The sequence below is a fragment of the Chenopodium album genome, chromosome 27 (assembly GCF_948465745.1).
Source record: "Chenopodium album chromosome 27, dcCheAlbu1.1, whole genome shotgun sequence".
Taxonomy (NCBI): domain Eukaryota; kingdom Viridiplantae; phylum Streptophyta; class Magnoliopsida; order Caryophyllales; family Amaranthaceae; genus Chenopodium; species Chenopodium album.
The window spans coordinates 12,052,452-12,124,540 of NC_137860.1; the positions used below are offsets into that span (position 1 = coordinate 12,052,452).

Below are 72,089 nucleotides of genomic sequence, written 5' to 3' on the forward strand. Positions count from 1 at the left end.
AACTGGTTTGGCTATTTTCAAACAAATAGAGTTATTTTCAAAAACAGAGAGAAGAGAATTTTAATAAAACTAAACCGTAACACTTGACATTCAACCAGTTTTACCTCATTCGATAATGGTTCGACGTGAAAGGCATTCATCACTGGGTTTGGTTTTGAGGAGACACAAATGGGTGTCTACAGAAGCCCCCACTTTGACTGAGTTTGAAGAAACTTATGTTTCGAAAAACGAAAGCGAAAGTAGTGATAGGGACGGAGAATGATTCAAAACGTTCTGCGATTCCAAATCATTCTTATAACGCCGATACCTGCAAACTAATCATTAGTTAAAACAGATAAAAGAGTTAAGAAACATGTATCTTGCGCCGTCGAGCACACGTCTCTGAACGTAATCATTTTGCTGTTGCTTCTTTTGTTATTCGTGACAACCTCCACTGTATTTCGTGAACGTCATCATTGAAAATGACCGTACGTCGTCGTCTTCAATACTCTTGACAATCCTCCATAGTATTTCGGGAACATCGTCGAAAATAACTGTATGTCGTTATTCTCAGGGTTGTGGCAATATGTCGCCACGGCAGTGCATCGCCGCTATAGACAATCTTCTCTTTACTTTGAGGGACCGTCGAAGATAACCTTACTTTGCCATCTTCAAAATTTTGTGGCATTACCTCGCCACGGCCGTACTTCGCCACTAGACAACTCCTCTCTATCTTGGGATATCGTCAAAGAATCATTCTACTTATTGACTCTTAATATATTACTGTTATTATTTGTTTATGCCAATACTTCGGTGCTTTTGTCTTTATAAACCATTATTTCGGTGCCTCTATTGAACCATTATTTCGGTGCCTTGCTATGAGCCAATACTTAGGCGCTTTAAGCTAAGTGAGGCGATCTTTTATCAAGTCGATCACTTAATGCATATGCAATCAAGCTGACTAAATCATGTCAATCTGCTTAAAGGGGCTAACTGGCGTACCAAGGAATCCTAACTGCCAAATAGGCCCACAAAGTCATAATGAGGGACCCAGCACTCTGTCCCCGCTCCAGCATCTGTCGCCGCGCGAAAAAGTCTGTCGCCTCGCGACAATTCTGTCGTTTAGCGACAGAATCGGGGTTTTAAAACCCGTCTTCTTCTTCTTTCTCATTTCGTTGCTCTGCTTCGCATTTTCGCAAAAAACTTCAAATTTTTCGTTCTTGCTCATTTCTCAGCCAATTCGCTCAAACTTGTTGCAAATCGAAGCTTTTCTCATCTATTTTCCCGATCTATGTAAGTTTTGCTCAAACTCTACTCGGTTTTTGATGAATTGCACGTTCTTGTTCACGAATTTTCGAAAAATTCGAAACTTACTTTGCTTAATTTGCTTTGTTCGTTGAATTTTATGCCTTGAATTTGTTTAATTATGTTTGTATATTACCTTGGGAGTATTTTGAGACTTGTTTGACTCAATTTGGTGAAGAAACGAACGATTCACCATTGTTGGACCTCTTAAGGTCGTGAAGAACAATGTGGGTCGTTTTTTGCATTTTTACTGCTTTTGCTTGTACAATTTGTCACAATATTCATCATATGTTTGCAAGAAATTTTTTATTTGCTTGAAAAATGCTTTCACGCTTGATTGAATTTTTGCTCTGTTTTAGTACTACGTACTCTATTTTGCGAACATAGTATCATGCGGCCTAGGCGAACCTTAGATACTGTAGAGCCTTAAATTTGATTATTTTTATGTACTTTAGCATGGCTAGACGACGTGGTTCTGGTTCTCGGTCGAGGGACATGTGTCGAGAGGACGAGCCCACCAGTGAGGGTGAGGACGTGCCTTCTACCTCCAGGCTGGGTCTCATGCCAGATTGGGACGAGCGTACCCTGTTCCATGCGCCGGTTCATCATTTGTCAGAGCGAGTCCGACAAGGTCTTACGAGTGGGAGGACCCGTAGCCACGGCTCGGGTAACTCCACCATCATTTCTCTGTACGACAACTTCATCAGTCGTGATGAGGGTCTTCGTCGTCTTTGGGAGTCATGTGGGTTGACTCCTCTGCTGCAGGCCACCCGGGCCATGTTTTCATACGATGGGGGTAACTTCGTCGTTCGAGCTTTGGTGGAGTTCTTTTGGGACACCACCAACACCTTTCACTTTCCCTGGGGTGAGATGACAGTCACTCCAGCTGACTTCAGCCTCATCACGGGGCTAGAGTTCCAGTCTACTCCTCTTCCTTTTGACGCCGGTGTCACTGTCTATTCGCCGGAGGTTCAGGAGTTGTTGGGGCCAATCGTTGTTCGAGCCCAGGCTGAGGCTCAGTCGGGACAGCTGAGTTCCCGATGCATTCGTCGCTGCACACTGGCTGCAGCTTTTGAGGACGATGCCACCACCCGAGAGCAGCGGGTGCGCATCTTTGTGCTGATTATGCTATCAGGGACATTTTCCCCTGATCGAGGTAGTAGAGTACTTCTTTACTACCTGTCCGCTGTTTGCGATCTTCACTTGGTCGGGACATATGATTGGGCCAGCATGGCCTACGCAGACTTTCTACTGGGCTTGCGGCGTTCCTGTCGTCACAAGGCCTTGTCTGGAGAGGTAGCCCTTTCCAGCTTTTGGAGGGTCGTAGAGGTACATCTCTTTTCCTTTTTGAGTTTTTTCTCTAGATTTAGAAGGATAATCTTTACTGACTTTTGTCTTTTCGTATAGATTTGGTTCTACAAGTACTTCCCTTCTCTTGCGCCTGCGAGGCCTTCTCCTCGCGTGCTCCCTATTGCTGCCAGTTGGGGAGGCCGCCGAGGTCCGCAGGAGGTGCTACGCCTTCGAGAGATGATCCTCTCGGTGGGTTTCTATAACCTATACCTTTCTTTTATCACCTGTTAGTGTTAGTGCCTTATTTAGTGATTTTTGCAGGAGCCCAGCCCGGTCTATCGACCTTGGGCTACTTTTCCTGTTCCTGCGCTGGCGGCGCAGTACACAGCTAAGCGTCGTTACTTTCTGGGGACATACGACGCAGTGGTCTACCTAGGGGAGAGGGTAGCCATCCAGCATTCCTCAGACACTTTTGTTGTTCCTGCTCCTCCACCCCGGCATATGTTTCATGATGCCCTGCAGCGGGATCGTGCCAGTGGACCTCCTCGGGGTACTCCTTGGAGGTCCTACGTTTTCCTCGAGCAGAGCTACGAGGAGGATCTGCTACCGTTGCTCGCGCCGGCTCCTGTCCTTTCAGAGGAGGCAGCGGTATGCTTTTATTCTTTTGATTTATCTTTCTTTAGGTAGCCCCCAAGTATTTTTCTAACCTTTTATTCTTAACATGCTGGCCCTAGGGAGTTCATTCCTCCGAGGATGTCCATACGTTACCAGCGCATGTATGGGCTGATCGAGGAGCTTATTCCGCCAGCTCCAGAGGGGGAGCAGTTTGTGGAGCGGTCTATTCCTCGTCACCAGACTCGAGTAAGTGACTTTTCATATATCATCTTTATATTTGCTTCGTAATTGTTACTGACTTGTTTACTTTGGCAGTTTTCTCGCGAGGTGGTGACGGCTATGGCTAGGTGCATAGACACCTTTCGCAGCCAGCTTGTGAGGTTGCGGAACTGTGCTACCTGTCGCAGCAACGATGCTGAGGAGGTATTACTTTTTGCATTTAGCATCTTTGACTTGTTTTTTTATTTGCACTGGCTAACTTTGATTTTACTTTTGCAGGGGCAGCCTATTCCTTCTCCACGCACTCGGTCGAGACCCGAGCGTAGGAGAGAGACTACTGGGATGGTCGTTCTGAGGCCGCCGCTGTAGAGGACTCGACATCATCGCCTGAGGATGCTTCGACTGGGCCGACCATTCGAGGTGGGATGGGTGGTGGGACGTACGAGTTTGGCTCGTCGTCGCAGCAGCCTTTGCAGCCCCAGCCTCTTTCTGTCGGGTACCAGAGTGAGGTTAGGTGGCCTGGCCCTGAGTTGCAGTTTGCGCCGCCTGGTGGCTCAGGGGACGGTGATGGGCATATTCCACGGAGTAGGACTTTCTTCGACACATTTGGTGTCCCTCATGACTTGCGACCTCCGGTACCGTAGTTGTACCTGTATTTTATTTATTTTAACTTTTGTAGGACTTTGTCTATTTTACATGACTTATGTATTAGACACTCTGTATATATATGCACTTATTATTTATTAACATTTTATCTCTTGTTTTTGTTTATTAATTTTATTGTGCATGTGAGTGTGTGAGAAAGTGTAATTTTTGCGCAAAATTTCCGTCATTTTTAATATTAGTGAAGGGTACCGACTCTCTCCCCCAAAAAAAGAAATGAAAAAATGAAGCAAAAAAGTATAATTACCAAATATAAGCCTAAAATTAATTATGCTTAATAAAATATAATAATAATAACAATAATAATAATAATAATAATGGTAAGAAAGGTGTATGGATAGGAAAGGAGAAAATAATAATAAGTCAAGTTAAAGTCGAATTCAAGCAAGTAAAAACACTGTTTCCAACGCGTAATAGGTGTCGCTGCTAAGAAGAATACTGGCGCCACGTAATTAAACCTATCGCCACGCGACAGGGTCTGTCGCCACGCGACAGCCTTTGTCGCTTGGCGACAGAGTTACTTTTCCTATTTCCTACGGGAATTGAATTCTGCCGTGAAAAAAGCTTATAAATAGCCCCCGAATCCTTCGTTTTCTACATAATTTAACCAGGTTATTAATTAATTAATTAACTAGTAATCATGCCTTTAGCTAAAAGAACTTTTTGTGGATACATGAATGAGTGGTGTCGTCTTTTAACTTCTAAAGAGAAGAAAGCATTAGATACTTTCCGTATGGGGGGTATGTTTGGAATAAAGGGGGTTAGTCTTGACATGGACTTTATTTACTCTGCCATAGACTATTGGGACATTAATACTCACTGTTTTAGATTTTTCCATGATGAAATATGCCCTTTACCGGAAGAATTTGGAGCCATTATAGGCTATTATTCCACAGATCTTGCGGTAATGCCTAGAGTAAGTGAATATTATTATAAAGATTTCGAATGCTTCTTTGATCTAAGGGGTATGGCCTTAAAAAATATAGTGCATGGCAATGTAGTTGATTTGACAGAATTTGCACATTATTTTTATGACAATCCTAATCCTGAATTTCGTGTCCATAAGAGAAGAGCTTTCCTCTTTTGTATGTTTAGCCAATTCCTTTTAGTTAGTGGTAAAGATGATGAAGGCCAAGCAATAATTATAACTGTTATAGAACAAGTTGAATCCGGAAGAAATCCAATGCCGTTAATTGTTGGAGAGACTATGCTGTGGTTGGATGCATTGAGAAAGAATCGAAGAGCACCTTTACGAGGTTCTCCAATTTTATTACAGGTATAAAATAATACTATTCTTAATTACAAAGAGCTATTTTTATACTGTAATACTAATCAAATGTATATTTTACAGATATGGCTCAGGGAGAGGTTAAAATTTATTAATCCTCCTGACGATATACACACTTACATTCCAAATTGCATAGTCCGGCGAAAGAAACGATTTTTGAAGATAGGTCGCCGTGAATGGAGTAAGGTGTTTGCTGCCGGTGATTTTACCATAAACTGGGTCATCCCTTGGTGGAGGATTGAGGCGATGGTTGGTTGTAATAGCCAAGCATACGGTCGTCTCTCGAGCTTATCAATATTGACCTTCTATTTTCCTTGTAGAGTTAGGAGAGAATATGGTCTCGCACAAACCATCCCTACAGAAGATCTCCGCCGTCCTTATGAATTTCCTGTGTCACACGAGATTGAGCGCTTTGACAAATATTGGAGTGGTAGGCCTTTATGGGAGGTGATTACCCACAAGGATCCACCTTGTTTGTCAAACAAAGTGAAACAATGGCTTGATGGAAAATCTCAGAAATCCCAAGTCAAGATTTAGAAGACCGATGTGAAGAGTCGTCTAGGTGACAAAAAGGTCCCTGCTAAGGAACGCCTAGGAGAAAGGAGCGAGTTCAAAACTCCTATTATGCCAAAGAAGAAAAGCTCTAAGAAAGATAAAGGAAACAGGAAGGTTGACTCTACGGAAAAGAAAGTTTGGGTAGAGGAGACACATGGGGTTTTAGCGGAAGGGGAAACTATCTATACTAAAATAGAGTGTAGATCTTCTAATGGATGTCTCCTAGCAAAGGTTATGGATCAAGAGGAAGAGAATGAGGATAAAAATTGGAAGAGAATCAAGAAAGAGAAAAAAGATTAGAGCATTACTTTTCCTTTGATTTATTAGACAATATTAATTTGTTTTATTTAATTTTTCAGCTTTTATTTCATCAATAATGTAATTTCTTTATTAATTAACAAAATTTCAGCTTTTATTTCAATTAACTTTTCAATTAAAGCAATGAAAACAATTACAATGTTTAATTTTCGTAGAATTAATTCGAGTACGGGAGTCGAATAAATTTCCAGAATATACAAAATTTGCCCAGACACTCGCAGAAACTTGGCGCTGGTATCCAAGCTATTGTCCCTGTCAAATTGGCTCTGTCGCCTTGCGACAAAACTGTCGTGTGGCGACAGAGGCTATCTTCTGGCGCCAGTCTTGAAATTTTGCAGACATGTATTTTTTTTCTCTGAGATACAGAAAGTTGGAAAATTAAAGTGGCCGCACCCTGTCTGGGTTGCCTACGTATCCTTTGTTTAAGGAATCAGGACAAACGTAGCTCTCCTGAGTGTTTTACTCAAGTACTTATGGGTAGTATTTCTTAAGTTGGTCAAGATTTGTCATGTTTGAAAATTCGTTACCATCCATGTCAGTTAACTTAGCCGCGCCTCCTGACATGATTGTTTTGACAATATATGGTCCGGACCAATTAGGCCTAAATTTTCCTCTTGGGTCCAAAACATTTTTCCTTAATGCTTTCAATACCAAGTCCCCAACCTTGATATTTCTAGTCTTGACCTTCTTATTGAAATGTCTAGCCATGCGGGTTTGATAGCATTGGGTGTGATGTAGAGCTTCTAGTCGTTTTTCATCGAGTAGAATTAACTCTTCATACCGTGCTCTAGTCCATTCGACTTCATCAAGTTTACTCTCTAACGCAATGCGTAGAGAAGGTATTTCTAACTCTACAGGTTGTACGGCATCCATTCCATATACTAGGTTGAATGGCGTATTCCTTGTTGATGTTCGGATTGACGTGCGATAACCCCACAGTGCGAAGTGAAGTTTGTCAGGCCAATCCTTATAATTTTCAGTCATTTTTTCAATGATTGTCTTTAGATTTTTATTAGCGGCCTCAATTGCTCCATTTGCTTGAGGTCTATAAGGAGAAGAATGATGATGTTGAATACCATACTTTTGTAACAATTTTTCACATTCGGCTTGAAAGTGAGTTCCATTGTCACTTATCATTTCATGTGGGACTCCATATCGACAAATAATGTTTCTTTCGATAAAGAGTGCTACATGTTTGGCAGTGAGTTTAGCATATGATTGTGCTTCTACCCACTTTGTGAAGTAATCTATTGCGACTAAGATGTATTCATGACCTTCTGTTCCGGGAGGTGTGATCTTTCCAATTATGTCTATTCCCCATGTAGAGAAAGGCCATGGTGAAGTGTAGGTGTAGAGGAGAGATGGTGGGATATGTTGCAAATTTGCATAAATTTGGCATTTGGGACATCTCTTTTCGTATTGATGACAATCCTTATTCATGGTAGTCCAATAATACCCTTCTCGCATTATCTTTTGGACTAGAATTTTGCCATTAACATGTGTTCCACATATTCCTTCGTGGACTACTCTCATAGCTCTTTGGGCATCCTTTTTGCCTACACATAATAAAGCTCGACCTTTAGGTACCCTTTTGTGTAGTTCATTTCCTATGAGTACAAACTAGGAAGCTAAAAGTCTTAGTGCTCTTTTCGCTCTTTTGTCAGCATGAGGAGGATATTCTCCTTTGGTGACATAATTTAGTATATCTATGAACCATGGTTCTTCTTCTTGAATCACTTCATCGTCTTCTATAGCTTGAATGTATGCCGTTTTATTCCTTTTTTCTATGGTTAAAGGCATTTGCTCAATTTCCTTAGGAATTCTAACCATTGAGGCTAGTCTTGCCAAGACATCAGCAAATTGGTTTTCTTCTCTAGGTAGATAAGTGTATTCTATCTTTTCCAGCTGATCGGTGAGAGTTTCCAAATATGTTTGGTAGGGAGCTAAGCTTTCACTCCTAACCTTCCATCTCTTTGAGATTTGATTAATGATTAATGAAGAATCTCCAAATATCCAGAGTCTCTTTACTCCAAAGGCTAAAGCAGTTTCGAGGCCTACCACGCATGCTTCATATTCGGCAGCGTTGTTGGTGACGTTAATATCTAACTTAATGGATATAGGAACATGCTCTTCTTTAGGTGATACTAGTAAGACTCCTACACCGCATCCCTTTTGGTTTGAGGCTCCATCAAAATATAAAGTCCATGTATCATCCTCTGTCATCATTAAACTTTCATCTGGGAATTCATTATCTTCCAAGGGTGTCGAATCTTCTATTGGGAAATCTGCTAGAAAATCCGAGACCACTGACCCTTTGATTGCCTTTTTAGGCATAAACCTTATATCGAATTGGGCCAAATTCACTATCCATCTTGAGATACGCCTGTTAAGTGTAGATCTCTCGAATAGGTATTTAAAAGGATCCATTCGTGAGACTACGTAAACGGTATGTACAAGCATGCAATGTCTTAACTTAGTTGTGGCCCACACCAATGCGAGGCACAACTTTTCCAATGGTGTATAGCGTGTCTCATACTCGAGCATTTTCTTACTTAGGTAGTAAATAGCACTTTCTTTACTTTCTACTTCTTGTGCAAGCATGGCTCCCATTGTTTCCTTGGTGACGGTTAAGTATAACCTTAGGGGTATTCCAGGGAGTGCTGGAGCTAATACGGGAGGATTCGAGAAATAGGCTTTGATCTTTTCAAAGGCTTTTTGGAACTCATCGTCCCATATAATTGGTACATTCTTCTTAAGCTTCTTGAATATAGGTTCACATATTGTGGTTAACTTGGATATAAACCTACTTATGTATTGCAACCGGCCAATGAATCCTCGAATTTGCTTTTCGGTTTTGGGTGGTGGCATGGACATGATTGCTTTGATTTTGGTGGGGTCTATCTCTATTCCTCTAGAGCTTATGACGTATCCCAAGAGTTTTCCTTAGGTAACTCTGAAAGCACATTTGGAGGGGTTTAACCTCATGTTATATTTCCTTAGCCTCTCAAAGAACTTTTTAAGGCTATTGGGTGTCCTAGGCGGTCTTTTGACTTTACGATCATGTCATCCACATAGACCTCCACTTCTTTATGCATCATATCATGGAGTAGGGCAGTTGCTGCTCGTTGGTAAGTGGCACCCGCGTTTTTTAACCCGAATGGCATTACCGTGTAGCAATAAGTACCCCAAGGTGTTATGAATGTTGTCTTTTCCATCTCTTCTTCAGCCATGAGGATTTGATTGTATCCTGCGTACCCATCCATAAACGAGAGAAGTGCATGATTTTCTGTGTTATCTACCAAAATATTGATGTGTGGTAAAGGGAAGTCGTCCTTTGGACTTGCCTTATTTAGATCTCTATAGTCGACACACATTCGAACTCTACCATCTTTTTTCGGAAACGGGACAACATTGGCGACCCATTCGGGGTATTTGGATACCCTGATAAAACCTGCAGTTATTTGTTTTTGTACTTCTTCTTTTATCTTAAGAGCCACGTCGGGTTTCATTCGACGTAACTTTTGTTTTACAGGTTTCATTCCTGGAATTAATGGTATTGTGTGTTGAGCTATCTCTCTATTAATGCCTGGCATATCTTCGTATGACCAAGTAAATACATCGATAAATTCTTTAAGTAGATTAATTAAATTGGTTCTTTCTTCTTTATTTAGTGTTAGTCCGATTTTAACTTCTCTTTTAATGGTTGGATCTTTTGAGATATCAACCGTTTCTGTATCCTCAATTATTGGTGTGTTATTTTCAAGCGTTTCCATTGCTTTAATTATTTCTTTATCATTTTCATCATTAGTTAAGCAATGCTCATCATCTTTAGATAAAGAAAAACAAGAAGAATACGGGGAAGAAGACATATTATTAAATTCAGAAAACATTACATCAAATAAAGAAATGTCCGTTGGGACTTGATTGCTAACTATCCTAGGAGTAGAAATAGAAGGCGAGGGTGCTACAACTAAAGGTTTGGAAGACTCGATAGAGGAAGACTCTAACTCAGATTCTGACTCAGACGATTCTTCGAACATTGGCCCTTGTCCTGTAGTTACTGAAATCTTCCTTCCATTTGTAGTGGTTATCTTCACCGTTTTGCGCCATCCACACTCTTGATCTTCTATTGGAGTGATAAATTCCGAGGGATCAAAACTTTCACTTTGGAGGACCGTTTGAATGAGCGAAGAATCATCTTCCGCGTATCTTGGCTCATTCTTTTCTCTTCCAAAGAGAAGTCCCATGACATTAAAGTCAAAGCAAGGAGGTACTTTCTCCTTATAAATTGGAGCTGGGATCTCGTCTAGGAAGTAACAATCCAAAAAGATCTCGAACCCGGGTTGTCTTATGCCATTTACAACGAAAGGTTCCGGAAATTCATGACAAGAATAATCCTCTCCTTCTCTTATAAATTGTCCATTTAAGGTGAGAGGATATTGATCCATGGGTATTTCCCTCTTTTGTGCACGAGCATTCTTCCGCGCTCTTGATTTTTCCTGGGCCCGCTTAAGGTCTTCGTGAGTTGGTTCAAAACCAAGTCCGAAAGTATCCAATTTAGGGAGGCCAGGTAATCCCATATGTTTGGCTATTCCTTTCTTCTTTCCTAGAGTCATTCTAGGAAAGTGTCCTTGTTTTCTTAGAATAGCATTAGTTGTCATGTTTGAGTGGAGGTCGTAATGAAGAGGGGTCCTTTCATCTTCCTCTATTAAGGAGACCTCTTCGCTAAAGCCCCACAAATCCTCATCATGTTCATCATGCTCCACATTAATTAGTGGATTTTCCACTGTTTTGATTCTCATGGATGAAGCATCGATGTTAATTGGAATTCCTCCAACTATGGCTTTTACTTGTTGATGAAGAGATGAAGGGGCGGCCTTTAGATCATGAAGCCAAGGGCGTCCCAATAGCAAGTTAAAAGATGCCTTGATATCCACTACTTGGAATGTGGTGGCATGTTCAATCGCACCCGCCGTTATGTTCATGGTGATTGTTCCTAACGCTTGACAGCGTGAGTTGTCATAAGCTCTTATCCCTTGAGTTGATGGGGATAAATCCTCATCTCTTATTCCTAACATTCTTGCGGTCCTAAGTGGGCAAACGTTAATCGTTGAACCATTATCCACAAGAGTCATAGGAACATTCATCCTTTTACATATCACTGTGAGATTTAGAGCTTTATTGTGTTTGTCACCTTCCGGTGGTAAATCCTTATTCGAAAAGGTGACCAAGTTGATTGGACTTGGAAGATCACTCGTGAGGAAGTTAGCAAGTCCCTCAGGAGTAGTGTCCGAATCTATGCCTACCTTAGCCAAGGCATCCATGACTGCAACTCTATGCTCTCGGGATGTGGCTAAGAGCTTCCATACGTTCATTTCAACCTTGGTCTTTTTTACTTGTTTGACAACATCGTTGTCTTCTATGATAGGCACAGGAATTTGCTGGATAGTAGGTATAGGTTGTGTCGAAATGGGAGGTTGTATTCTCCCGGACCTGGTGAGGACATCTATGGGCGAATCTTCCTCGTCCCAAATGTCACTTACTGGGTATATTGTTGATAGAGGAGTCTCTTCAATGTCTTTAAGGTAAACATCCTCATCATCACTATCCTACACTCCATTTATTGTAGCATCTTGTGGAAGTTGAACCAGCTTCTTTTCATCAATCAGACGTTGAACCAAGTCTTTGAACTTGAAGCAGTGCTCTATTGTATGTCCCCCTGATTGATGGTATGAACAATAGTATTTGTCCATCCTTTTTAGTGACTCAAATGGTCTCGGTTCGAGAGGTTGAATTTTACCATTCTCGGAGAGCATTTTGAACATATTAGCGTACGACGTCCCAATTGGAGTATAACCTTTATTATTTTTCCTGGGAGTGTCAATCACTTGGAGAGAAAAAGGTTTCTTTTTTTTGGGTGGAGGTCTACTCTTGAGTAACTCGTTTTTCTCTCTTATGGCCTCATAAGTTTGGGATAACAACTTATACATGTCTGACTATATTGATGTCAACGCCAAAACCTCTTGCTTAGTTGCAGGTTCTTCGCCATGAGATTCGAGAGCATCTTCGAAGATTTCTTCTTCAATGGTCTCGATAGGCTCTATGAGGCTAGATGGATCCACTTGATTTTCTTCGTCAGAAATAGCCAAGGAATCCGATAGTGGTGCGGTGTTGATGCTTGGCTTCTTGCTTGCAGGGGGCAATGGGAGCTTGTTACTGTCGATCAAGTCTTGAATGGCTTCCTTTAGCCTCCAACAATTTTTCGTAGGATGGCCCCTACCTTGGTGATATATACAATGTGCATTTGGGTTCAAGCTAGCCGTTCTCCTTTCGACAGGTGGGTCCCCAAATGGTCCAATGGGAGTTATAAGACCTTTTGCATGTAAACGGTCAAATGCGGTGTCATAACTCATACCAATAGGAGTATAGTTCTTCCTAAATGGTTTCTTTTGTCCCTGATTGTTATTCATTGCCAGAATTTCATTTAGATTAAAGGTGCTAACATTGTTTGAGTGGGTGGATTTGGATGAAGAAGGATTGTCGTTTCTTCTTATTTTTCCAGCCACTATTTGAGTTATTATTAGCAGCTTTTTGTTTAGCGAGGTCATCTTCAATATTAATACCAATATCATAGACGGCCTTAAAGGTATTTAGATTGCTTTGGTACCTAAGGTGTTTAGAATATTTTTCTTGGAGGTTCTTAATGAACATCCTGACAGATTCTTTCTCACTAGGTACTTCAACCATTTTTGCAGTAGTTTCCCTCCATTTATTAAAGAAGGAAGTGAAACCTTCATTTTCGTTTTGCTTTAGCATTTCTAGTTCTCTATGATCAACTTCAATTTGTATATTGCATTTATACCTTTCAATGAAAGCATTTACAATAGACTCCCAACTAGAGGTCTTTTCTTATTCAAGTGAAAAGTACCACTGTTGACATACAACTTCTAAAGATAATAAAAATACAGAGTGAAATGCTTTCCTATCTATCCCCTTAATAATGTTCATTATAGTTTCAAAAGCTCTTAAATGAAAATAAGGGTTATCCATAGCCTTAAATTTAGGGATGTCATTGGGATTGAACTTCTCTGGGAGAATGTCCTTATCCACCGAGACCCCTTGTGAGCTAATCTCTTGGAATCTAAAGTCGTTGGACAGCTTGCCCAAGCTTTCCTGGATTAGGTTTATTTGTTTCTGTCTTGCAGGATCACTTATTTGCAGCAATAAGTTTTGTAACATCTCAGCCAAGTTGGCTACCTGTCCCTTGACCTCATTAAGTTCTTCTTGACTAGCCATTGCCTTCTTAGCTTTCCTTTTCCTACCGATTGGTTTGTCAAAAAGTAAGACTTGAACAAAAGTGTTGTCCTCGATTAAACGCCCTTCCTTTCTTGTCCACGCGCTGTAAGTTAAACCATATTTGTTTTAATATTCGACTCTAATTGACTTGACTTTATGGTTTAAAAATTAAAAAAGAATAGGCAAAAATGGGGTATATATATTTTAAGGGGAAAATTTAATGAATTTTTAAAATTGGAGGATTAATATCCGACTTACCCCCCTAAAAAAATGACGGAAAACACGCATTCAAGACTCTCTAGACAAGGTCATAATGTGACAAACATGTTATGTGTGTGCTTTATGTGTGTGTGAGTGACATGCTTTGACTCTTAGTGTATGACCATTGGACTTTATGTGCCTAAACTCAATTAAAGACTTAAAAGTGGTTTGAACCATTAATAAATTGATGAATTGATTAGTAGACTGTTAATTAGACTCGTCGTGATGACTCGAGCAAGAAAACTGGACTGTCGCTAAAATAACAGAATTGTCGCCACTGTTTAAAGCCTGTCGCCAAACGACAAAATTGTTGCCAGGCGACAGACACTAAACTACAGCGCCATAGTCCAAATTTCTGTGCCATTGCTGGAACATCAATCTGGACTGTTTCCAGTAATTTTACTCTAAGTGGACATGTTTAAAGTCGTACTAAGTTGAATTGATTAATTAATTAGCCTTTAATTAATTCAAAATTAATTAATTAGACAAAGTCCTTTTAGTCATTAGTCAATTTATTTAGTCTTTAACACAAGTCAAACAAACGGCTAACACATATATAATATGTACAAGCAAGGATGCACAAGTAGTTCACATAGTCATAATATGATGAGTTTGCAACCTAACCATGGCTCTAGTTCTCTAAAGTTCAAGGATATGGGTTAAGTCAAAAGGGTCCATGGTTATGAATCCATATGCATTGCACACAAGCCTACCGTGAGGGTTGGAGCGAATGGACAGGATTCCGCGAGTTCGTGATGAAATCGAACTCGACTCCATGGTTTGGTGTATTCACAAACATTGCACGTACCCAAATTTGAACTTTGCACATGATAGTGGGATATTCCATTGGGCAGGTGAAGCAAGAACCTCCAGAGGGTTATACCCATATGTAGAACACATATGGGTTCAGAAAAGTGAGAAAAGGACTCAATCAATAAGTAAAATCAAGCCAACAATGCTATAAATGGTCAAAGCAAGAAGGCAGACCCCTGGCTCGGTATTGGAAGAACTTGGCGCCAGACTACAGGGACTGTCGCCGCAAAAAAGCCTCTGTCGCCAAGCGACAGAACTGTCTCCATGCGACAGAAACTTTTTGCGGGCGACAAGCCCTGTTTTAGACGCTAGTTCCTACATGCCTTGGCAAGTTTCTGTGTTCTTCGAATTTTCCAGATTTCGCATCATCTTTTCGATTCTAGTCATGAAAGATATTTCTCAAATTTCCTACGTGTAAAATTCCTAGGGATTGACTCATGGGGCTCTCCCATGAGAACCTTTTGATGCATATGACAATAATGTTAATCAAATCACGCATATGAAATACTTAGAATTTTTCGAGTCTCATCCGCTCATTCTAAATAATTGCCAAAATAAATTTAAGGAATATAAATAGAAATCCTCCCCAGTGGAGTCGCCAAAAATTGTAGGAAATATTTCAAGCACTATGACCCCAAACTTGAACCCCACTGTGATCATACACTAAAGTACGGTGGCATTCCAAAGGGAAGGAAAAGAGGGCAAAAGAGTCGCCAACAAGTTTTAGGAACTTGTAAACCCAAAAGACAATCCAAAAGGACCATCAACTACTCCATAAGGTCTTGAACCAAACAGGGTCCGGGGATGAGGGTACGAATCCAATCTACAAAAGAAAGGACCCGCCCTATAAAATAGGCCTCTACTTTGTTCCGCTCGTATTCATGCGCTCTTTTCGAATAACATACAAACATTATATTGACCCTAACCTGTTTATCTATGTTGGTTGAATATTAATGCACAAATAATTCTATTATTGGCGATCACTTGAATTAAAATCACATTAGCCTAAACCAAATTAATAATTATCTTATTAAGCGTGATTTCAAGTACAAATTCCCTTTAACAATCATAAAAGGTGTGATCAAGCAATAACAATATAAAATATAATCAAGCAACATAATAATAATCAAAAAATAATAATAACGATGATAATAACATGATAAGGCATAATAAAGCTTAATAATAATAGCAAGATCCTAGGCATGATACTAACAAGATTAATAACAATTCCTAGCATGTCACTAAACAATAAAGATCGAAGCTTTAAACCTAACATGGTACTAACATGATAACATGACATTAGAAAAGAGCAAAGGCGCCCTAAACATGATACTAGAAAGCATAAAATAACATCCTAACATGATACTAGGAATATTAACCATCCTAACATGATACTAGGAATCGTAAAACAATAATAAGCATGCTTTCTACATTGTTAATAAAATAGGGAGTAAGCTAATCTACTTACTTTGAAGCCTCGTACCTCTTTCTAATCACAAAATACACAAGTTAGTAAACTTCAATGAAAATAATAAAGAATAATTAAAGAATAATTAAAGAATTAAACTAAAATCAAATTAAATAAAGTTTTGACTAGTTTTGGACTAAACCCTCAGAAATTATCAAACCTTGCACGTCTAGGGCGAAGGCAACTTCGAACTTGGCTAAGTGACTCAAGATCTTGTGAATGCGGAATATTGTGTTTAAAAAGCTAGTTTAGAAAGAGAGGGAGAAAGAATAAGCTATATTGCTTAGAGGGAGAATAGAGAGAATTAAGGATGAGAGTTGATGATCTGAAAAACAGAGATTCGGACCCTATTTATAATGAAAATAGTCCGGAAAACTATAGAATTTGATAAGGAATAAAACTACACGCTGTCGCCAGGAATCGACTCTGTCGCGAGGCGACAGGCGCAACAGACTTGTCGTTTGGCGACAACCTGTATTAGCGCGTTTTCTTCACGCGGAATCCGATCTTTAATCAACTTGATCTACGGAATCCGTACAGAAGATAAAATACGTATTTTTAAGATAATAAAATAATGTTTTACTCTAAATAAAAGTCTATTTTAAAATAAATAATTATTAAATCTAATAATATTAGAATTAAACAGAACCTTCTAGAAACCTCTAGAAAATTATAATTAATCCTAATAATTTTAGGAATAATAATTAACATTGGGCCCTCCTCTAGATCATTGGGCCGTATATAAATAATTAACCGGGCCTAGTTTAATATTTTGGCCATAACTTCCTCAATATTCATCGGAATCGGGCTTATAATATATCGTTGGAAAGGTATTTTCAAGCCCCATCCAACTACACTATTATTGGACCTTAATTATGGACCAAACTAAACTGGTTTGGCTATTTTCAAACAAATAGAGTTATTTTCAAAAACAAAGAGAAGAGAATTTTAATAAAACTAAACCGCAACACTTGACTTTCAACCACTTTCACCTCATTTGATAATGGTTCGACGTGAAAGGCATTCATCACTGGGTTTGGTTTTGGGGAGACACAAATGGGTATCTACACCGTGTGAGCGTCATGTGTTCTAGCCTTCATCATTGTTGTGAGCGGCATTTATGATCCTTAACTATGCATATCTTAATCTTTGTGTTGGCGTCTAGCTCCCAAGATCGTGACCATATAACTCTAGAGGAGGAAGAGGGCATTGTCATCTCATTTTTCATTATCTTCTTTTTATTATGTTACAAATATGGTTTTCTATGTTGCATCATACTTATTAACCAATTTGATCCTAATGTTTCCCGCTCTTGTTTAAACAGCGTTACAAACCTAATGGCCTATGTTTACCAACCCTTTTAGCTAGTGAAGCATTGGCATCTGAGGTTTGAGTTTTTAGTGTGTTGATCATGAGCAAGAAAACTTTGTGAATTGGTTGAAGTAAGGTCTTGAAAGTTGAGCTTGAAGAGAATATGAAAAAAAAAATGTTTGAGAAGAAAGATGCAATTCAAGAAAATCAAATGACGTTTTATGAAAAATCCGTGCAAAGTTATAAAAGGCAAGGACACAAAAAAAAAGTTTGGGTTCGTTTTCTTCCCTAGTTTAAGCATTGAGGACAGTGCTTTGTTCAAGCTTGGGGAGGAGCGTTACTTCGTTTTTGTTTATATTGAGTGTTGGTGTTGAGTAAGCTTGGGGAGATGGCATATTGATATTTTTGTTTGATGTTTGGTGACTTCTTGAGATTGTTTTTGAGAGAGGGCCCTTCTTTTGCTTCACTTAGAAAATATCACCAAAATTTTCAAATTTTTGCCCCGCCTTGACCCTTAGCCGTACGTTACAACCCTAGTAAAGACCATTTGACTTTAGAGGTGTGAGGTCAATGACCGGTGAAGGGAGATAGATTTCAACCCTATGGAGAGAGTATGCATAGCAAAGATGTCGGGATGACCTTATGATTCCACATAAAAATTTCTTATTCAGGTTCCCTCGAAGAATCATGAGGAGCTAACTAAAGGATGATTTGAAGCTAGTGGAGAGAACGTGGACCATCTTGGATGGGGCTAGGGCGGAGAGTGAAATCATTAGTTCTCTATGCTTAGCTTAGATTTGTCTCTTTTAACCATTAGCATCTTATAACGTATTTTCCCTCATTAAATTGAGAAAGGTAAGCATTCTTTGGTGCATGTCTCTTCGTTTGAGCCTAAATGGAGCATTTTCTATCTAAAAGCTTGTTTGGTTTTCTTAAACCTTGTCATGTTATGTTGGTCGTGGTTGTGCTAGCTTTTTTGTGTTTATTTTTCTTTTTCTTTTTGTTTTGCCTTGGTTTTTATTAAGAGTTGTGGGTTAAACTCTTAGGACACCCTCACGAGAGCACACTCGTCCTCTAGGGCGATCTAGGGGTTTAAAGGGCTTGTCATTTTGTTGCTAAAATTGACCGTGATTCCTACAAAAGTGACTTAGTGTACATTCTTATCTCCTTTAGTGTCTTAGCTTTGCTTGAATAATTCACTCCCTTTCTCTCGTGTTTTGTGTTAATTTGCTCGAGGACAAGCAAAAGGTTAGCTTGGGGGAGTTTGATAAGTGACTTTTATGTCACTTTTAAGGTGTTTATTGAGTCGTTTACCGGCTTATTTTCCAATAATTTAGCCCATTTTGTCCTTTATTTCTATTATTTGCTTATTCTCGTCTTTTATCTTGAGAGTCAATGAGCTTAGAAGACCAATCTTCTCTTGTTCAGCCACCGTCTTCTCCAAGATCACTTTGAGCTCCCTATTATTGATCTTCGCTTGACCACTCGTTTGAGGGTGGTAACCGAGCCCTCGCTTATGAGACACTCCATATCTATCAAGAAGCCGAACGAAGATGTGGTGCTTGAAATGTGACCCCCCATCACTAATTATGGCTCTTGGAACACCAAATCTCGGGAAAATCACCTTCTTGAAAAGATTAACCACTACCTTAGAATCTTTCGTTGGAGAAGCTACGGCCTCCGCCTACTCAGAGACATAGTCAACGACAATCAAAATATACCCTGTTCTCATGTGAAGAAATGAAAGGGCCCATGAAATCTATAGCCCACACATCAAAAACTTCAAGCTCAAGGATGGGGTTTTGCGGCATTTTATCCCTCCTAGAAATATTCCCCATCCGTTGACATCTATCACAAGTCTTAACAAATATCTAAGCATCCTTAAATAGAGAAGGCCAAAAGAGCATAGATTGTAAGACCATTGAGGAGGTCTTTTGTGCACTCATATTCCCACAACAAGGAGAAGAGTGGCACATATGGAGAACACTTTGAAATTCGTCGTTGTGGACGCATCTCCTCAACAAACCATCGACCCCTCTCTTCAACAAAAATCGGATCATCCCAAATATATCTCTTGGCCTCATGCTTGAGTCTTGTTGTTGTGAAGTGAAATCCGGAGGTATGGCACTACAAGCCAAATAGTTCACAATATCCGTATACCATGGCTCCGACTTCACCTCAAGGACATATAGCACGTTATCCCTTATAAGAGCATCCATTATTAGCAAACCATCATCTTGAAACCTTGCACCGCCCAACCATGAATGGTGATCCGCCACCACATTCTCGGCTCCCTTCTCGTCTCTTATCTCATTGTCAAAATCTTGGAGAACTAAAACCCATCTTAACAACCTCGGTTTAGCTTCCTTCTTCCCTATCAAATATTTGTGAGCCGAGTGGTCGGCGCACATAATTGTCTTAGAACCAATGAGGTAGGTTCTAAACTTAATGAGTGAATAACCGCTAAGAACTCCTTCTCGGTGGTTGTATAGTTTCGTTGGGCATCATTGAGAGCTTTAGACAAATAGTGTATGACATGAAGTTTCCCATCCTTTCGTTGCTCAAGAACCAATCCAATAGCCTCGTCGGTTGCATCGCACATGAGCTCAAATGGAAGGGACCAATTCGGACCTTGGACAATAGGAGCGGTGTAAAGTGCTTCTTTCAACCTACAAAAAGACTCTTGACAAGCATCATAAAACATAAACTCTTATCTTGTTGAAATAGGGATGTGAGAGGCTTAGCAATCAATGAATTTTTTTTTATAAAACGCCGATAGAACCTGGCATGGTCGAGAAAGGATCTCAGTTCCCTCACGATGGTGGGGAGAGGAATTTCTCAATGAACTCTACCTTAGCTTTGCTCTATCCACCTCAATGCCGGCATGAGAAATTTTGTGCCCAAGAACAATCCCATTTTCCACCATAAAGTGGCACTTTTCCCAATTCAACACGAGGTTGGCCCTCTCACATCTTTCTAAGCAACGAGATTAATTGGATAAACAATCTTCATAGGTGGCTCCTCCAACGGAGAAGTCATCCATGAAGAATTCTATCTCATCCTCAATTATATCACTAAAAATGGACATCATGCAATGTTGGAATGTTGCGGGGGCATTACAAAGCCTGAAAGGCATCCTACGATACGCATAAGTACCGTAGGGGAATGTGAAAGTCGTTTTCTCTTGATCATCAAGGAAACAATCAAAGGAATGCTTTATAAGCCTTTCCATTAATTGATCAATGAACGGTAGTGGAAAATGATCTTTGCATGTACTTGAGTTAAGTTGGCAATAGTCAATACACATGCGCCAAACGGTAACAAGCCTAGTGGGGACTAGTTGATGATGATCATTTTTCACTATCGTCATGCCCCCTTTCTTTAGCACAACTTGTACGGCAGATACCCAGTTACTATGAGCAATTGGGTAGATAATTCCTACATCGAGAAGCTTAGACACTTCCTTCCGCACAACCTCTTGCATGGAAGGGTTAAGCTTCCTTTTCCTTTGCCTAATGGGTTTGACATTTCCCTCTAGATCAATTTTGTGCATGCATAAAGATGGACTTATACCTTTGATGTCATCAATGGTATAACCCAAACCTTTCTTATGTTTTCTCAAAACATTCATCAAGAGGGAGGTTTGCTCCTCCGTTAGGTTAGAATTGACAATCACGGGGACAGACTCATCGGAACCAAGAAATGCATACCTCAAGCCCAAAGGTAGAGGTTTCAAGACTACCTTTGGTGCTCCCTTACCATTGGGGCTCTCTTTTCTTTCTTCAACTTGAAAGAGATCATGAATGTAAGGAGCCTCTTCCTCCATGCTCGCATCCTTGCACTCCCTCTTGCTTTCCTCAAGAAAATCCTCATAGAATTGTATGTCTTCTATGTGGATACCTATCTTAGGTTCATTCAACAACACACTTTCAAGAGGATCATTAGTAGTATGCAAGTGGGAGCGAGAAAATTCATTAAGCACGGTATTAAAAACATCTAATCTAAAGCATTCACCACTTGAGGAGTGTTGTTGCATGACACTATTCAAATCAAATTCAATGGAATCATTGTCAATTTTCAAGGATATCGATCTTACCCTCCTTCACATCAATGATAGCATTAGAAGTAGGGAATGTCCTACCCGAAATTATAGGAATCATCTCATCCTCATCTATCTCTAGCACATAGAAATCCACGGGGAATGTAAACTTTCCTACCTTAAGGGGAATGTTCTCAACCTTGCCCATGGGGAACTTAATGGAACGGCCTGCTAATTGGAGAGTAATGTTGGTGGGGGAAAGGGTTCCTAGACTAAGCTTTTGGTAGACGGAATAGGGCATGAGACTCAGACTTGCTCCTAAATCACACAAGGCCTTATTTAACTCAATGGAATTAATAGAACAAGGGACGGAGAAACTACCCGGATCCTTCAATTTGGTAGGGAGTTTGTTGGAAAGAATTGCACTACAATTAGCGGTCAAACTCACCGTTTCACACTCCCTTCTCCCACTCAAAAGCTCTTTCAAGAACTTGGAATAATGGGGAATTTGCTTCATATAATCAACAAAAGGAAGTGCAACATGCAAATTCTTAATGAAATCCAAAAACTTCCCAAATTGGGCATCAAGCTTAGCTCTCACAAATCGTAGTGGAAAGGGTAGGTTTTCCTCTCTAGGTTGGCGATTTAGGGGCAAGGGGGTGGCTTCTTTCTCCTTTGGCACCTCAACATCTTTTTCTTTCTCAACACTCAGTGGCTCATTGGTTATCTCACCCTCATTCTCTAACTCCATCTCCTCTTAGGGTTCCGCCTCAACTAAGGGATCATTCCCTACTACCTTCCTATTCCTAGTTGTCATGGCGCACAAAGGTTTTGGGTTGACTGCTTGGCTTGGAATGTGAGAAGAAGAAGAAGAAGAAGAAGAAGAAGAAGGGGATGAATTAGATGCAAGTTGAGCAATTTGGGTCTCAACCATTTTCATGTGAGCATTCACTAGGCGAAAAAACTAGTTGGCCACCAGTTCAAAACCCCCCTATGCCACCGGTTTTGAACCGGTGGTCAGTTGGCGGGTGGCAAATCCAAGAATAAAAGGCCACCGGTTCAAAACCGGTGGCAAAAACAAGTATTGCCATCGGTTAACCGGTGGCTATAATCTGTCCCGCTTTTTTTTTGGGTATTAAAAAGTATTGCCACCGGTTAACCGGTGGCAATAATCCCCTAAAAAAACAAAAAAATATTTTTTTTTTGCTTTTTTTTTTCACTTAAAATGTACAGATACATATATACATACATAATATACATAAAACACATATATATTCATCAATGTACACTTTTTAAGAGTGAAAAAACTAAATTTATAACTGCAAATAAATTAATGATACAACAATTCCAATTTACAAAAACTAAATTTATCAAATTACACAAAACAAATATTTAAAACATCAGCTTAGTCTTCAAAGGATTAGTTCTCTGGAGCATTAATCTCTGTAAATACCATTAGATCAGAAAAACCTGATTCTCTGGATCATTACTAGCAGCATGTTCTGAAAATAAAAGATGTCATGAGTATGGGATTAGGCTAATTGGCCTAATTTCTAAAACTATTATTTTTTTTAAAAAAAAAAAAAACAAAAAAACCACCCTAACCCACGACCACCCACAACCCACCAGAACACACGACCGGCCACCAGCTCAAACCCTAATCCAACTGTAACACCCCGACCCCAAATAGATTAGGGAGGGGCCTATTGTCACGAAATGCGCATCGAGGGCCAACAACTGTCCTCACAGACCAACACAAGTCCTTCCGGCGCATTTTTTCCTCACTCATGCGCACCCCGAGAAAACTTCCCAGGAGGTCACCCATCCCAAGACTACTCCCAGTCAAGCACGCTTAACTATGGAGCATCTAAGCATCTGAGCTCCCTAAAAGGAAGATGCATCTTGTTGGTATGAGTAGTATATCAAACTCTTTTAAAGCAATCATGAGGGGTATTACATACACCCCCACTTGAAAACGGCAACGCCCCCGTTGCGCCTGGAAGCCTGAGGACTCCAGTATTACGCCTAACGACAACTGGGTAGCCAAAGTGTCACATCCAGTCTGGCTATGGCCATATGGCCCCAGAATTCTCCCCCGCTAGACGACTAACATAGGATTAATTATCCACGGTCAGCACGCGGTTGCAGGGTTGCTCTGATACCATTTGTAACACCCCGACCCCAAACAAATTAGGAAGGTGCCTATTGTCACGAAATGCGCATCGAGGGCCAACAACTGTCCCCACAAACCAACACGAGTCCTTCCGGCGCATTTTGTCCTCACTCATGCACACCCCGAGAAAACTTCCCAGGAGGTCACCCATCCCAAGACTACTCCCAGCCAAGCACGCTTAACTATGGAGTATTCTTAGCATATGAGCTCCCTAAAAGGAAGATGCATCTTGTTGATATGAGTAGTATATCAAACTCTTTTAAAGCAATCATGAGGGGTATTACACCAACCCTCACCCAAACCAAACCAAACCGCATCCAACCCACCAGGACCCATCACCGACACCCACCACGACCCCTGACCGAACCCACAGCCAAACCAAAACACAACCTGACGCCAAACCCACCAAAAATTCCCAGAAAATGCAAAACTCACATAAAAAAAATATCAAAAATGTGAAATCGATCAGTAATCAAACAACTGAATTAGACCTTCCATTGATTAAAGACAATACATTAAGACAGCAACGACAAAAGCAACAAAAACCCTACCCAAAATCAATTGGAAAAAAAAACCCAAAATCAATTCGAAAAAAAAACCCCAAAATTAATTCGAAAATAAATTAACCCCAAAATCAATTCGAAAAACCCCAAAATCAATTCGAAAAATAACCAAAATCAATTACCCCATAATCAATTCCAAAAACCACAAAATCAATTCGAAAAAACCCAAAAAAATTCGAAAATCAATTAACCCAGAAACTCTAACCTCGAATAATTAAACCCAATAACATGCACTAACCTCGGACTTGGTGGCGGCGCTAGTTAGTGGCGGTAACCTCGGACTTGGTGGCGGCGCTGGTTAGTGGCGGTGGCGGGCAGAAGACAGAAGAGAGAAGAGGGGTCGGAGAAGAAAGGGGAAAGAAGAAGAGTAGAGGGGAAAGAAGAGGAGAGAGAGTTCGGACAGAGGAGTATAGAGAATAGAGGAGAGAGGAGGAGGAGAGGAGGAGAGAGAGGAGAGAGGAGGAGGAGAGGAGAGAGGCGCCTAAGAGAGAAGCTGAGGGTAAATTATTTAGGGTTAGGGTATATAAAGGAGAGAGATAAGGAACAAAGTTAAAGACCGGTTTTTTTTATTTAAGAAGGCCACCGGTTTTGAACCGGTGGTGTTTAGGGGATTTTTACCCTAGCTACGTGGACCAATGAGGGGCTGCCACGTGTCAAGGGCTGGCAGGTCAACTCTGACCTATCCCCAGCTGACACGTGGCCTCCCCAAATACGTTCTCAGAATGGCGGCTTTCAGAGGCCCAATTCCCCAAATGCATTGATTGCGGCGCAACCCACCTGCCCTAGGTCAGATGACCTAGGGGAGGGCACTTTTCCCAAGGACCCTATAAATAGGGAGATATTCCCCCAAAATGGGGGACATTCAGAAATTCACCAAACATTTATTACACCCTACTTTCTCTCTCATCAAGATTGGTAATCTACTCTCGTTAATTATATAAAGGTACCGCTCTTGGACACATGCATCCCCCTATCCCCCGCCCATCGTCGCTCGTAGAGCCAATGCATCAATAAGAGGCCACATACGATCTCGCATATCTTCGGCACCCAAACAACCAGCGGTACAGGAATCGAAATGAATCGTCTAGCTACTTCCGTGACTGTTCTCAGAGCCCAGAGCCCCCTCACCTCTAGTCCACCACTAGACTTAGGAGAACACATAAGATCCCAAGCTATAGGAGAACTCTTTAGAGTAAGTGGCCTTACCTTGAACCGGGAAGAAAAGGGGGAAAAAGTTGCAACAGCACACAGGTAGGTCGCACCTACCCCAAGCCTGCAGGAGAGAACTCCTGAGCTTGGAATCCAAGCAGATCCCCACCTTAAATTCCGCACTTTTTTACTCTCCTTCAAGTTACTAACTTGAGTGTTGGAGGCGGAGCACCACCCAAACGGTGTCTTCGTCGATTTTGCAGGTACAGAAGCCCTCAGGACCAGTCTTCGAGTTGTAACTCTCCCAAGGGACAAAAACACCCAAAACATTTGGCGCCGTCTGTGGGGAGAGTACCTCAAGATGGTTCAAAATTTTGTACCAATTCTCAATTCTACCTCTCTACGTCCGGGTACTCAGACGGGTAACCCGGAAGACTTGCAACCGGTTATTCAGCCGGTAGGGTTTGAAATCCCCCAGCCTCAGCCTCAGCTAGAGGTATTCACTGAGGAGGAGGATGAAGAAGAAGACAATGATGTTGAGACCTACATATCTAGAGATGGTTTCTTTAAATCCATTCGTTCCAGAGACCAGTTGGAACGAAATTTTGATCAGGCGGGCCCTAGCAGCCGGCCCACTGGGAGGTCAGACGGGGAAACCCGGAAGACCAGAGGAGAAGCTCCAGTCACCCGGAATGAGCTCATGAAATTCATGAACTCCTTCAAGGGTGAAATAAAGGAAATGATCAACAACAAGGCAGGCTCTTCCAAGAGTCAGCCGGCTAAAAAGACTCCCAATGATGGGAAGAAGAAGAAGCCGGTCAAGGACAGGCAGCCAACTCCTCACCCAAAGGAGAAGGCAGCCGCAAAACTTGACTGGTCTAAGATTCTGATGCCCCGGCGACCCCAGCCGGAGGCCAAAAAGGCCTCTACCTTCGATGCTAGAGAAGTCATCAATCGAAGGAGGCAGCAGCAGTCTCAGTCAGCTTCTACCTCAAGCTTTCCAGACAGCTTCAAGGAAGCTTCTGCAAGGAACTCTATGTCCTTGCATGAGAGTCGGACAGGCGGCAAATCCGTCAACACCGAACCTCAGCTGATGATAAGGTCTATGCCATACGCACCCCAGGCGCAGTATGGGCAATATGGCCTCCAGTTCATGCAGCCACCCCCATTCGGAGGTCAGGCGGCATATACTAATGCCCAGCCACTGGACTGGCAGCTCCGGCTGATGAGGCTAGGCGAACAGCCGTCTGCCTTTGCAACCAATATAACCGAGGCGGCTCAGCCGGCCAAGGTTAAAAACATTTTGGTTGGTGCTTATGATGGGACCACCAACCCTGAAGATCACCTGATGGCATACACCAACCTAATGTGTTTACAAGGTTGGGATGATGCCACCTGGTGCCATTGCTTTCCGGCTACATTGAAGGGCATTGCCCAGCAATGGTTTGTTAACTTGCCAGCCGGATCTGTTGACTGCTTCACGAAGCTAGCCTTCTTGTTTGCCACCAACTTTTCAATGAACATCCCTGCTAAGTAAACAAGTTTAGACTTGAGCACCATTAAGCAGGGAGAGAGAGAAGGGCTACGCTCATATGTCAGGCGGTTCAACCTGGTCAGAATTCAGATCCAGGGGCTGTCAGACGAGGTAGCATTTACAGACTTTTTCAAGGGTTTGAGAGACGGGTCGACTTTTAAGTTCGACCTTGTCAGAAAAGGGGCATTTACGCTGCAGGCGGCCCTGAGGAAGGCGGAAAGCTATATATAAGCAACCGACCTCTGTACGCCTTGTAGCCAGTCAGACTCTAAGAAGTCTGACAAACAAAAAGAGAGCCGGTCTGCTCAGCCGGCAAAGAAAAAAGAAGAGAGCAAGAAAAGAAAAGAAGTCTGGGCGGTCAGTGATTCTGAGCAGCCGTCCCAGAAGAAGAAGAAAGAGTATTAACCGTACGTTCCCCGGTACGAGTTTAACAAGGATTGTAACTCCATCCTCATGGAGGTAAAGGACCGGCTGTCCATTGAGAAGCCGAATCCAATGAAGAGTTCCGTCCAATCCCGGAACAAGAACAAATATTTCTAATTCCAAGAGGAGGTTGGCCATGACACCAACGACTGCTTCAGTTTATAGCGGACGTTGGACCGTCTGGCTGACAAAGGACATCTGAAGTCCTATATTTCTAAGTCCCCAGCCGGGGCAAAGAAGAAGAACAAGGGTCAGTCCTCTAAGGCTGCCCCCCAGCCTGCTAGTAGTTCGGAAACCGACAGGGATCCGGTCTTCACCATAGCAGGCGGATTTTCATGTGGTGGCCCTACCATCCGGGGCACCAAAAGCCATCTTCGAAAGATGGATAAGGATGATGAGGAGCAGGCGTCTGCCAGCTCCACTTTTCCGGATGTCCTCATTACTGAGAAGGACAGGGGCAGCGTTCGCCGCCCGCATGACGACCCAGTTGTTATTAAATGCAAGGTCGCCAACCAGTTAGTTGGGCGCATCCTTATTGACATCGGCAGCTCGTCAGATATCATCAGCCTCCGGTGCTTGCAGAAGCTGAAATACAACTCCAGCAGCATGCATCCGGTCACCCACCCCTTGGTTGGTTTTGGGGGTGGGTTGGTCTATCCAGCCGGTAGAATTGACCTACCCATCCGGCTGGGTGAGAAGGGCCAGGGACGACATATGGTCGTCAGATTCTTGGTCGTTGAGGAGTTGACCGCCTACAACATCATTCTTGGGAGGCCAACCCTCAACGAAGCCTTAAGTATGAGAGGGATGACAATTCTGTTGGTTCTCTGAACGGGGATCAGAAGACGGCCAGGGAGTGTTACCTCTCAGCCGTCAAGGATACTGTGGCCGCAGACGGCCAAGGGAAGGAACCAATAGACCTTGACAACGTCAAGGATGCTCCTTCACCTCCACCAGCAGCCGGAAAAAAGAGAAAAGCTACAGAGCTGGTGGTGGTGAAGAAAGAAAAGAAATAGCAATCACTGACCGGTGAACGGTCAGAGGAGCTCCGTCCCCAATCGGCTGGTGAAAGTATTGATCTTGTTCTGGACGACAACCGTCCAGAGCGAACTGTTAAGGTTGGGACGGTTGCTAATGCTGTTCTGGGTGCAGACTTGCACCTCCTGCTGAAAGAATTCAAAGACGTGTTTGCCTTTGAAGTGGAAGTGATGCCAGGCATCAGCCCGGATCTCGCTGTCCACAAACTCGCCGTGGATCCAAAAATGAAGCCCATCCGGCAAAAGAAGAGAAACCACGGTGAGGAAAGAAGTCAGGCGGCAGCTGCCGAAGTAAAAAAGCTGTTGGATGCCAGGTTCATTCGGCCTTGTAATTTCCCCGACCGGGTGGCAAATGTTGTGCTTGTAAAGAAGCCGAATGGTACCTGGCGGATGTGTGTAGATTACACAGATCTCAACAAGGCATGCCCAAAGGATAGTTATCCACTTCCAAAAATTGACAGCTTGGTTGATTCAACAGCCGGTCATGCCTTGATGAGTTTTATGGATGCCTATTCCGGCTTCCATCAGATACCTCTGTGGAAAAAAGATCAAGAAAAGACGGCCTTCGTCACTGATCAGGGGTTATTCTTTTATAATGTGATGCCGTTTGGCTTGAAGAATGCGCCGGCTACGTTCCAACGGATGATTAATACAGTCTTCATTAATAAAATTGGGAGGATTGTAGAGGCGTATATTGATGACATGATAGTCAAATCCAAGCAGCAGGCGGATCATCTTGCTGATCTCCGAGAAACCTTCACCACACTCAGGCGGCACAAGGTTATGTTAAATCCTAAGAAATGCGTCTTTGGTGTTGAGTCTGGGAAGTTTCACGGATTCCTGATTGATCAAAGGGGGATAGAGGCTAACCTTGAGAAGATACAGGCGATAATTGACATGAAGTCACCCCGCACTGTCAAGGAGGTTCAGAGACTCACCGGTTTCCTGGCCGCCTTGGGGAGGTTCCTCAGCCGGTCAGGTGACAAATGCCTTTACTTCTTCCAAGCAATCAGGAAGAAGACTAGATTTGAATGGGGGGATGATGCTGAGGCGGCATTCCAAAAGTTGAAAGAACACTTGCACTCTTTGCCAAGGCTTGTTAGTCCTTTGCCAAGAGAGAAGTTGTACATGTACCTAGCCGTCTCAGACCATGCTCTCAGTGCCGTTCTCCTTGCTGAACGAGAAGGTACATAGCTCCCGGTATATTTCATTAGCCATGTGTTTAAAAATGCTGAACTTCGGTACCCCATGGTGGAAAAATTTGGTCTTGCTCTATCTATGGCCTTCAAAAAGTTGAAGCCATACTTTTTGGCACATCCGGTGGTAATCTACACCGACCAGCCCCTCAAGCGGCCAATGTCCACTCTGGAGTCATCCGGCAGAATGTTGAAATAGGCTATTGAAATGAAAAGTCTTGAAATCTCCTACGAACCAAGGAAAGCAGTGAAAGGTCAGGCGTTTGCCGACTTCATTGTTGAAATTACCCGTCCGGTTCTCCCGGATAATGTTGATCAGGTTCGGAAGGTGTATGTAGATGGGAGCTCTACAAAGAACGGCTGTGGTGCAGGCATAGTATGTGAATCTCCAGAAGGAGATAGATATGAGTATGCACTACGGTTCAAGTTTCAGGCCTCGAATAACGAGGCGGAGTATGAAGCCCTGCTAGCCGGAATCCGCATGTGTAAGGCAGCAGGGGCAACAAAGATTGACGCCCATTCTGATTCTCAGTTGGTTGTTAGCCAGTATGAGGGAACTTATGAAGCGCGCCCATCCGGCAATGATCAAATATCTTCAGGCTGTCAAAGATGAGGCTGGGACACTTGAGGAATTCAGATTGAATTAAGTGCCCCGGTCAGATAACCACCCGGCGGATGCACTGTCAAAATTGGCATCATCCGCCTGCCATGATACCCCTCGGTCAGCCTTTTGGGAAGTTCTTGAAAAAAGAAGTATTTATGAAGAGCCCATTGGAATTCTGGATCGAAGTTCTACTTGGATGGATGGCATCCGGGCGTATCTTACAGACGGCACGCTCCCTGATTCACCTCAGGAAGCAGCCGTCATGAAAAAGAGAGCAGAACTCTTCAAGGCTAGTTTTCTAAAGCCCTTGTTGAAATGTGTTACCCCAGAAAAGGGGAAGGAGGTACTCGAAGAGCTGCATGCGGGATTTTGCGCCTCCCACATAGGCGGCAAGTCCCTAGCCGTCAGAGCCAGGCGGCATTATTTTTGGCCTACCCTTGAGGCGGACGCCAAGGAATTTGTGAAGAAATGTGATAAATGCTAGAGGTTTGGCAAGCTAATACATCGCCCGGCTACTGATCTAACGGCAATCCACAACCCAATCCCGTTTGCTAAGTGGGGCATGGACATATTGGGTCCCTATACGCCTGCTCCAGGCGGAAAGCGCTATATTTTGGTGGCTGTGGATTACTTCACCAAATGGGTGGAGGCGGAGGCAGTTAAGAATATCAAGACAAAGGATGTCATCTCTTTCATATGGAAGAATATTATCACCCGGTTTGGGGTACCTATGTCTATGGTATATGACAATGGCCCTCAGTTTGAGACGCCTCAGCTCAAAACTTGGTTAGGAGATTAGGGCATCTCAAGTTACTTTGCCTCAGTCGGTCGTCCTCAAGCAAATGGTCAGGTTGAGGCATTCAACAAACTCATCTCAGACGGCATCAAAAAGAAAATTGAAAGAGCCGGTGGTCTATGGGCTGAAGAGTTAATTCATGTCTTATGGGCCATCCGGACAACTGCTAAGGGGTCAACCGGAGAAACCTCGTTTCTCATGGTATACGGGGCTGAAGCCGTTCTACCCATTGAACACTACGAGCCTACGCTCAGAGTTATGCTCTATGATGAAGAGGCAAATTGGTAGGCCAGGCGGCTGGCATTGGACTCCCTCCCGGAACGCAGGGGCAATGCTGCCCTGCGACATGAGATATACCGTCTGAGAATGACGCGAGCCTACAAAAAAAGAGTGCACAAACTTCCTTTGAAAGTGGATGATTTTGTGTTACGGAAAATGGAGGCAACCGGTAGGGCCAATGAGCTTGGAAAGCTAACTCCTAATTGGGAAGGCCCCTACCGGATCTATGAAGAAGTTAGGGATGGCACATACCGCCTGGAAACCCCAGACGGTAGACACCTGCCTAGAACTTGGAATGTTGATAACTTAAAAAAGTACTACTTCTGAGTATTGTAAATTTTTGTAACAAGAAGTATTAATGAGAAATGCTTTTGTTTCATTTATTGTCTTTTTATTTCCGTCTGGGTTTACCCATACTAACGTTGAAAAGTTCAGTAGCAAATTTAATATGTGAATAACTTGAGGCCAATGGCCAGATAAAAACTAAGTTTGATACTTAATATATGAAATCAAAAGTCCATAATGACAAGAGGCTAACAGCCGGATCCTTAAGCTAAGCACAAAACCGTTTAGTGGCTATCAGCCGGTCTACAGCTAGACCTGAGGCCAAGGGCCAGATGGTTGTCCATTTTCTCAAATTCGTCTATTCCAATATGGCTGTAGGCGTCCGGCGACACCCCTCCGGGTGCAATCGTCGCAGAGAACAGCCACCTTGCTTGTTCTATAAGTCCACGCAGGCGGCAACAATTGAGTGGCTAAGATAGTCAACTCATAGCTGTCTGCCCATAATTTTTCTTAAAGTAATTTCTTGTTAAGAATTCTCCGGCTGTCTACAAGTATCAGCCGGAGTATCATCGTAAGTCTTTTACTTAGAAAAATTTTCTTCAAGTTGCGTACTTTTGGGGCAAACCCCTTTTTCGCGTAATGGCTATAAAGCATACCCAGACGGTTTGATACCGACTGGGGCAGAGGTTGCAAGCCTGTTATTTGGCCGGCTGTGTACTTGGTTTGGGGCAATCACCATTGTGATTGATTGCCTTACAAACATCTCATACTCTTTTAAGTATGAGATGTTTCCAAGGCAATCAATCCTGATGGGAAGGAGAACGGTAGGTTGTTGGGCTACCACCCCACCCTATCAAACAAAATTTGTAACTTAACAAAACCCTATTTAGCGTAGTGGTAAGTCAAGGTCGAACCCAAGGGAATGGAGATCAAATGCACGATGCCTAATCAAGCTATTTCGAAGTCAAGAAGGGGTTTAAGGTAGAAACTAAGACTAAACTAGGTGATGCAAAAGCTTATATGAAATCAATCTAAAACACTAGGGCAATGGATCCACATGCAATCGTAATGGAAACGGTAATTTGGGAGGTCAAACCGACTAAGTCAAGTGATATGAAGGAAGATCATCATGTATCCAAAAGAGCATACTAAGATGGTTAACCTAGAGGTCTAACTAGCGTCAACTACGCTAAACACTACCTAGGGAACGTCACAAAGCACATCAATCGTGAAATTGCAAGTTTACTAATCAATGGTCCGTATCATAGCAAGCTTACAATGCAATCTAGTGTATTAATCAAAGATGGCCAAACCTCAATTAATCACACACATGCACATGAAATATCAACCAAATTTAATCATATCATCAACTCTATCAATTATCCCCAAATTACACTAATCCATTATTCATACATGCTTCACCATTTCCCTAGCTAGGAAACTACTCACTAGCCATAGGAATTAAGATCAAAACTACAACAATCATCAATTTCATCATCAACATAATTGAAATCAAAGATTAAACCAACAATCAATCAAAATCAATCAAAAGTCAATCAATAACCAAATCAATCATCAATAACATGGAAAATCTAAAGAAATCAACTAAAATCAAACTTGTATTGAAATCAAGAAGAAAATCCTTACAAAACTTTGATCTAACGATCAAATACAATGAGGAATCCTTGAGCAATCACCAAAAATCACGAGTTTCTCTCTCTAAAGTTCTTGAGTTTCTCTCTCTAAAATTCTCCCAAAACTAACTATCAAATTCAATCTAAAAACTAACTTCCTAAAAATAGGTAGAAATAACTATATATACAAAGAGGAGGTCGGTAATGACGCCCAAAAATAGACCCTCGTAAGTGCGGGCGCTCGGAGGAGAGAGAATGGCGCGCACGGGACACACCCAGACTGGTGCGCCCGCACGCACCTGGTGTGCGGCCGCACACGACCAATGTGCGGCCGCACACTCCCTTGGTGCGCCCGCACCTGGCTGGGTCTTTCCCCCTTCTTCTCTTCGTCCTAGCTCAAGTGGTGCACACATCCAGGATGATGATGATGGAGGACAAAGTAGGCAGGAACTTTCTTGAATTTCTTGAAGAGTATAAGCCATGAGGGAGGCATAAACAAAGCCTTGAAGCTTGCCCCTTGGATCCACCTTTGACTTGGAGCTTCTTGCACCTTCTTTAGGCATAAAAACAATGAAAACTCGTAGAGAGGAAGCTCGGGAATTCTTGGACAATCAATTACCACCTACAAACAAATGATAAAAAGCAAGTAAAAGAGAAAAATAACAAGTAAACTAGAAAAAAGCATGAAATAGAGAAACTAACTACAAAAAGCATAAAATGAAGAAAACAAGAATAAAACTAAGGAAAACTAAAGAAAAGAGAGATAAAATGAAATAGAAATCATCCAAAAAGGAACCAAATGAGTGCCAAAAATGTCACTCATCAAATTCCCCCAAGCTAAACTTTTGCTCGTCCTCGAGCAAAACAAAGCAAGAAAGAGAGAGGATGAAAATTTTATTGAAAACGAAAAAGAAAGGCTCAAGATAAGAATATACACTAAAACTCATTGTCGTAGGAATCACGGTTGTTTTTAGCTACAACAAGCCCTTTAAACCCCAAAGTCGCCTATGAGGACGAGTGAGGTCTCGTAAAGGTATCCTAAGAGTTTGACCCATAACTCTCCACCAAACATCAATGAGGCAAACCATAAAATTAAAAGAAAGAAAATGAAATAAATAAAAAAAAACAAACCTTTGCGAAATGAATCAACATTAAGACTATAATGCAAGTGAATGACAATCTTTCTCAAGTAGTTAAGGTATGCACGTTTCAAGATATCCAAGGTTGATTGAAACATAGGGTATGCTAGGCATAGGAACTAGTTATCACAATTCACTTTCATCCCAAACAATCTTACCGCGTTCTTCCCACTAGTCTCAAATCTCCCCTTAGTGAGTGTCCCAATGATTCCTCGAAGGAACCGGAAAAGAATTATTTTAAGGCTACTCGACAATCTTGACTATGCATCCCCTTTCCTTAGGCAATGACCCATGATGCCCTCCCCCGAATAGTGACTCAACTATCTAGGTCGAAAGGTCTTTCCCCAAGGTTGTAACGTAAGGCATAAAGGGTGAAGGTAGGCTAAAATTTAAAAATTTGGTGATTTTCCTAAAAAGTGAAGCAAAAGGGTGATCAATCCTTAACACCACAATCAAGAAATTACCAAACAAAAACAACACCCCCAAGCTTACTTGAAGCTATACTATATACAAAAAGCGTACACGCTTCTCCCCCAAGCTAAAATGGAGCATTGTCCTCAATGCTTAGGAGGGGAAAAGAATACATCAAAATATTTTTGAATTGTTCACTTTTTCATTTTTCTTTGTTTTTGTGTTTTTATATTGTAATTGCAAAGTCCTTGCCTTTTGCTAAATTCGGACGGCTTTTCCTAAATGCAAATTATTAGTCCATGCCTTTTGAGAAGTAGGACGACTCTTCCAAATATATTTGCCATTATTCACAAAGAGGATGAAATCACAAACTTGCTTTCATAAAAACCAAAATTCCAACTTAACCACCACAAACTTCATCTCAAATGATCATATTGCTTCACAAAAAACAAGAAAAGTAGAAAATGAAACAAAAGGTCAAATAACTAAAGATGTGGCTTGAAAAGAAGGGATAAGGCTCAAATGGTTGCAAGAAGGCAAATGTAAACCCAAAAATAAAGAAAATAACAAAATATAGCAAAAATGAAAAATACCACCCCGAAAAATGTGCCTTTGTCCTTCGTAGATAGTTCGGTCTCGTGTTTGAGAATCATACATCAAGCTTTATTAGATTAGGTTTGCATAGTCAAGGATCCACGCCGCTCATACAAGGAATGTTGAAGGCTAGAAAAACAAGTAACCTCACAAGGTTGTGGCAAAAACTCACTAGTGGTGCCAAATCAACTATAGGAAGCAACTACCAACATACCACAAACAAGTAGAATCCGGCTTCATGATCCTCCTAGTTCAAACCAACTACCCTAGCATACACTATCCTAGAGTCAACCGAACATAATCTCAAACCGTGCAAACCTTTACAACCTAGGAAGAAAATCATGCAAAAGACAAGTCCAATGTACAAGATTCATCCCATAAGAAAATAAATGAAAAACAATGCCTCAAAATCACATTAAAAATAAAAAGAAAAATAAAGGAAAGTAAGAGAAAAAGGTAAAATAAAAGAGAGAGTAAAAGAAAAGGAACAGAGACATAGAAAAGGAAAACATAGGAGAAAGGCATGCAAAGGACTAGAAAGCATGTTAAACACATAAAATTCCCAATCGACAAACAAGTGATCGATAGACAACAAAGTCACCGATCCCAAACACATTACGTGTTAACAAGCATCCATCCTCGAACCATTCAACTTCTCCTAAACTAATCCTATCCTATGCAACCAAGGAAAATAAAGAGAAAATAAGAAAGGTCTCACCGGGATTCCAACCACCTCGTAGCATGCCATATCCATAAGCTCTTCAAGGAACCAAGTGAGAAAAAGAAATAAAAGAAACTATGAACAAAGAAAATGGTTAGTAACTTCAAAACAAATAAAAGAGAACAACAAATAAAAGGAAACTAAACTAAGCAAGAAGTATATACAACTAAAGGAAAGAAAAGCTAAACTAACCAAAGAATAGAAAGAATAAAAGAAATAAAGCTAAGCAAACAATAAAGTCTAGACTAACTAAAGAACTACTCTAAACTACAAGATTTGGATTTAAGGGGTTTGGATTAAGGGATTTGGATATAAGGGATCATCAACAACAACATGCCAAGCAAAACATCGCCACAAACAACAAACATCCAAGCAAATCGGGCAAACAAGCTAGCTACAAGGAAAGTAGCCTAGAGATCAAGAAAATGAGGAAACCAAAAAGAGGAATGAAAATAAACATGCAAACAACTAAGATATGTACACAACAACAAAATGGTCACCGAGCAAGTTATTAGTTCCCCCAAGCTAGATAGAAAATACATCTCAACATCCCGATCAAAACAAAGCAAGCATCAAAAATATAAGGGATGGAGGTAAAAAGCATGAGAAGCTAAAGGGAACTAATAACTACTACCATCACCACCACCACTCCCACTTGGCCCGGCCCCATCGGGATCTCTGTTGCGCTTGGGGTCATCGAAGGGATGAGGGTAAGGCTCCCATCCTCCGGTGTACCCCTCGGGCCACCCATAATGCCCCTTGAAAAGATCTTGTTGCCAAGGAGCAAGAGGGGTGAAGTTATCGGGCAAAGTGAGTTCAAAGGGGTGGTTGGGATGGACATGGGGGTAGTTAGGATCCCCCCTATAGTCACTACCACCCGGAGCCTTGTAATCATAGTTACCATGCTCGTCCGGGTAATAGTGACGCTCGGTGTTGGGGTTAGAAGGCCCCGACCAATAAGGATGCCCAAACGAAGGTAGAGGACCTTGTTGGGGCGGGAAGTACGGATAGTTAACTGGGGGAGTAATGTTCCCACGGTTAACTTCCGCCTCATAAATTTGTTGTTGTTCTATAAACATACCTTGCTGCATCTCTTGAATACCTCTTATTTGGTCATAGATGGCCCCAAAGTCTTGATCGTACATGCCATCCACGTGGATTTTCAATCCACTCATTTGCTCACTAAGAGCCCTCAAATCTGCATTGGCGAAAGTATGTTGCCCTTGCTCTTGCTCTTGCTCATGAGGAGCTTGTTGTTGTGGAGAATAATGTTGTTGTTGTTGATGTTGTTGTTCTTGATCTTGTTGTTCTTCTTCATCATCTTCTTCCTCATCCTCCTCGGAGTCAAAGTTGGGATGCCGGAAGGACTTGGGAACATGCCACACATTGTTGGCAATCCTAGCCAAAGAAGTCAAGCTAGGGTTAGGCAAGTAGCACCAATGCTCGTTGCCCCTAAGCCACTCATATCTCCCTTCACTAAAGCCCTTGGAGATAAATTGGATTTGACCCAATTGTTGCATATCGAGGTAGATAGAAGCTGCATCCCCGATCTCCTTACAAAATGGGAGATAATCATTGAGGCAAAGGCGAGTCAATAGCCTAGTTACCATACCCCCACATGGGATCTCTCCCGTCCTCCTTTTGCATAGTTCCAAGCAATATTGGGCAAAGATATAGCCCAAGTTCAACCGGCCCACATACTCCGGGCGAGTAGACAACCAAAGGACCTTGAGCTCCAATTTACTCAACTTCCCCATTTCTTGCTTGGGGAACAAAACATAGCCCAAAGACGGTGTACAACCCTAAGGCAAGGTTGGTACACCTCTAAGATCTTAGCCCTGTTGGTGATAAACTCATTACCACCGGAGATGTCTTCCCACCATGAGTTTTGATCATACTCCGGGAAGATAAAGTGTTCAACGTTGACAATATCCCCATGGGGATCCAAATCCAAAGCGGCGTTGAACTCTTCCAATGATTGGTCAAAGATGGGGTTGAACAATTGGAAACGCACCCTATATACCCCTCCTACGGGTACAAGCTCTAAGGTAGCCAAGAACTCCAAAGTAGGCTCCTTATAGGTGCGGTAGGCATCGATGATGAAAGAACCCAATCTGAGATTTAAAAGCAACGACCGCACATCATTATCAATACCCAACTTCAGCATATCGGGTTGGAAGTAGTGGCGCGTTTGTTTTAGGATTCTTTCATCTTTCAGGTTTTGGTAGAAGGTCTTTTGTTTATCGGTGAAGTTTTTCTTTTTGGGAAGAGAGGTTGGGGGTCGTGTTTGAGTGGAGGAAGGGTTGGAAGTACTAGGCCTAGAAGATGTACTAGGCCTAGAGGAGGTACTTGGGCGAGGAGGTTCATCGATGCTAACATCGGTTTTCCGCTTCTTGGTGAGTTTCTTGAGGTATTTAGACATTTTGAGAGGCTAAGAAGATCACCAACAACCAACAAGTAGCAAAACCAATGAACCAAGAACACCACACCCAAATTCACCACTTACTACCAAAATCACCAAACTCCAAATTCACAATTCTTTTCAATCAAACCAATTCCAAACCAATCAACAATACCAATGATCCAAGAAAAACTCCTTTTCAACAATCCAAGCGCAACCACAAGACCAATACCAAAATCACCATATACTACCAATATTCCAAAAATTCAACTCACAAGATTTCAACCAAAAATGATGAGAATCACTACAAAATCAACAAACAACACAATGTTATGCAAAATCAATCAACAAACATCACCAAATCACAACCAAAATCAAGATCAAGCATCAAAAATCACAAAATCAATACTACACTATTCATGCTCATACAAATTTGTAATCCATGCAAATTTATGATATAAATGGTAAAGTTAAAGCAAGGATTAGTGATTATACCATAAAAGAAGCAAGATTAACCAATTTTGAGCAAGAAATTTGAACTCCTAACAAAAGCCCCAATTTTCGGCCACCAAGAGTAGGAGAGAGAGTGAGTGAAATTTGGGTCAATTTGTAAGGAATTTGTAGTGTAGTAAGGTTTGTAAGTGATTTTGAGTGAAAATGGAGTGATTTTAGTGAGGATTTGAATGATTTTTGATGGTGAATAAGGGAGGAAGAGGTGCGCACAAGAGGGTTTTGAAAGGGGAAGCCGTGAGGTTGAAGATGAAGGAAATGTTGAAATGAAGGGAGGAAAGAGAAGGAAGAAGGATATATTGCACGTCCAGCAACGTGGGGCCGCACAGAACTGGTGTGCGCCCGCACACGCGAGCTGTGCGCCCGCACCAGCAAGCTGTGCGCCCGCACCAGTCTCGTGTGTGGCCGCACACCCCTGTGCGTCTCCCTTCCCTTTTTTTTCTCGAAAAATTGATACTTACTGCCTATTTTGGTGCGCACATGAATCATGATGGTGATGAGGAACAACATAGGCAGTAGCTAAAATCATTTTCAAAGCCCTCAAAGTTGAAAATTCATGTGCACACCACAAAAATTCACTAAGTATCAATTTCCTCCAACTTTTAAAACATGAATTTCCTATCTTACCTCTCTAAAATTCTTACCCTTTTACCTCAAATTTCGACTAGAATCGAACAAAATATGATTTGTGCCATGAACACCTTCTATTCATCATGCATACTTGTTGAATTCCAATCCCGCAAAAGGACATCCTAAAAATCCAAATAAGTAGAAAAGTAAAAGAAAAGATAAAGCAATAAAAGAAACAAAAATGAGAAAATTCAAAAATCAAAGAGAAAGGTTAGAAGCTCCGGGTTGCCTCCCGAGAAGCGCTTGATTAAGGTCCTAAGCTCGACCCTTCCTCCTAATCATGGAGGATCAAAGAACACCACCTTCTTCAAGGTGGTTGATAGAGCAAAAACTTCTTCAACTTTGAGCAACTTGTCATCGTTGCTTAATGAAACTTTCACAAAATTCTTTTCAAATTCTTCTTTTTCATTTCTCAACTTCTTTCTTTTTCTTGCTTTCTTCGAGTCACGGGCCTTTTTCTTCGGCTTGACTTCAACATCTTTAGTCATGGAAGCTTTCTCTTCATCTTGAGGATTAAGCTTGAACCAATTTGGAGACTCAATTTCTTTCTCATCCCTTGGCTTTTGAATCACAAATTCCTCTTCACTAACATCATTAAGACTTGCACAAACATCATCAACAATCTCAAAAACATCGTTAGTAGAAGAATCAATCATACACATACCATCAATGGAACGAGAAAGACTAGCACATGCTATATCTTGCACACAAGATAAGGACTCATGCATTGGTTTCAACTTAAAACTCTCTTCTAATTTCCCACACCTCAAAGTGATTTGACCTCCTTTGACATCTATTAAAGCTCCCAAGGTAGCTAAGAAAGGCCTCCCTAAAATGATTGGAATATGTTCATCCTCCTCAATCTCTAAAACAACAAAATCCACGGGAAAGACAAATTCTCCAATCCTTAAAGGAACATCATCAATTCTTCCCTTAGGAAGCTTAATAGATCGATCGGCCTATTGAAGTGTTATATTAGATGGTTGAAGCTCGCCTAGATCAAGCCTTTTGAAGACCGAAAAGGGCATAATACTCACACTAGCCCCTAGATCACACAAAGCATTCTCAAAAACCATTTTCTTAATTTGACAAGGGATTGAAAAATTCCCCGGATCTTCCATCTTCTTCGGAAGTTCACCATGGATAAGAACACTAAAACACTTCCCTCCTTCCACCGAACTACCCTCATCAAAATCTTCCTTCTCCTCTAATATCTCGTTAAGGAACTTGGAGTACTTAGGCATGTCGGGAATTGGCTCGGTAGAGGGTGTAGAATCATGAACATCCTTAAGAACTTCAAGGAACTTCCCAAATTTCTCATCCATTTTGAATCTCAAATATTTTTGGGGATATGGTAGATCGGGAAATCTCTCTACCTTACTCATCTTTTCAACAACACACTCTTCTCTTTTGTCAACCTCACAATAGATTTCCTTAGACTCAACCCTCTCCACTTCATTCTCCTTAGCACCACTCTCATCTCTTCCCTCTTTTGAACAAGAAACTCCCTCATCAAAATCATTTCCACCACTTGTGGCAATAGAGTACACGGGTTTCTTTGGTTCAACACCTTGGGAAGGCAAAGATGAAGGACTAGCAAAATCCTTTATAGTGCTTGCTAATTGGGTAATTTGAGTCTCAAGCATCTTATTGTGGGTCATCATCTCATTGAATTTCTTATCACTAACCGCCATATAGGTGTTAATGATCTTGGTTTGATTATCAATCAACTCTTCCAAAGTAGTCCTAGGAGAAGAAGGTTGTGAATAGGAATTTTCACCTTGAGTCTTTGGAACAAAACCGGGTGGGGGACCTCTTTGAGCGTTGTTTTGAAAATTTCCCCTTCCTTGATTGTTCCAATTACTCCTATTTTGATTTGAACCATAACCTTGATTATGGTTACTACCACCATGATTATGGTTTCCATTACCTTGGTTATGATTTACATAACCTTGGTTTTGATTACCATAATTATGATTTTGATTACCATAATTTTGGCTTTGATTTTGGCTACTATAACCTTGGTTATGGTTACCACGAGAACCTTGATTCCCTTGGTTCCTATAACCACCATTATGATTATAGTTGTCAAAATTGCCTTGGTTTTGGTAATTCCTATTCCATTGGCCTTTTTGATTATCAAACCTTTGAACATTGTTGTTTGACACAAAATTAACATGTTCACACTCATTGTTGTCAAATTCATCAACACATTCATTAGGACAAGCACTAGAGTCATGATCATACGATCCACATGCATCACAAAACAAGCAACCCAAAGGCATATTATGTGAAGAGGGAGGGAGTTGAGAGTTAGAAAGAGTACCTCTCCCCTTAAATTGGGAGGGAAGATTCGAAGCTTGAGAAGGGGAAGAAGTGCTCTCCAACTTAGCTTTGATTGCGGTGACCTCCTTTCCTAAGTTTGTCATTTGGGAGGAAAGGTTGTTGATTGCATTTAGATGGTCCACCGAGTACAATGAAGATTGCTTGCTTGAAGAGTCCCTCTCCCCATCTTTCCAATCCCTATAATATGTCACCACGTCCTCAATGATGTCCACAACTTCTTCTTCGGTTTTGTTCATGATAGGGCCCCCGGCCCCTCAATCAAGGCATGACTTGCCTTGGGGACTTAAACCGCCATAGAAGATTTGGATCACTTGGTATGTGGGGATTCCGTGGTGAGGGCACTCCCTTTGATACTCTTTGAATCTCTCCCATGCTTCGTAAAGGCTTTCACTCGGCCTTTGCTTGAACCCTTGAATCAAGGCTCTTGCCTCCGTCGTCTTCTTTTGGGGGTAGAAGCGGGACAAGAAAGCCTTTGTGACATCGTCCCAAGTTCTCAAGGAGTTGGGCTTCACCTCTTTGTCTAGCCACTCCAAAGATCTTCCTATTAGAGAGAAAGGGAACAACTTGAGGCGGATGAATTCTTGAGAAACCCCATTGACTTTGATGGTGTTGCAATATTTTTCAAATTCTTTTAGATGGTTCAATGGGCTCTCATTCTTAGCCCCACTATATTGCCTTCTCTCAATCAAGGTGATCATTGCCGGCCGGATTTCGAAGTCATTTGCCGGAGTAGTAGGTGGAGCTATTCCGCTCTCAAACCTATATGCCCCGGGCACTCCAAGCTCCTTCAAGGCTATTCTAGGATTTTCACCCATTCCTTGCTCTTCTTGAATTTCTTCTTCACTTGAAGAGCTATAAGCCAAGGATCTATTATCCACTCTTCTTCTTGAAAGAGACCTCTCAATTTTCGGATCAAGGGGAACAAGGGAACGATCACGGGTTCTATGCATGCAAAACTCAAACAAAAATATTAGTAGCACGGCTACAAGTGTAGCCTAAAGAAACAAAATCTTTTTTGTATTTTGCAAATGAAATGAAATAGACTCAACAACAACATGCATTCAAAGCACCATTCCCCGGCAACGGCGCCATTTTGATGGGAAGGAGAACGGTAGGTCGTTGGGCTACCACCCCACCCTATCAAACAAAATTTGTAACTTAACAAACCCCTATTTAGCGTAGTGGTAAGTCAAGGTCGAACCCAAGGGAATGGAGATCAGATGCACGATGCCTAATCAAGCTATTTCGAAGTCAAGAAGGGGTTTAAGGTAGAAACTAAGACTAAACTAGGTGATGTAAAAGCTTATATGAAATCAATCTAAAACACTAGGGCAATGGATCCACATGCAATCGTAATGGAAACGGTAATTTGGGAGGTCAAACCGACTAAGTCAAGTGATATGAAGGAAGATCATCATGTATCCAAAAGAGCATACTAAGATGGTTCACCTAGAGGTCTAACTAGCGTCAACTACGCTAAACACTACCTAGGGAACGTCACAAAGCACCTCAATCGTGAAATTGCAAGTTTACTAATCAATGGTCCGTATCATAGCAAGCTTACAATGCAATCTAGTGTATTAATCAAAGATGGCCAAACCTCAATTAATCACACACATGCACATGAAATATCAACCAAATTTAATCATATCATCAACTCTATCAATTATCCCCAAATTACACTAATCCATTATTCATACATGCTTCACCATTTCCCTAGCTAGGAAACTACTCACTAGCCATAGGAATTAAGATCAAAACTACAACAATCATCAATTTCATCATCAACATAATTGAAATCAAAGATTAAACCAACAATCAATCAAAATCAATCAAAATTCAATCAATAACCAAATCAATCATCAATAACATGGAAAATCTAATGAAATCAACTAAAATCAAACTTGTATTGAAATCAAGAAGAAAATCCTTACAAAACTTTGATCTAAAGATCAAATACAATGAGGAATCCTTGAGCAATCACCAAAAATCATGAGTTTCTCTCTCTAAAGTTCTTAAGTTTCTCTCTCTAAAATTCTCCCAAAACTAACTATCAAATTCAATCTAAAAACTAACTTCCTAAAAATAGGTAGAAATAACTATATATACAAAGAGGAGGTCGGTAATGACGCCCAAAAATAGACCCTCGTAAGTGCGGGCGCTCGGAGGAGAGAGAATGGCGCGCACGGGACACACCCAGACTGGTGCGCCCGCACGCACCTGGTGTGCGGCCACACACGACCAATGTGCGGCCGCACACTCCCTTGGTGCGCCCGCACCTGGCTGGGTCTTTCCCCCTTCTTCTCTTCGTCCTAGCTCAAGTGGTGCACACATCCAGGATGATGATGATGGAGGACAAAGTAGGCAGGAACTTTCTTGAATTTCTTGAAGAGTATAAGCCATGAGGGAGGCATAAACAAAGCCTTGAAGCTTGCCCCTTGGATCCACCTTTGACTTGGAGCTTCTTGCACCTTCTTTAGGCATAAAAACAATGAAAACTCGTAGAGAGGAAGCTCGGGAATTCTTGGACAATCAATTACCACCTACAAACAAATGATAAAAAGCAAGTAAAAGAGAAAAATAACAAGTAAACTAGAAAAAAGCATGAAATAGAGAAACTAACTACAAAAAGCATAAAATGAAGAAAACAAGAATAAAACTAAGGAAAACTAAAGAAAAGAGAGATAAAATGAAATAGAAATCATCCAAAAAGGAACCAAATGAGTGCCAAAAATGTCACTCATCAAATCCTCTTTTTTAAAGGATTAAACCAACCACACAGCCGTCCAAGGGCAAGGACAGCCGGATATGTACCTGCCGCATGCTTTTCATAAGTTAGGCAAATTCACAAGTATATATATTGAGCATATATGCAAAAGTGAAAAAATTGCAAAAGTGAAAAAATTGCAAAAGTGAAAAAATTGCAAAATTGAAAAAATTGTGCAAGTATAAGAAAAACCGATTGAGTCGGTATACTTCATAAATAGAAATTGGCTCAGAAGGCCAAAATAATTGTTACCCGGAAACACATCCGGCAAGGAAATCATTGTTACCCGACCCCCTGGTCGGTAAAGGATACATCAGTTACTCGGCACACAGGCCGGAAAAGAAAATTAAAAAGAAAGATTGATTGATTGGCATACTGCCGCTGAGTCCAAGAGTCTGATCACTCTTGGGGAGATTGCTGTTCTGGTTGCTGGAGTTCCGGCTGGCCCTGCGCCGGGGGAAGGTCTGCTTCAGCATTTGCAGCCTCTTCAGGCTGGTTTTCTTGGACCTGACCTTCTGCCTGCTCCCCCGCCTGCTCGTCTTCTTCATCGGAGACATCATACCTTTGCTCATCAGCCCAGATCTTGAAGCGAGGCGGTGCTTCCTCTCCTAGAACTTGAGCATCATACACAGTCGTGGCATAATCGTACCACAGCTTGTAGTATTCAAAGTCCACTTCTGGGTTGAGGAGTTTCCAGGCTAACCGCAGGCGGGCTTCAGTATCTTTCTCATTCCCCTGGACCAGCCGGGCTTGCTCCTTGGCAATTTCCTTAGCAAGCTCATCCTGGTGCTGAGTCTTCGGGTAAGCCAGTGCCACCACCAACCGGGAATTATCCGCCCGGAGTTGGGTATTTTCTGTATCAGCACCCTCCAACGCCTTGAGGCTAGATTCAGCAGTCTTCGATTTCTGCTCAAGGTCGTTGGCCCGGTTGTTCGCAGCCTCGTTAGCAGTCGTCAGGGTCTGAATCAGCTCCTCTTGTTTCAACTCCACTGCTTTAATTGAAAGTTTAGACATATAATATGCATGTTCAGCAGAGTTGAGATTTTCAATTGCCTTTCTTTTGGCGTCATTTACCTCTTCTTGCTTCCGCCTGAAGGGCACTCGGAGCCCGTCTACTCTCAGCATAACCTGAGTAATGCAGCCGGGAAAGTTAGTACTTAACACAATGAAACGAAAATATAAGCCTAAGAGTTAAGGCAATTTACCTCCGCCAGCTGGCCCATTATCCGGTCAAAGTCCACTACCTGTAAATCAGGTACTGAGGCTTTCTCAGTCCGGGTGAGGGTCCTCACCATCCGTTTGGCAAAGCCCGGGAAGTCCGGTGCCCCGGAGGTAGCAGCATAGCAGCATTCATCCGTCCCCAGCTACTCACTGAGCCACCGGATGGGTCTACCTTAGTCTTGACCCTCATAAAGTCAAGTGGGTAAGGGATTTCGATGGTAGCCTTACCTTGAAATCTGGGCTGTGGAGTTGAACCCTCCCCAGCCGCTGCAGTACCGACTGCAATATTGAGTGGCACGCCACTCTTCGATGCCTCCTCTGAGGCATTCGGCATTTTTTCCTCCGTCTTCTTTGAGCTTTCGCTCAAAGCTTGCACTTTGGAGGGGGACTTGCCACCAATCGTGGGACGATCTGGTTTGGCAGCGGAGGTTGTCTGGGAAGGGGTCCGTCTGGGGACCTTGGCAGCCGGAGTCTTGAGCTCCTCTCCTGTTCTCTTTACATGTTTGGAGAAGGAGCGAGGAATGACTTTGCTGGTGCCCTGCAACAAGGAAAGCAAAACGTTAGTAGCCGGCAAAGTACTTAAGCAAATTTACTAAAATAAGCATTGGGACAGGCGGTCTTACCCCGCCTTTCTTTGCATCCTTGGCCTCCAAGGACGCTTTCTTAGCCATCAGCTGCTCCTTGCGCAGCTGGGCAGCAGGCTTAGCTGGAGTCTTTGCCGGATCCACCATCCTTTTAGCTTCGGCTGCAAGGTTAGACGGAATGTCAGTCAAAGAAAAACATAAAAGAAAAACTATTATCGAAAGCAAGGCAAAGTTCATCAAGTAAAGGGATCTACCCTGGGGAAACATTGTGCTAAGCCCGCAAGCGGATAGGAATCTCTCATCCTTGAAAAAATCCGGATGGGGGATCCAGTTCTTAGGGACAATGATCTCAGTCCCATCGTCCATGTGTGCAGTGGTGGTTTCAAAGAAACCAGGATCATTGATCTGCCGGCTAGCTCGCGCAGAAAGCTCCTGGAGAGCGCACTTTCTGCCTAGGAGTGCCGGCTCCTTATTGTACCGGCGCAGTGTCCGTTTGTGTGCGAAGGATGGGGAGGAAATCAAATAAAACCTTTCCCTCCATCCAGCCCATTTGGACACCTTGTCCAAAGTTATTTGATATTGGGGCAAGGTTGTGAGAGTATACCATGCCCCATGACCGCCTGGGACCCTGCTCAAATAGTGCATATGAGCAAAGGCCGAGAAATTAGGCTCTATATCTTGAAATTCGCAGGCGGCAATATATCCGAGTATATTCCCCAACGAATTTGGAGTTAACTGCCAGACCCCCAGATCATACCCCTTGAGGATCTTCCTGATCCTAGTATGGAGGGGGAACCGGAGGCCGGCTTCGATAACCGCCTCGTATCAGACGAAATAGTTGTCTGCATTTGGGATATCATCCTTCCAGGCCATAACGGCGTCCGCATGCGGAACCGTCATATACCACCCGTTCCCAAATGGGTGCTTTTCTTTGAAGGCTTTGAAGCTGCTCTTCAGTAGGGCTCTGTTAGCCGGCAGCATCCTTATCTTTCTAGGGTCAGGCTTATCTGCGGTCTTCTCCGGCACTTGATAGTCAACCGTGAAGTTCTCTTGTGCAGAGCCGGAAGCTTCCGACCCTGATCTCTCAGCAGCCTCTTCGCCGCCTGACCCATCTCCTTCTCTGAACTCAGAGGATGAGGCGGCCTCTTCGCCGCCTGACTCCCTCACTTCTTCTTGTGAGGAGGCGCCACTTTCAGAAATCTCCGGCTCATCCGGACTCTCATAGCCCTCCTCCCTCGTAACCTCGTCAGCGCGCACTCTTCTAGCGCGCCGGTGTCTCGGCTTGATAGCCGTTTGTTTAACTCTGGCCATTGTGTCCTGCACAGACATAGAGAGGGATGGATTTGGGGATGAGCAAAGGAGATCTGATTGTCTGGAAAGGGCACCCCCGGTTCTAGACTCAGCCGTACCAGGAGACCGGCTGAGCATCCTAGGCCGTGCCGTGTGTGTGGATGAAGAGTCCATTTATTTTGTTTTGAAAAACAAATGTATACAGGCGGAAAAAGAATGTATACAAGTACAAGAAAATTGAGGGAAGGAAACGGATAGTTACCTTACTTTGAAAAAGCTCTGAAAAATCTGAAAACAGCTGTAGCCGGTGACCGGGTGTTCTTGAGTGAGCACGCGGGAATCTGGAAATGGAAGTACGCAGTCGGAGTCAGAGCACCTCTCTCTAAAAACTTCTCTTTCTCTCTCTAGAAAATGGAAAAAATTATGAATGAAGTGAGAGGATGATGTGTGTCATAAATGGCACACATTTAATGAGCATTTAGGTCCTTTTTTTTCCTCTTTTCATAGCTTTCTTGCTCATTAAATGCTCGGTTTTATGCTTTCTCTCTCTTTTCTACCTTTCTATGGTTTTCTAGTATTTTCTCCTTTATTTCTTTTATTTTCATTATTTTAGTTGTTTTCTCTTTACTTTAGATTTTATAGATTTAGTTTTATTTTATTTTAGTTTATTTGATTTTATTTTCATTTCATTTCCTTTACTTTATTTTATTTTCATTTTATTATTTTTCCTTTACTTTATTATTTTCATTATTATTTTATTTCTTTTACTTTTATTTATCGGTTTTAGTTTTATTTTACTTTATTTTATTCCTCGATTTTATGTGTGTTTGTAGGTGTTGGTTCCAAGTCTATATTGAAGCTAGCTACTGCATAGTTGAACCTTCATCACCATCATGGTGATGATGGTGATGGTGATTAAAGCAACCAGAAGCTACAACAACTCTCCCCTGCCTTCCCCTGTTCAACTCCCTTATTTCCCCTGCTCTAACAAAAACTTCAACTCCTCACATAGCTTCCCCTGCCCCTCACTTCACAGCAACTCCATCACCCCACGCAACACACAAAACACACGCAACCACCACCCAACAACTCCCTCACGCAACATCTCTAGCTGCTGCCACTTCCCCTGTTCTCCATCCACCGCAACCCCCATATTTCCCAAATTCAAACGCCAGTCAGCCACCCCAATTTCCACCAATTCGCGCCACCAATCGAACCCCTGCTTCAGCTCCACACCACGCAAATACCAGCAGCAACAATCGCCACCAGCAATTAAGCAACAACAACAATCGCAACCTCCCTTATTTCCTCCAAGCAGCAGCGCAACCCCAACCGCAACCTCAAGCCTCCATTTGCGCCACCGAATCAAGCTCCAATGACAGCAGCAGCCCTATTCAACTCCTCCGCAATTGAGCTCCTTCGAACCTCAGCAGGTGCGGGTGCACATTCAACGAGTGCGGCCGCACCCAGCTGGGTATGACTTGGGCCGTTGATTGATGATGATGAGCGGCTTTGATGACGGTGATTTGCTGTGTTGATTTGCTGTGTGAAGTAGGGGATTTCGCCCCAATTGAAGAGCAGCAAATGCATTTCTCTTTTGGATTTCTTTTTATTTCATTTTTCCTCTTAATTTTAGTTTTCTATTTTCTTTCTTTTTCTTTTATTGTTTTATTTTATTTTTCTTTTCTTTTCTTTTCTTTTCCTTTTCCTTTTATTTTCTTTTCCATTTTATTTTCTTTTCTATTTTATTTTCTTTAATCCTTGTATCTATAAATACCCATTTTTAGGTAGAGAGAGAAACAATTAGACAAGATCAATTAGAATTAGATCATTTTCCTAGCTTAGTTGAGAGCTTCTCTCTCTAGTTTAGGGTTAATTTTAGGAGTAGATTTTAGAGAGAGAAAGTGAAGAATTTCAATGGTGATTGAGAGATTGAAGATCCAAATGTGACAATTGTATTGGAGATCTACTCTATTATCAAAGAGCATTTCTAAACTCTATCTCATTTATTGCTTTGTTTAATATTCATTGTTTGGATTGTTGATTTTGATTAGAATTTGATGATTTGATGATTGATTTTGGATATTCATGTTTGTATTGGTAGAATTGATGATAATGTTTGAGTAGTTGTTTGGTTAGGGATTTGGTGAAGCTTATGATGTAATGAATTGATGTAAATTGGGGATAATTGATGGAGTTGATGATGTGATTAAACTTGGTTGATTGATCATGTGCATGTGTGTGATTAATTAGAGAGTAGCTAACTTTGATTATTGCACTAGATTGCATTGTAAGTTCACATTGATACGAACCATTGATTTGTGGCTTGCATTTACACGATTGAGGTGTCTTGTGATGTTTCCTAGCTAGAGTTTATCGTAGTTGACGCTAGTTAGACCTCTAAGAGAATAGCTTGATATACTCTTTTGGTTGCGTGATTGACTTTCCCTCACATTGCTTGACTTAGTCGACTTTCCATTCCAATTTGCTATGTTCATTGCTATTATTTGCGGATCCTAATCCCTGGCTCTTAAATTTGTTTGGTTTCCTCGTTTTAGTAGTTGTTAGAGTCATCTTTTACCCCTTGTCTTCGACCTAGCTTAGGCATATAATTGGAAGCATTTAGACATTACCGTTCCTTTGGGTTCGACCCTTGACTTACCTCTATACTTGTATTTAGGTTTGTTGAGTGTTTATAAATTTTGTTTGGTTTAGGGAGAATTAGCCCAACGATCTAGTTTTCCCCACGTCAGAGGAGAGAAGGGGGGGGGGGGGGTAAACTCCTATTTATAGGCAAGGTAAACGGAAAAATGACCGTTAACCCTAGCCGTTTTACTGTTCACCTCTCACAGGCCGACATGTGTCACAGGCACCACGTGGCCTGCCACGTGGCACCTGTGAGGGGCAAATGTTTAGGGGATTTTTACCCTAGCTACGTGGACCAATGAGGGGCTGCCACGTGTCAAGGGCTGGCAGGTCACCTCTGACCTATCCCCAGCTGACACGTGGCCTCCCCAGATACGTTCTCAGAATGGCGGCTTTCAGAGGCCCAATTCCCCAAATGCATTGATTGCGGCGTAGCCCACCTGCCCTAGGTCAGATGACCTAAGGGAGGGCACTTTTCCCAAGGACCCTATAAATAGGGAGATATTCCCCCAAAATGGGGGACATTGAGAAATTCACCAAACATTTATTACACCCTACTTTCTCTCTCATCAGAGAACTCCTGAGCTTGGAATCCAAGTAAGATCCCCACCTTAAATTCCGCACTTTTTTACTCTCCTTCAAGTTACTAACTTGAGCGTTGGAGGCGGAGCACCACCCAAACGGTGTCTTCGTCGATTTTGCTGGTATAGAAGCCCTTAGGACCAGTCTTCGAGTTGTAACTCTCCCAAGGGACAAAAACACCCAAAACAGGTGGGATTAATGTTTTTCCCACCGGTTCAGTTTGAATCGGTGGCAATACTCTCCCCTCAAATCCCGCCCATTTTCCCTCCTATTTTCCCCACCGGTTTTTAAAAATCGGTGGCCTTAAGGCGGTGCCTAACTTCTTTTTTCACCTAGTGATTGGTGCGTTTTAGGGCCTCCTCATGTTTCTTTTGGTCCTCCTCACGCATTTTCAATAAAGCATCTAATTTAGCCATCACGGGATCATTTGAAGGGGCTTTAAGTTGAAGAGGTTGTTAAGGTGGAGGAAGTTGGGGTTGATGGAAACCCGGAGGCCTATAAGGTTGGACATAGTTAGAAACATATTGACCCCTATTGCCTCTGGTGCCTTGGTTGGGAACATTGCTTTCTTGATTGTTTCCCATGTTACCTTTATCTCCAAAATTTTGATTTTGATGGTCATAGTATCGGGAATTAGGTTGTTGGTTTTGATTACCGTACCCTCTTTGGTTAGGGTGACTTTTTCTATGAAATTAGAAGGGCCTCCCCCACCATGGTATTGGTTATCATAACCACCACCACTTTGGTTCCAACCACGGTTTCCACCTTGATTTCAATTCCTCAATTGATTACACTTTGGCCTCAAGTTCCCTACATTCCCCATTCTAGGAGCAAAAATCATAGCATTGACATCTTCAACATTATCATCATGTTCATGGGGAAGGGGTTGAACTTCACAAGCATATACACAATGGAAGGTATCATGATCTTAGGTTTCAAAATTAGAGCAAAACATGCATCCTTGAGGCATTTTATTGTAAGAAGAGGGGGAAGAAGTGGTCATACCATTCCCTTGGTTTAAGGGAAGGTATTACCATGAAGATTGGACCTTTCTTTCATCAATTCGTCCATTTGCTTGGTCATTTTAGAGATTTGGGTAAAGAGATTGTTGATTGCGTTGGCTTTCCCCAATGCATAAACACCCTTACTAGAAGTAGCATCCCTTTCTCCTTCATACCAATCATCATAATGCTTTGCGGCCTCCTCTGTATTGTACTCCACTTCATCATCTTTTTTGTTCATGATCGGACCGCTGGCCGCGGTGTCTAGGCTTGTTCTCCCTTGATGTGTGAGACCTCCATAGAAAGTGTAAATGAGTTGATACTTGGGTATCCCATGGTGTGGGCATTGACGTTGAAGTTCTTTGTATCGTTCCCATGCCGCACTTAGAGATTCACCACTCTTTTGGTGAAAACCTCGGATCAAATACCGAGCCTCGGCGATCTTCTTATGGTCATAAAACCTCCTTAAGGAAGCCATAGTCAATTGGTCCCATGTTGTGAGAGAGTTAGGGGCACCTCCTTCTCTAGCCATTCTAGACCTCTCCCAATTAGGGAAAATGGAAACATCTTGAGGCGAATATATGCTTGAGTCACTCCATTTGCCTTTATTGTGTCACAATATTTCTCAAACTCTTTTAAGTGTTCATGAGGACTCTCAAACTTTCCACCCGAAAATTGTTTCCTCTCAATCAAAGCAATAAAATTGGGCTTGATTTCGAAATTGTTGGCTTGAATAGTAGGACTTAAGATCCCACTTTGTGCTCTAAAGGTTATAGGAGCCCCAAGACGACTCAAAGGTGTATTCTCTCCCATTTCAGGACCTTCTTCACTCTCAAACTTAAAGGTTGAAAAAGGGTTGATTTCCGGACTTGGTGATGAGTTAGGGCTATCTAATTCTTCACTTGAGGGTGAAGAGGGTGTAGTATCTTCTAATTCTCTTACTCCTTCTTTCGTTGGGGTGTAAGAATTTCTACTCTTGCTTTCGCTTCTCTTCGAAGTAGGGACAAAGAACTCTCTAGCTCTAGATCGATGGGAATCAAAGACCTTGAATGGGTTCTTCCTCTGTTCATACAACAAAGCTAAGGAGAATGTAAGCACTGACAAGTAACAAAAGTAGCAAACACTAGCAAAGAAAAAGTGAGATAGTCTCAAATAAAGCAATGAAATAGCAATGGAAGTCGTCTACCCGACAACGGCGCCAATTTGACAAGGTAATAATCACGTCGTTAGACAACTACACCTAAATCAAATACAATTTATAACACTCAACTCAACCTAATACAAGTATATGGGAAGAAGAGGGATTGAACCACAGGGAGAAACACATAAACACCACATTCATCGCTTAGAATCTAAGCTACCTCGAGACAAGGAATGAGAATAACTTAGAGATTAAACTAAGAGAGAAATAGATTAAAATCAATATAACTAGGCACCAAGGGGAATGGGTAGATGTAGATGCTATTTGAGCATGCTATAACATGAAAGCAAATCGATAGTGAACTAAGCATGCATGAACATCGAAACTAAGTCCAATCTAATCTCCTTCCGGAGTTAATCGGCTTCTCCTAACATAGTCTCTATGTTTCCATACTAGAATCATATATTGGGAGGTGCAATCAAAGAACCATCGATAATAATGAAACTTAACTAAGTCAACTTCCGTTTCATACATGTTAGCAAAGATTCACCTTTAAGCAACCAACAATGTGCACTTGCAAGAAGATTAAAGAATATCAAGCATGCAAAGGTTTAATCACAAATAACTTAATCCCAATATTATAAGCATGAACAATTAGCAACTACACCATCCCTTCACCCTTGGCTAAGTGACTACTCACAAATCATGTTGAAAACAATATCAATCATCAAATCAATAAGCATCAACATAATTAATAAGCAAAGAAGGAAAATCAAAGTAAATAAACAAAACTAAATACAAAAGTAAAGAGAAAGAGTAAGAGAATGCTCATTAATTGAAGTTGAAGATTTACAAAAGATTAAACAATCATCTTCTTCAAAATCCAAGTTCATCAATGAAGAAGTCCACACTTTCTCTCTCTACCAAATGAAGACTAATGGTGTTTCTCTCTCTAGATTAGATCTAAAATGTACATAATCATCTCATTACAATCCTAGGGGTATTCATATGCCCCTCACGTTACCCTAAAGAAAGGATTAAAAGTGCACGGAAATACCCACGAGAGCGTCCGCTCCATCGAGGGGGAGGGGCGCTCTACAGGATATTAATAAAGAAACCGACTATAGGGGAGCGGGCGCTCCAGGGTGCGGAGCGGGCGCTTCTCTCTAGGTGAGCGGCCGCTCCCTAAGCCTGTGAAACAGGGCTTGACAGAAAGGAAATGGTGCGACTAATCCTTTGGGGTGAGCAGCCGCTCCCCATGAATGCTCCAGATCCTTCAAAGTCCATGCTCCTCTCTTCTCCTATTCCAATGCACTCCAAAGGGCGAACTAAGCCTCGAGCGAGATCATGTGAGCACTCCATTAAACCTAATCAAATACTCATACACAAACATAAGTACAGTAGAGAAGGAAAGTGACAAAGCAAAAAAAAAGAAAGGAAAAGAAGGGGAAACACAAAATGGAACAAAGCATAGCTAAACTAAGACAAATTGCTTGGAAAAGGCTCAAACAAGTGCCAAATTAGAGGAAAATCCTTAGAGAATAAGAATAAAAGAGTGGCATAAATGCCACTCATCATTAACCTCACCCATTAATTTCAGGTCGGGTTTGTGTTAATCTATTTAAGTTTTGGGTCGAAAATCTCAATCGTAATCCGCTATTTTCGAGTCGGGTTTGTGTCGTGTTTTTGGGTCGGGTCAGTTTTTTCCAGCCCTGGTGTTAGCCACACGAAAAATGCCCTGAAATCCCTTTACATGGTAATATTTTCTAATATTTTGTTTAAATTGATTTTAGTCTCATATGGATCTTATATTTTGGAATAATGCAAATATGGTGATTAATATCATCCCTTCTCCAAATTGTACACATTTAATTTCAAGTTGTGTCAGAAAATTTATCTGCCTAAATTATATGTGATGTCATCACTTTATTTAATTTTTTTTAGTTAATTAAAATTTTCGGTCATGTATTCACTATTCATTTTTTTAATAATTTGAAAATATATTTTATTAATTAGTATCCTAATTTAGTTCCATAATTTTAATTTCTAACTGCGACAAAATAACGAGCTTATGTGTCAAAATCGTGCATTACGCGAGACTAATCTAGTGTTTATTATATATTTGTTATAATTTTTTGAATTTTATTTTACAACATTTTTTTATTTAAACAATATTTTATTTTTCTACCACATAAAATCACATAATTAAAATTTCACTGCCAATTAGCAGATGATTCTGTTAAGTTTATTACCAAAAAAAGGTTAAAAATAAATTAAACAAAGTAACCCGACCACCTCTCTACCTCAACTGCCACCCGTCCTCCTAGCCCCTGCCGGCGGCCAGCGCCCAGAGCTTCTGCTAGCATCGGCACGAACCTACCCCCCTCCTTTCCCCCACCCTATGCAGCCAACCTCCCCTCCCTTTTCCCCTTCTTGTTGCCCCGACCCCCAACCTAAACCGAAAACCACCTTTCTTCCCCTCCCTCACTAGATCGGCCTCCCTCCCCGTTCTCTCCACCAAAATCGACCCCCTCCCCTTCCCTTACCCATTTCGGCCATCCTTAACCCTAAACCACAACCCCAAGACTATCTCAAGCGAAACCGTAAAATTCGTTTCAGGTGGTTTGGGGTTGCTGGTTTAGGATTAGGGATGGCCAAAAGGGTAAGGGAAGGGGAGGGGGGTCGATTTCAGTGGGGGGGAAATGAGAGAGGAGGCGATTTCTGGTGGGAGGAAGGAAAGGGGATGGTAATCTGTTCGGAGTGAGGGTCGGGGCATCAAGAACAGGAAAAGGGAGGGGGGTTGGTTGCGTAGGTGGGGGAAAGGGAGGGGGTGGGGTCGCGCTGGTTGGGGGGAGGAGGTGGGGTCGCGTCGGCGCAGGTAGGGGGGGTTGCAATTGAGAGGACGGGTGGCAGTGAAGTGGAGGGGTGGCTGCAAGGTGGTTGAACAGTGGCTAAACCCAACTAACGGAAATAGTAACGACCTGGCCTTAGTCATTTTGTAGTGAAATATATATTTTAGGGATTTGTGTGTTAGCAAATCATTTTATCTTTTTTTTAAACGGATAGCAAATGTGACACAGAGTGCTTTCGGTGTTAGCAAATATCAATTTTTCCTTATAGTAATTCTTTCAAAAAAAATTTATGTATATTAATTAGTCAAACTATGATGTGGCACATGCATCAAGTTTATCGTGGAATTGAGATTTTGATAAATAGTACATGGGATATATGAATAATTTTGATTAAAAAGCAAAGGAAGAGGTAACAGAAATACTTTCGACTTGTATTACGTTATTGTTGCTTTATTTTCAGTAGATATATTTTCCATACTAGCAAAGCTTTTACAAATATTTTGATTTGGAACATGATAAGCTGAAATTACTAGGGAACGAACACTATTTATTATTTTGTCAAACCCTTTGCCACATTAAGAGCATGACTCTTCATTCTTTACTAACTAGTAGCTGCCCATACCGAATTGAGCCTGAAGATACTTGACCAAATTATCTTCAATCTGGAAACCCTTAGCTAGAACGTCAACAGAAATAGGCGGTTGAGACCCAAACACCGCGTTAGCTATTGTAATGACACCGGGGTTCTGGCTACTTAATCCTGAAATACCAAAACCGGGTGTACGACCAACATTGAATTGAAAATGAATGAGACCTTGAGGGAAAACAAAAACATCTCCCTTGTTAAGCAACTTAGCAAAGAGTTTGTTTGGCCCTTGAGGAGGGTTTGAGGTCACAAAACCTACATAGAAAGTCCCCTCCAACACCGTGAATATCTCAGTTGCTCGAGGGTGTGTGTGTGGAGGGTTAAGACCATATGGTGCAAAATCAAGCCTAGCAAGTGATATCCCAAGTGTGTTAAGACCTCCTAAATTTGTTGCTTGTACAACTGTTGCAGCGAACCCTAGCTTGTTGTCTGTGTCCCCCGGATTTAGTCCTCGGAACAAGAAATCATCCGGAGTAACCCTCATTGGATCTTTACAGAACAGTCCATTTACAAATACTGTAAATAAAAACAGGGTATAAAACCACAAAGTTTACGTTAATGCATGTTAGTATATAACTCTATATATATTGAGAAAAAGAAATATCAACCTACAAATATATATCAAAGAATAAACTAAGATTAGCTAATTTTGAGACTGAAACATGTACGTACATCCTTCAAGAGGTTGATTCACTCCTACACAAAAATCTTGCAGCTGGTTCGGATCGGTAGCGTAAACCACATATCTAGTAATAGCCAAAAGGGCAACATATGATATGAAAATTTTATAAGCTTCCATAATCGATCTTTATTGTGTTATGTATATGTTTTTAATAATGGAGAATTAACTTAGAATGATCTTACCAAAGAAAGTACATGACCTTTATATAGATGAAAAATAGATACTATTTGATGATTGCAAATGCTCATACATTTAGTCATCCCTTACAAATTTCAACTATATTCAATTTAATTTTCGTATTTGGGCAGTTAATGGCTAACGACTATGCCCATTATACGCATAATGCTTAGCCGCCTTTGGCGTGTTTTTACAATTAACATTATCAAATTTTTGTTTAATGTATCATGTGCCTCTTGTGAGAGTTTTAATTGGATAAAGGATGTGATTAGATTATCTTATATAATATTTTAAGTTAGTCATGGTTCTTAGTGCTGTGTTTCCTATATTTTCTGGTACAGTACTTGTGTGAGTTGTGACAGTTGCTGTCAAGGGTGTAGTATAAAGACAATATCTAGTTGATGCAAATGAAACATACCCTCTCTATTCAATTTTTAATTTTTTCTCATTATATTTATTTTCCGTTCAAATATTTTATATACTCCGCTCTCCGTGTTTTTGTAAGTGTTTCAGGTGAAAACAATAGAACCTTCGTGACGGAGGGGGGATTCTAGGTCGTTGAAACTAAAATTCCTCCAATCAAACTAAATTTGTAATCACTTAACAAACCTAAATACAAGTATAGAGGTAGGTCAAGGGTCGAACCACTAGGAATGGGGTGATACTTGCTATGGCCAAAGTCAAGCTATTTCGAAGGCTATGAAGTAGTAAAGAATATCCAATTCAACTAAACTAACATAGTAAATCAATACATCAAGACACTAGGGATTTAGGATCCACATGTACTTGCAATGAACACACACTAATCGGGTTAGAAATCGATTGATTCGAATCTAGTAGAGGCCAATACAGGCGAATATGACTCCATGACTCACTACTTACCATCGTCCCTGATCCTCCTTTCGTGGTTCCTAACCATATGGAGTTAGTAATCTTATGGATTATGAATGGGGTGTAAGCTTTAAGGGTCAATCGTTGTTGCCTATCGTTGTCCCTTAATCGTGGTTGCCTTTTATTATCCGTGAACGGTTTACAAGTTCCTTAAAAACTTGTTGGCAGCTCCCTACTTTCCTTGTCCCTAATTATGTTCCTTATCGTATAGAACAATTATTCCCACATCCTATGAGTGCCAAGCATATTCACCACATGCTTAACGTAAGCGCACTTCAAACGACGCCTACAATTTGGCGACTCCACTTGGGAGGATTCTTGGTTATTTATCGATTTTAGTGATCGTATTTAATTAAGATGAGTGAATGAGACTCTAAAGATTCTTAAATTGTATTCCTGTGATTAATTTGGCCTTTTTGCATAAGCACAGACGTATTAACGTCATATTCAAGTCTGTCCCGTTGGAAAAATTGGATAACTTCATCGTGAACGAAGAAAACAGAGACACCTATCCTGAAATCTTTCCAGTGGCTTTATTTTTCTTTTTTTACAGTCACCTTCTTTCAATTTTTCTGAAAAAACCTGTGAGTTCTACATACGTCTTATCCACGGGGGATTTAAGCTCTATCAACCTAAAAACACTCATGACTATAAGGGTTCATCCGAGCTTTTAAATCCACCTCAACTATGCAGTTGAGTTCGATTTTTTCACAAACTCGCGGAGCCGCCCGTTGGCATACACCCTCAAGGGAGGCTGCTTTGCTAACGCGTCCGAACTCTTAACCATGGTACCCTTTTGACACCAAATATACCTGACCATCGTGGAACATGGAACTTGACCTTAGGTTGCGAAGTTTTCTTTGCATCGTTGTGCCTATGTGTCGTATGTGTGTATATTTGATTGTTTTGATCCTAACCTTAAAGATCTTTCGTTGTCTATGGTGGATTATTTTATGACTAACGATTGCCAATAGACCGTACTCACTTAATAATTAGCGCAAACTCTAAAATTGACAAAAAAAAGGAAAAATCACACAAAACCCTGGAATTGATTACCGTGCCACAGAAAAAAGTCGCGTCACGGCGATTAGTAGCGTTTCATGGCACCCTGTACCGTGCCACGGTGTAGGTTTGTTGTGTCACGACATTTGTGCCGCGACACGGTGCCCATGTTTAAGTCCAGTTAGCCCTTGTTTTGGTCTTCCGTGCTAATTTGGTATGCGTGTCAGTGATTTTGGTAGTTGTTTACATGTCTAGCTATACGATCATACCACGAGCCTTATAGCATCACCTAATCACTCACTAGTCTAGTTTTAGGCCACACACCTTCCTTTATTTTTTTCGACTCAAGTCGTACACCATGTCGTCTATGATCGTATACTTGGTTCATGCATCCCGTTTCCGTTGTAATAAAAGAAGAGTGGAGTTTTTCTTACCTGTTTTCAAATGACTATTTTTTCCCTTTCTTTCCTATCTTAAGCAATGAGTCGAACAATTAAGTAAATTTATTTTATTTGACAGTATTTGGTCAAGGAGCAGGGGTAGATTGGTACGGTTCGAGTCATTATCGCACCAACCTCTTAGGTCTAAGAGGCGTTCAAAGAATACTTCGCCATCTTCACATCACTTATCACCCTCAAACTACTTTTAGTTTGTTCCAATGACCACCAAGGAAGATATTGAGAATATCAACAAATCCATTGAGGTACTATCTTCCATAATGCAAACTCTCACTAACAAGGTCACCACCATAGAGCAAAACAATGTCACTGTGGCTGTAATGAACAAGATCAATGAACACTTTCCGAAGACATCACCTATTTGGAGCAACCTCCCACTCAATTAGATATGAAAGACAGACTTCGTGAGAATTTCTCCACCGCTGATATTTCAAAGTTCAAGCCTACGGACAATCCAATGTTTCATTTGAAAGCGTTATCTACAACCATGGCTCTCAAGGGATTGGAAGTAACACTCTTCACTATGGTGTTCCCTCTCTCCTTAGAGCATGCTTGCATACAATGGTTTTACTCTCTAGATGCCAAGCATACTACAACTTTGCAAGATGTCATTGACAGTTCCATGAATCGTTACAAGTGTAACAATCAAACCAGAACTTCTGAACGTATACTCTTCATTTTCAAACAAAAAGAGAATGAAGGCTTCATCACTTATTTGAACAGGTGGAGGGAAGCAGCTGCACTCTTTGTAGGTCCCCCCAAAAAAAGAGAGATGGTTCGCCTCTTCATCCATAACCTAACTTACAAGTACAAGAAACACCTTAGGTTTTTGCCTTTGAATACTTTCGAAGCTGTATATGCCATTGGCATTAATATTGAGGACGAGCTAATAAAGATTGTTAGTAGTAATAATAACAACACTTGGAAAAACAAGAAGAACGACTTTCCTTCTTCTTCTTCTTCTTCTTCTTCTTCTAAGCAAGAATATACTACCAACAATATAAGCCAAGTTGATATAAATGAAGTGTTAGCTCTTGATGCTCCATTGCTCAAGAAAAAGAAAACTCACACTCCTTTAGGAGTGACTTTTGATACGGCCTTTGATCGCCTTTATAGTAAAGAATTGATCACACCTATTGGGTCATTTCTAGAGCTAAAACCTAAACAAAGGAGCGCAAAGTGGAATCCCAATGCCCATTGCAAGTTCCATCAAGGAAGGGGCCACACTACCAGGCAATGTTGGAATTTGAACTACGCTACTCACGATCTTGTCGATGCCAACAAACTTCATGTCCCTCCAGGCAGCAAGAAATGATAAGCAGCAATGAAGACAAGCGTATGGTGTGCCCTTTGTGCAAGATTTCATGATTTTTTTTTTCAATCCCTTTCCCCTTTCAAGTCTAGCATAGATTTCCCTTCCTGAGTAAAGTGTTTAGATTTCCTTTTATGTGATTTGATAATTGTTTTTGTTTATTCACCATTTCCATCAATAATATGAGCATTATTCCTTTATATCTCGATCATGACTTTCTTATTAAAATAAAAAATGAAAAATAAAATAAAAAAATCGGCAAATTAAACAGAAGGTACACCAATGATTTGAGGCATCTTTAAAACCAATTATTCCCCTTTAACCATTCAATCACATTTCATTTCTTGATCAACCAATTTAAGCCTCGTCTAAGTTTGGCCTCATTTATTCAACCCACATTCACCTAACCCTGGGATGGGATGATGTGCAATTTGTGTAACATTCAAAAAGCAAGTTGAAATAATAAATTATAAGTAATAATAAAACAATGTATAATGGCAAGTGTTCCAATGTATTTGATACGAACACGTCTCGAATTGCGTCTCTCATTGAGTGCTTAGTATCGTGCCTGAGAAACATGAATGCTAAGTGAGTGATGGACCGCATGATCTGGGATGATTCAAAAGAATTAAAAAAATAAATAAATAAATAAAAAGATAAAGGGAAAAATTCAAAGCAAAAAAATGTGAAAAATAAAACTTGCAAATTTCAAAATTTTCAAATACACAATTGCATATCTTTAGGGGGCTTCTCTTGGGTCTTAAGCCTTTTATCCATTTCAAATACACAAGAACGCCCCTGCTACCTTTCAAAGGCTTGTTAACACGGTCTTTAGAGATCAGCTCGGCCGGAACATGGAGGCGTACATTGATGACATGATTGTCAAGTCAAAAGAGCCGACCGACCATCTGAAGGATCTATGAGAAACATTCACCGAACTCAGGCGGCATAAGATGATGTTAAATCCAAAGAAATGTGTTTTTGGTGTTGAGTCCGGTAAATTTCTCGGATTTTTTATTGATCAACGTGGAATTGAGGCCAACCCTGAAAAAATTCAAGCTATCTTGGACATGAAGTCACCAAGGACAATTAAAGAGGTGCAAAGACTGACCGGCTGTTTAGCAGCCCTTGGTAGATTTCTGTCAGGATCAGGGGATAAGTGCCGTTATTTTTTCCAAACTATTAAAAAGAAAGCTATGTTCGAGTGGATAGAGGAGGCTGAGGAAGCATTCGTACAATTGAAAAGTCACTTGCATACATTGCTTCGCCTCGTCAGTCCGGTCAGGAATGAAAAGTTATTTATTTACCTTGCCATCTTTGAACACTCTCTAAGTGTCGTCCTTCTTGCTGAGAGAGACGGTCACCAGGTCCCAGTCTATTTTATCAGCCATGTACTTCATAATACTGAGCTTAAGTACCCCCCAATTGAAAAATTTGGCCTGGCCTTGTACATGGCATCAAAGAAGCTGCGGCCGTATTTTTTGGCACATTCAATCGTGGTCTATACAGACCAACCTTTGAAGATGTCGTTCTCAACTTTAGAAGCCAGCGGCCGCAAGCTCAAATGGGGTTTGGAGCTCAGAGGCTTTGACATTATGTTTGAGCCAAGAAAGGCAATCAAGGGGCAAGCCTTTGCGGATTTTTTAGCTTAGATGACACGGCCAGATCTTTAGCCGGCCGGGGACCAAGTTTGGAAGGTGTTTGTGGATGGTAGTGCAACAGCAACCGGGTGTGGTGCTAGTATCATATGCCAGTCTCCTAAAGAAGATAAGTTTGAGTACGCATTGAGATTTCAGTTCCAAGCGTCAAACAATGAAGTTGAGTACGTAGCATTGTTGGCCGGCCTAAGGATGTGCAAGGCTGCTGGGGCAATCAAAATTGAAGTATGCTCGGACTCCCGGCTAATAGTTCACCAGGTCAATGGTGGCATTGAAGCTAGGGAGCCGGCCATGATGAAGTACATGCAGCTAGTGAAGGATGAGGCCGAGTGCCTAGAACATTTCTCTCTCAGACAAGTTCCTCGTTTAGAAAATCATCAAGCGGACGCGCTCTCCAAGTTAGCTTTCTCGGCATCATGTAACACTCCAAGATCAGTATTTTGGGAAGTAAAAGAAAAAAGGAGTATTGATGCTGAACCTGTTCAGATCATAGATAGAAGTTCAACCTGGATGGACGGAATTATTTTCTACTTAAAGGATGGAATTCTTCCGGACGATCCCAAAGAGAGTTGGCTAATGAAGAGGATGGCGGCCTGGTTTGAGATGAAGGATTTGGAACTATTCCAAAAGGCTTTTGTAAAGCCCTATCTTAAGTGCATAACTCCTGAAAGAGGGAATGATGTGCTGGACAACGTCCATCAGGGACATTGATGAGTGACATTTATGGCACACATTTGATCTCTCTTTGGATAAATTTCATTTCATTTTATTACTCTTTTCCTTAGTTTTCTTTAGTTTTTCTTTTTATTTCTTTACTTTGTGCTTTTCGTAGTTAGTTCCTTTTTTTGTGCTTTTTCTTGTTTATTCGTTGTTTTTCTCTATTATTTGTTTCTTTTGTTTTGTTTGTAGGTTATGATCGATCATCCAAAGATTTCCGAGCTTCCCTTCAACAATTATCATTGCTTTTGATGCCTTGTGCTAGTATTTTGAGCTTTAAGTCAAGAAGAACTCGAAGGGCAAGTTTCAAGACCAGTGCACGCAAGTGGTGGGGGCATCATATATGCCTTGTACCCACCAAAATGGCCATAACTTGCTGCCTACTTCGATGTTCATCACCATCACCAAAGGTCGTGTGCTCTAGATGAGCAAGGATGAAGAAGGGGAGGGAATACCCTCTTAGGTGCGGGCGCACAAGGGTCCTGTGCGGTCGCATAGGTGGCGCGTGCGGGCGCACCCCTGTGGGTTTTGTGCCCGTGCGCCTCCTCTCTCCCTTATGTGCGACCGCACCGGCGTGGGTCTATTTTTGGACGTCATAACCAACTTCTCCTTTGTATATATGGTTGTTTAATTTCCTTCTATTTATAGGGATATTATCATATTTTCATTAGGTTAGATTAGATTTAGATTAGAATTAGTTTTAGAGAGAATTTTGGGAGGAGAGAGAAAGCACTTGTTCTTAGATTTTTAGAGAGAGAAACTTTGGGTTTGATGATTGATGATTGAAGATTGCTATATTTTGATTTGATTTCTATCAAGTTTGTAAGGATTCTTTACTCTTTAATACAATCTTATGTTTGATTTCATTTGTTTTGTTGATTGATTAAGTTTGTTGATAGTTTGATTGATTTAGTTTGAATTTGTTGATTTCAATTGATGAATATGGATTTGTTGATTAGTTTAGCTTTGATCTTGATTTTCTTAATGGATTGTGAGTAGTTTGATTGCTAGGGTAATGGTGAAGCATGTATTAGTAATGAATTGAAATTAATTTGGGGAAATTGATTGAGTTGATAATGTGATTAAAATGGTTGATTGATTTTGTGCATGTGTGTGCTTGATTTAGGCTTGATCACCCTAGTTATTCACACTAGATTACATTGTAAGTTCACATTGATACGAACCATTGATTTGTGGCTTGCATTTACACGATTGGGGTATCTTGTGACGTTTCCTAGCTAGAGTTTATCGTAGTTGGCGCTAGTTAGACCTCTAGGAGAATAGCATGATATTCTCTTTTGGTTGCAATATCGATTTTCCCTCACATTGCTTGACTTAATTAATTGACCTCCCAAATTAGTTGATTTTCATTATGAATGCATGTGGATCCTAGCCCTAGTGTTTATAATTTTTTATTTACAAGTTATTAGTTGTGATTAGCCTTAGTTTAACCTTACAACCCCAATTTTGACTTCGGAATAGCTTAGCATAAGACGATAGACTCTCAATCACTATTCCCTTGGGTTCGACCCTTGACTTGCTACTATACTTGTATAGGGGTTAGTTGATTGTATAAATTTTGTTTGATGTTTTGGGGAGGGTAGTCCAACGACCTACCGTTTCATCGTTCATCAGACATTGTGGCTCCCATATTGGAGGACGAGCCTTGGCTGAAAAGGCTACACATCTGGGATATTACTGGCTGAGCTTGAAAACGGACGCCATGCAAATGGTGAAAAAATGTGACAAGTGCCAGAGGTTTTCGACCCTTATTCATCGGCCAGCAAATAGTCTTTCGGCCATAAGCAGTCCGCTCCCTTTTGCAAAGTGGGGCATGGACATCTTAGGGCCATGCACTCTAGCGTTCGGCCAGAGACGATATGTATTAGTGGCTGTAGAATATTTCACTAAATGGGTTGAAGCCAAGGCCGTCCGAGGCATTAAATGGACGGATGTGTCAGCCTTCATATTGAAAAGCATAATCACTAGGTATGGAGTGCCTCAATCAATGGTATTTGAAAACGGACCTCAGTTTGAGACGCGCCAACTCAAAGAGTGGTTGGGGGACCAAGGCATAACTCATTGTTTTGCTTCGGTCGGCCGACCACAAGCCAACGGTCAAGTTGAAGCCTATAACAAGTTGATCTCAAATGGAATTAAGCCCAAGCTTGAAAAAGCAGGCGACCTATGGGCTGATGAGTTGGTTAACGTGTTATAGTCCATACGGACAACAGCAAAGAGTTCCACGGGAGAGACTCCATTCTTTTTGGTCTATGGAGCTGAAATTGTACTCCCAATTGAAACGTACGAGCCCACTTTGCAGGTAATGCTATATGATGAGTCGGCCAATTGGGAGGCCATGAAGACTGCCCTAGATTTTCTTCCAGAAGCTAGGGGCAATGCGGCACTTAGACATGAAATATATCGTTAAAGGATGACAAGGGCATATAATCACCGAGTGTCTAAGCGTCCGCTGAAGATGGGGGATCTGGTGCTGAGAAAAATGGAAGTTGTTGGCCGTGCCAATGAGGATGCCAAATTAACTCCAAACTGGGAGGGGCAATATCGAATCAGGGAAGAAGTCCGAGATAACACATATCGCCTTGAAGCCATTGATTGCCGTCAGATCCCACGGACGTGGAACACTGACAATCTGAAAAAGTATCATGTTTAAGTTTTTCTCTTTAGTATTTAGCCAAAAAAGCTGTATATACAGCTAGGTCTATCGACCGAGCTATGTAATTAAAGCCATACGGCCACAACAATGTAATTTTGACAAATTAATGAAAAAGTCAAACATTGTTACTTTATTTTGTTATTTTACTTGTGCTTATTTGCATGTTATGATTTAAGCTGAAAGGCCGAGTGAAATCACTTACTAAGTTGCTTCCAACACAGCAACTCGGCCTATCATATGCTTACTGAGTGGCCGAGGTAAAAAGGTTACAAGATTTGCTTCTAATGAAGCAACCCGGCCACATATAAAAAAAAAGAGAACTGACTTAAGTCAGATATGAACGTCTGTCCCAATCCAGGACGGACGAATAAGGCAAGGTATCCTAAAATTGTGTAATACAAGTGTCCTTTACAAATAGGGCAAGGGCATAACTTGGAAGCTAGCCCAATTGAGCCAGGAATTTCTAAGTTAAGATAATACTTGGGATTTCTAGGGTGCGTCCGAGCGATAGATTCAATGGACGACACGCATAAAGCCAATTGAACGACCAATTAAATCTAATTGATTCGGCGTTTCACCTATTCCAAGGGCAATCATTACTATGATTTGATTAACTTGCTAGTTGTCATACCATTTAAGGTATAAAAACTACTAAGTGAATCAAACCACTCAGAGGATGGACTAGGCGAACACTGAATAAAGGGGCATACCCCTAGGTTCGTATAAAAAAGCATTCAAAAAGCATTAAATTGCGAAAAAATAAAAAAATTGCTAAGTATAAAAAAGATATAAAAAACCGCTCAAAAGGTGGACAATATTACCATTAAATTAAGACCCTCAAAAGGCGGCCGGAATGTTTATATTACCGCTCAAAATAGGCGGCTTCAAAATAAAAAAAACACACAAAGTTTAACAGAAGCTATGTAAAATAAATTGAAAGTTGAGCAGACGGCTAGTTGAGGATCTGAGCTCTATTTAGCCGTATCGTCTTTGACAGGATCCTCCACAGGCTTTTCTCCCTTGGCCGGGTTGGGAACGGACGCTTCATCTTCTGGATTTTCAGCACCATCGTCCGCCTCCTCCTCCTCCTCATCTCCCTCAACTTCCTCTTCGTCCTCTCCGGACTCGAGGGAAGTGACCACTAGCTCTGAAGGAGGTTGGTTGGCCTTCTTTGCCTCCTCCCTGAGGCGGACGTATGCAAGGCGCTTAGCATAGCGCTCCTGTTAATAGGCCGCCTCACCGTCGGCCACCATCAAAGAAGTGAGCCTTAAGTCGTTCTTCTGCATTGTGCTCAATGCAGACAACATCTTCAGCACTAGGCGGCTGAGGAGCTTTCAAGTTCTTAGTTAAGTCCGAGACGGACTTCTTCAAGGTTTCCACCTCGGCCCTTAGTGCGTCCGCGTCATCCAAAGCAGACTTAAGGTTGACTTGGGCCAAGGCCAAGTCACTCTTCAGCTTCTCCAACGCCTCCAAGCCTAATTTCCATTTCTCTCCCTCCAGGACGACCGCGTCCCTTTCTATGTGCATGGCCTCCCTGGCCAAACTCTCTTGTTCGAGAGCCTTGCCCAGCTTGACCAGGTCTTTATTCTGCCGCGCCGCCTTGTCGGACAGCGCGGTGATCTGGGTCTCTAGATGGACCCTTAGAATTGCAGCCGTCCCGGTTATGGCGTCCTTGGCCTTCCTCTCCTCGAGCCAAGCTTGTTTCAGCCGCTCGTTCTCTTTGTCTTTCCATTCAAGGAAGGCGTTCAGGCGAAGGAAGAGCTAAAAACGGACGAAAAAGAGTTAGCCAAATAAAGAGAAAAAAGAGTATGATATAAAGAAGAAATACCTTAACGCCGCAGTTGAGCATAGGGCCGAGAAACCCCTCGTTGATTCCCAACAGCTTGTCTCGCTGCACCTGGGGAACCGCACGAACCATGGCCTCGCGCATGGACTTCCTATCCGCTCCAGTAAGTGAGTGGTCGGGCAGCCTCATTTGCTTCTCCTCTGAGATATCTGCGAACGACCGTGCAAAAAGGTCAGCTAAAATGTACAAGTGAAATAAACCAAGACGTACAAGAAGAAAGAAATAACTAACTAGTTGAGAAACTCGGAGGAGAGAGATTGAAGAGAGGGGGCGGCGGTGGAGCGTCCCCCTCATTTCTTGAACGGCCAATAGTGTCACTGGCCGACTGACTGGCATTCACCTATTCAGATCTTTGAACTACCTCGACATGCGGAGTCGAGGTGGGGCCGGTCGTTTTTACAGGGGAATAATTACCCCCATCGTCCTATTGCACGGACGTATTATGGACCTGTTCAGCAACAGGGTCCACGGACTTAGAGGCCCTGCTTTGTACCAGCTTGGGTTGTTCTCCAATAGACTGCGTTGTAGCAGTCTGCTACTTTGTCTTGGTCGCGGTTTTTGAAGGGGTCCTTGCAGCGACTGTCTTCCTCCTTTTGGATGCGTTCGCATCTAGAGTTGACGTGGCCGGCTGTTTCCTTCTTGCCCTTGGAGTGGGAATGGCCTGTCAAAAGTACAAGTACAATTGTTAGAAAGGCATAAGACAAAGAATTTGTCAGCGTCCGTGTGAAGTTGGGAAGGAGCTTCCTACCAATATGCCTGAACGGACGAATAGATGCGTCAGCGCAAAGCCTGGAAGTATGCTCCTCTCAATACAGCAAGGCGGATAATGAAAAAGAGAAAAGAAAGACTCAAAAAATTGAACAAGTATATACCTCTTTAGCTTGCTCGTACATCTTTTGACGAGCCTTGTACCGAGCTAATTCAATCTCGGACATATCTACTGCACCCTTTTGCTCAGGGTCAAGCATAGCGTACGCCTCCGCTGCAAAAAAGAAAAAGAAAGTGTTAGAATAATTTTCTAAGTAAAAACGTATGTGCGTACAAAGAATATATCTAAGTGTCCACCTTGGGGCATGTTCTGGTACAGGCCGTACGCAGACATAAAAGTAGAATCCAAGAGCCAACTGGATAGAGGAACCTAGTGGCGAGGAACGCGTACAATCTTGCTACCCTGCTTGACCTTATTAACCTTGAAGTACTCAAGTTGGTATGCTTGGTTGGGGTGGATGGGCGGCTTGTCAGGTTTGTGATCCCCGCGTCCAAGCTGGATAGGCTCAGGATTGCACCTATTCATTCGCAAATTGAACTACATGTCCTTAGTTTTGACGTGATAGAAACGGTGCTTCTAGTCCCTCCATTTGCTGACACGGTCGACCAACACCATGTAGTCTCTGGTTGACATCAAGATAAGCCAACCGTCCGTGTCCTTCTCCAGCCGTGTTAGTGAGTGCATCTCACAGAAAACGGCAAAGTCTGGCTTGAAGCCTTTGCAGATGCACGTCACCAAATACCCAAAAACATTTAACCAACTGTTTGGCGTCAGTTGGAAAAGAGAAATATCGTACTCGTCCAGCAAGGTCCGGACGAAAGGGTAAAAGGGAAAACGAAGGCCCATATCCAAGGCCTCCCGATACACGCAAAAAGCTCTTTTGCGCGACCTCTCCTCCTCCCAGGCGGCTACAGCACGTGACTTCCTAGGAGGCTGTACCTCAAATTCCTCCCCACGATGGAGGGATGCCTTGAATTTTTCAGACTTGTGATTCAGGTAGCTCAAGGCCGTGCTACCCACCGTACAGGCGTACGGGTCTCTAAAATTATCAATGTTGGCGACATCCTCTACGGCCGCCGCCACACCTTCGACCTCTTTCTCAACTTCTTCTTCTTCCATTTGGTGAGGGGGAACACTCCCAAACTCTAAGGACAGCACTCTGTCCAAGTCTGCTGCCTCAGCCGAGCTTCGACCACTAGAGTTGAGTACGCCTATAGAAGAAGGGGCGTTCTCTTCGACTAAGGGACGTTTGCCCTTGTCTTTGGCAGTGGGCGCCTCATTTCCCGAAGGAGGGGCACTGCGAATAGGCAGGGCGAACAGTTCTCTGATGGAGATTCCTGTCCTTGGCATGTCCGCCCCGCCCTTTTGAACCAGCAGCGTGCGCCCCAGATAGGTTAGGATGGTCATTGCGAATTACCAACTCGGCCTCATCTATGACCGAGCTGGCATATTGGGGGAACCTAATTAAGTTTCGGGATTGGAGCGGACGAAGCGCCTTGAGCTCTTTGGAGCATAATTTGCCATTAATATTTGACTAATTTAATTAAAACAATTAACATTTTGAAGCATCTTTTTCAACACAGACAACTCGAGCTCGTCGGCATGATTGTTGTCGAGCTCCATGTTAGAGGAAGCCCACCTCTATGCTTTTAAGCGGCACTATATTATGCAATTGATTGACTTATCTATCAAGACTAAGTATGTGATATTATAAGCATGCTCACCTATAGTCGGATGTTGTAGCCGAATAAAATCGCAAAGCATTCCTATGGAAGAATAGATGGCCGGCTGATGAGAATCCAAACTAAAAAAGCTGGCCGGGCTGCCACTTAGTAAAGGTCCAGCTCTGGACTTTTATGCGGCAGCAACATATATGGCCGAGTGAAAAGCCACCTGTTTAGCTATGCTTTAAGCATGAGCATCTTTATTCGGCTATATATTATTATAACAAGGAAAATATTTTTATTAGATTATTATCATTATTATTACAACAAGATGAGTGGCACTTGTTTAGTAAGCCATAAAGAGCAGTTGTCTGAGCAAAGCTGTCTGAATTGCCTTAGAAAGAACCACCATGTTCTTAAATCTAAGCGGCCAACAATCTGTCCGAGTTGCCCTGTCCGAGTGGAATGGGAGAGCATGTCTTCTCGAGCATAGATGGTCGGCCCTTTGTTAGGTGTCCGACCTGCCTTTCAGCAAGGAACCTCCTTTACTTTTTTGTGCGGCCATCAGTCTATCCAAGTTGCCAAGAGGACGAGCTGCCATATAATGGTGGACCATTATCGTAATTTTAAGGCGGCATTTAATGATATATGAGTAATGTGTTGGCTGAGCAGCTCTTACGTGAAGAGCCATGATCTTAGTTCAATACGGCCAAAAGGATCAATCGGGCATAGTCTGATTGGCCGGATGAAACTTCTCTTTACGAGTCTAGCTGGGCGACAAGCAGCAGAGTAAAATTATCATGATAATAATATGGGTCAATTGAAAATAGAATAATTTTTAATCAAAGGATTATTATTATTAATCTTTAAGGAAAGGTGAATGGTACATGATGTCATCATCACATGAACCCATGTGTCAAATTACCATGCAAGCTGCCCAAGCATAATAATGCCAAATATATAAGTGGGCATGCGAATCCAAAAAGCTACTATGATAATAATTTATCATACTTCCTCCGTTAACAATTATTTGCAACAAAGGGGGTGTTTGCAGACTCCTAGGCAAAATTTATTTGTGAGTGTAAAATGGAGGGAGAAAAAGTTTGGTGCATGTGATGAGGTGATGGGATGAAGAACGGTAGGTCGTTGGGCTACTACCCCACCCAATCAAACAAAATTTGTAACTCAACTAACCTCTATTAATTGTAGTGGTAAGTCAAGGTCGAACCCAAGGGAATGGAGATCGAGTGCACAATGCCTAAGTCAAGCTATCACTACAAGAAAACTAGTTTTTGACAACGGCAAAAGTCGTTGCTAAAAACATATTGTCGTTGCAAATCATAACTTTAGCAACGACAATTGTCGTTGCGAGGTCGTTGCGGGTAAGGGCATCACAAAAAATGGGAGCAACGACTTTCATCGTTGCTAAAGAATAGTTTTTAACAACGACAATTGTCGTTGTCATAAATTTGTCGTTGCCATACATAGTGTTAGTAGCCATATGGAATGCAATGCAAAAACCTTGTACTAATCAAATGCAAAGGCACTAGGGGAATGGATCAACATGCATCAACAATGAAGTTCAATCAACTTGGGGATTCAACCAATCAAGTCAAGCAATGTGAGGGAAAACCGAAATTGCAACCAAGAGAGTACATCAA

The 72,089-nt window shown here is 41.8% G+C and overlaps 1 protein-coding gene, 1 non-coding gene and 1 pseudogene across 2 annotated transcripts; 2 read left to right on the forward strand and 1 right to left on the reverse strand.

Annotated features, from left to right (window-relative positions):
• Window positions 1-42,169: 42,169 nt before the first annotated feature.
• LOC145621722 (small nucleolar RNA R71) lies at window positions 42,170-42,268 on the forward strand (annotated as a pseudogene).
• A 9,997-nt stretch (window positions 42,269-52,265) lies between these two features.
• Window positions 52,266-52,371, forward strand: LOC145621689 (small nucleolar RNA R71). Its single transcript, XR_014108502.1, has one exon. It is a non-coding gene; the product is annotated as a small nucleolar RNA R71 (small nucleolar RNA).
• A 4,163-nt stretch (window positions 52,372-56,534) lies between these two features.
• LOC145621499 (germin-like protein) lies at window positions 56,535-57,374 on the reverse strand. Its single transcript, XM_081676229.1, has 2 exons — window positions 57,248-57,374; window positions 56,535-57,091 (listed from the first exon to the last, which is right to left on the reverse strand). Exons 1-2 carry the CDS (start codon window positions 57,372-57,374, stop codon window positions 56,535-56,537), a joined length of 684 nt encoding a protein of 227 aa, XP_081532355.1.
• Window positions 57,375-72,089: the final 14,715 nt, after the last annotated feature.

Bases quoted from the DNA above. Each gene is read 5' to 3' on its own strand.
- LOC145621499 (XM_081676229.1), bottom strand. From the start codon at position 57,374: ATGGAAGCTTATAAAATTTTCATATCATATGTTGCCCTTTTGGCTATT. The intron at 57,092-57,247 runs GTACGTACATGT...TTTTATTTACAG, and splicing joins GAATCAACCTCTTGAAGGAT to TATTTGTAAATGGACTGTTC.